This window comes from Panicum virgatum, chromosome 3N (assembly GCF_016808335.1).
Source record: "Panicum virgatum strain AP13 chromosome 3N, P.virgatum_v5, whole genome shotgun sequence".
Taxonomy (NCBI): Eukaryota; Viridiplantae; Streptophyta; class Magnoliopsida; order Poales; family Poaceae; genus Panicum; species Panicum virgatum.
In genome coordinates this window covers 63,782,988-63,855,076 of record NC_053147.1, presented here as the reverse complement: position 1 = coordinate 63,855,076, position 72,089 = coordinate 63,782,988, and the positions used below count along the sequence as shown (strand labels likewise).

General features: G+C 46.8%; 1 protein-coding gene across 2 annotated transcripts; it reads left to right on the top strand.

The window, feature by feature from the left end:
• The first annotated feature begins 48,369 nt into the window (after window positions 1-48,369).
• Window positions 48,370-51,900, top strand: LOC120666604. Of its 2 annotated transcripts, XM_039946477.1 has the most exons (5): window positions 48,370-49,238; window positions 49,313-49,569; window positions 49,653-50,274; window positions 50,386-51,641; window positions 51,726-51,900. In XM_039946477.1, the coding sequence occupies exons 1-4, from the start codon at window positions 48,572-48,574 to the stop codon at window positions 51,630-51,632; spliced, it is 2,793 nt and encodes a 930-aa protein (XP_039802411.1). In that variant the 5' UTR covers window positions 48,370-48,571; the 3' UTR covers window positions 51,633-51,641; window positions 51,726-51,900. The 2 variants fall into 2 exon arrangements, with proteins under 2 accessions (XP_039802411.1, XP_039802410.1); XM_039946476.1 differs by having other exon boundaries at window positions 49,653-51,641.
• Window positions 51,901-72,089: the final 20,189 nt, after the last annotated feature.

The window sequence follows — 72,089 nt, the reverse complement described above, 5'->3', positions numbered from 1 at the left end:
ACGGGGAATACGCTTTGTCTGGTTTTGCTAATCCTTCTGTAGAGCAAATGACTCGACACTGGTTTGCTTCTCACTTTGCTAACCCCAGTGTTGAGACATTTGCTCACCCTTTGTCTCACTACTGATGTGCAGGTCGGAGGCTTGGAGAACAGGTGGATCATGGACTCCGGTTGTTCGCGCCACATGACCGGAAATGACAAATGGTTCTCCAGCCTCACCCCGATGCGCTCAAAGGAGTATATTATGTTCGGGGATAATGGAAGAAGAAAGGTACGTGGACTTGGTGCTGTTCGTGTTTCTGATCGCTTTACCCAGAGAGAAATTGCTTTGGTTTCGAATCTTGGTTTTAATTTGCTCTCTGTCTCGCAACTTCTTGATGAGGGGTTTGAGGTTCGCTTCAAGGAGGGCTGTTCGCGTGTTTTGGATTCTAGGGGAGATTTGGTTTGCCGGATTACACCTCGCGATCGGATTTTCTTGGTTGACTTCTCTGGAACTCCTTTTGGCCCTTCTCTTTGCTTGATGGCTGGTCCTTCTTCTGATCTGTGGAAGTGGCATAGGAGACTTGGACATTTGAGCTTCGATTTGTTGTCGAGACTGAGCTCACTTGGCCTGATCCGAGCATTGCCCAAATTGAAGTTTGAAAAGGACCTTGTTTGCCATCCTAGTCGCCACGGGAAAATGATTGCCGCTTCACATCCGCCTGTTAATCAGGTGATGACCTCTCACCCTGGAGAGTTGCTACATATGGATACAGTTGGTCCTTCTAGGGTGATGTCTGTTGGTGGGAAGTGGTACGTGCTTGTGATTGTGGACGATTTTTCTCGCTATTCTTGGGTCTTTTTCATGAGAACCAAGGATGAGGCTTTCGAGTTTATTCGAGACTTGATCTTGAGGTTAAAAAACGAGCTACCCCAGGCCATGAGAGCGATTCGCAGTGATAATGGCACATAATTCAAAAACACTCGTTTTGATGCCTTTTGCAGTGATCAAGGGCTTGAACACCAGTATTCTTCTCCCTACACTCCACAGCAGAATGGAGTTGTAGAGCGGAAGAATCGGACGCTGGTTGAGATGGCGAGGACGATGCTCGATGAGCATAGGACTCCTCGCAAATACTGGGCTGAGGCAGTTAACACCGCTTGTTACGTGTCCAACCGCATTTTCTTGCGTGCTTTCATGCACAGGACTTCTTATGAGTTGCGGTTTGGACGCCAGCCCCGTGTTGACCATCTCAGAGTTTTCGGTTGCCGGTGCTTTGTGCTGAAAGATGGAAATCTTGATAAGTTTGAGTCTCGCTCGTCTGACGGTATTTTTCTCGGTTATGCTTCTCACTCTAGAGTGTACCGTGTGCCGATTATTGATACTAACATCGTCAGAGAGACTTGTGAGGTCACTTTCGACGAGACTGCACCGTGCAATTCTTCTGTCTTTGAAGTTGCAGGAGATGATGAGCTTGGCACCTCCATCTTTGAAGACGAGGAGGAAGAAGCTGAGATGGCGAGGCTGAGGCTACCACGCGTGCTGTGGACCCAGCTATCTCTGCTACGAGCTCGGACGATGACGACGGCCCCGACCCGACTACGTCTACTTCCCGGGGGCTGTTCGAGGAGGTGACTCAGGCTACACCAGCTGCACCTGAGGAGGCACCAGCTTTGGTTGAGGAGGAAGCGACTTCGACACGGGAAGCGCCGTGACATATTCAGCATCGCCATCCACCTCAACAGATGCTAGGTGATCTCAACGAGCGAGTCACCAGATCCAAGGTAACAAGTATCGTTGGTTTTGCTCATTCAGCATTTGTTGCCTCTTTTGAGCCCAAAGATATTGGACATGCTCTTTTTTATTCTAATTGGGTAAATGCCATGCATGAGGAACTTGAAAATTTTGAAAGAAACCAAGTTTGGGTTTTAGTCGAGCCTCCACCTGCTTGTAATCCCATCGGAACGAAGTGGGTTTTCAAAAACAAGCAGGGTGAGGATGGCTTGGTTGTTCGGAACAAGGCTCGACTTGTTGCCCAGGGGTTTTGCCAAAAAGAGGGTATTGATTTTGAGGAAACCTTTGCCCCTGTTGCTCGTTTGGAAGCTATTCGAATCTTTCTTGCATTTGCTGCTTCTAAGGGTTTTAAGGTTTTCCAAATGGATGTTAAATCTGCCTTCTTGAATGGTTTTATCGAAGAAGAGGTTTATGTGAAGCAACCCCCTGGTTTCGAAAATCCCAAGTTTCCAAACCGTGTTTATAAACTTCAGAAAGCTCTTTGCGGTTTGAAACAGGCACCTAGAGCTTGGTATGATAGATTGAAGACCTTTTTGCTGGCTCAGGACTTTAAAATGGGATGTGTTGATAAAACTTTGTTCCTCATGCGATCTGGCACTGATTTTCTTTTGGTTCAGATATACGTGGATGATATCATCTTTGGTGGCTCTTCTCACGCTCTTGTCTCCAAGTTTTCTGAGCAGATGTCCAGTGAGTTCGAGATGAGCATGATGGGTGAGTTGCAGTTCTTCCTCGGGCTGCAGATCAAGCAAACTCCTCAGGGCACTTTTGTCCATCAAGCCAAGTACACTAGAGACTTGCTACGGAAGTTCGACATGAGTGACTTGTCTCCTCAGCCGACTCCGATCAGCACATCTACGGCGCTTGATGAGGACTTGGACGGCGAGGCGGTGGACCAGAAGGAGTACAGGAGCACGATCGGCTCTCTCCTGTACCTGACGGTGACGCGACCGGACATCCAGTTCGGCGTCTGCCGCTGCGCGCGGTATCAGGCTTCGCCGCGCACCTCCCACAGGCAGGTGGTGAAACGCATCTTCAGGTATCTGAAATTTACCCCTGAATTTGGTCTTTGGTATTCTGCGGATTCTTCTTTGGTTTTGGTGAGTTTTTCTGATGCCGATTTCGGTGGGTGTCGGTTGGATCGCAAGTCGACATCCGGCACTTGTCAATTTCTCGGTACATCTTTGGTGTCTTGGTCCTCTCGCAAGCAGGCTAGCGTAGCGCTTTCTTCCACAGAAGCTGAGTATGTTGCCGCTGCTAGCTGCTGCTCCCAGATACTTTGGATGAAACAAACCTTGCAGGATTATGGCTTGAGTTTCGGTAGGGTTCCTATCTTTGTAGACAACATGTCAGCCATTAGCATTGCAAATAACCCTGTCCTACACTCCAGAACCAAGCACATAGACATCCGATTCCATTTTCTGCGAGACAGCCATGAGAGAGGACACATAGACCTGATCCATGTCCCTTCAGAGAGGCAAACCGCAGATATCCTCACCAAACCGCAAGAGCAGGACACCTTTGTTCGCTTGCGAGGGGAGCTTGGGGTTTGTTACCCCTTTTGATTGCTGACTTTTCTTTGGTTAGCTTTATAGATTTTATTTGCTTATCTTTGTTTTCTAGGTTTGGTAGTTGCATTGTGCATATGCATTGTACATGTTTGCATTTTGCATTGTCTCACTTGCACTATCATTCTTGTATACATTGCTATGATCTTCAAGTGCATGCTAGTGTGAGTTGATAAACTTGATCATGTATAGCTTGCTCCACTGTGTATATGACATCATCTGAGTTAAGCTATTTTGATTTGAAAATCTGAAAATATGATCACCCTGTCTTGGCTACTAGCATGTTAGGGCGTGTTGATATGCTTTGCTATCTTAGTCATGCTAGTGTGGCCTTTCATTCAGCAATTCATATTTGAAATGATCTAAATTTGATAAAATTGCTTGAACTGTTCTGGAAATGGATGGAAAAGATTCAGGTGGGATTGCTTGTCGCACTGATCGAGCTTTCGGGATGGCTCACTTTGCACTTGTGAGAACCCGGGCAAGGTTGTGCATGACTGAAACGAGTGCTTTAAGCTTCTGATTGTCTTTTGGCATAGGCTTGGCCTCGTTGCTAAGTAAAGCATGATAAGCTTTCAACCCCTGGCACTTAGAATTGCTTGATATAAAAATTGATTGAAAAATGAATGTTGGCAACTTGTTTTGGCTGATTTGGCTCACCTGTATGAGTATGAGTAGCACTGCTTTTCATTCCCTACTTGTTAGTGCTAGATCATGGGTGATGCTTTTATTTCTGATAAACTGAACTTGCCAAGCTCTAGACTGATATGATATACCCTGTTGAGCTAGATGCAGGTCTTGTTTATGGATGCACACGTGCTTGTGACTAGATGTTGCTCATATCCTTGTATCCCTGAATACTTTCACTTACACCTCCTGCATTGCATTCATTGCATAGCATCTGTTCAGGGGGAGTTTCAGCTTCAGGGGGAGCTTTAGGTCTTTTTAGACTTGATGTGTGCATGTGCCAACAAGAGGGAGAATTTTGAGAGAAGTGATCGAACAAGGGGGAGACTTGTTTGATTTTTGAAAAACTTGTTGTGCACAGGGCTTCGAGAGTGCATCATTTTGGGAGAGTTGCACTTGTGAGAGGGAAAAACTTTGCTTGAGGAGTTTCTGCTTTGGTTTTGGCTCCTGGTTTCCTCGTTTTCTCTCTGCTTCCTGCATGACTGCGTCGAGCGTTACCTCTGTCTTTGATGAGTCATGTTTTTGGCTTTTGATCGATTGTGTCGAGCTTTTGCCCTTGTCTTAGAGGATCGATCTTTGCTTGAGTAAGTGACTGTTCCTGCCTTTATGAGTTTTTTGTCACTTGCTTGTGCTTCTTTGCTCTTTTCTGGTTTCACCTTTTGGATGAAGTTTTAGGGGCGGTTCAACCCCCCCTCCCCCCCGCCGCCTCTGGAAATGCATCTTTAGGGGCGGGTACAAGACCCGCCCCTGCAAACCACTATTTTTAGCAGCGAAAAGTAGGAGTGGTTGCATCATCCGCCTCTAAAAATGGCATTCTGCCCGGTAGTGATTACTCCCTCCTTCCCCGTTTATAAGGCATGGTGGAACATGACACGGTCTTCTAAACAACACTTTGACCATTTATTTATCATATATTATATCACTTTTGATTATAAACTTATAATCATTGTAAAATATATTTGATTATGAATCCAATCATATGAAATTTGCATTATAAAAATAAAAATTTAATAGTCAAATTATTGGTCAAAGATGACAAGGTTTGAATCTTGATATACGTGTATGCCTTATAAACAGGGAAGGAGGGAGTATTTGATTACATGTGCACAGCACAATGGGGCCCAATCGATTGTGATTATTATACTTCAATTTGTCCTAGCTAGGCATGCATGGTGTGTGGTGTAGTGGAGAACTCAGCAAAATACGACCGAGTACTAATTTATTTAGTTGATAATTACCGGACGCTTGGGTGCTCGCAGGTCATGTAATTGACTATTTAAACGTTGATACTCTATTATCTTAAAACAAGTTAATGCCAAGGGGCAAGACAGGCCGGCCTTCTCCTCATGGTTGAGTTTTTTCAGTTTTTTTTTTTTGGTTCTTTGGTAGGGTGATGTATCAGAACGCTTAGGGCATGTTTGGAATCTCGTACAAGTCAAAATTCCTCTTAATCACTTAGAATACAAATATTTTAATTTGAATTTAATAAAAACATGCATGCTTCTGAATATTGCACAGATCAATCAAAGTGCAGTATAATGTGTTGGACAGACCGGCCCATCTATCGATGAGACAAAACATGTGCCCTCCAGTCAAGCTCGATCACATGCTAAACATTCCTAATGCGTTGACCCGGATTCACAGCAAGTTGTTTTCTGCCACGTTTTCATGTGCTATGCAAGCTTATTACCAACACAACCTAGGATACTGTATGCAAGAAGAAAGAAATTAATCTCACCAGCACATTTCATATGTTGGAAGCAGGCTTGGGCTGCTTTATAGCTAGGTTAGTAACAACACTGATAAAAAACAGTGCACGGTACAAGGGCAGCTACTACCCTGTGAAATCAGAGCACTGCACGTTGGTAGATCCCCAGCAACCGCAGCCATTGTCGACCTCCATCCCGGTCCTCCGCCGCGCCGTTTGGGGACTCAACAGCTCTGTTGCCGGGCCGACCCATTAGCACTCAACAGCACTGTCAAGGGCGAGGTTAAATGAGGAACGAGAGTACTCTATCCTGCTTGTGATGAGTGAATTGTCAACCGTGCGGTGTGATCATGCGCTTGGTCTTTGGATTGCAGGTACACGGGCGTCGAGTGTCGACGGGGAGCTGCCGTGAAGGTTCTGTGGCCGATGGACCGTGCGGTGGACGGCGTTGAAGGGCAGCCGGGACCGAAGCTCGGACCGGGCGGCAGCTGTGGCGTCCACTCCTGGATCGAGGGCGCAAGCGGCGACGGAAGGCGGGTTTCTCGGTTTGTGCCACAAAACCAAGGAGGCGGACGGTGGTTGAAGACGCCAAGTTGTGGAGGCACGGGCGTCGGTCTCGGGACTGACAGAGGCGACGGGCGTCGACGGCGTCTAGGGCCTCGCTGCGGGCGAGGAGGTGACGGGCGTCGGACGGCGTCTAAGGCCGTCAGAAGGCCGAGGCGGGAACGGCATCTAGGGCCACGGCGCGGAGGCGGGAATCTTCCCGCGTGTGAGGTTTTGGCGGTTTTCTCAAAACCGGCCACCTACCCGGGTTTCGCGGACCCTCCAAAACCGCGGACTGGATCTTCATCAAGATGGCAGCATCGCGGAGAAGACTTCGTTTCGAAGAAAGAACCTCGGCCGTCGGATGAGATCGTTGTACAGGGGGTGCTGCAGGCCAACCGGTCTGACCGGTCCCTGGCATCGGTCTGACCGGTCTAACCAACCGGTCTGACCGGTCCAGCATACCGGTCTGACCGGTCCCGCGGGTATAAATACCCCTTCACTTGTGTTAGGTCAAGTGCGGCTTTTATATTGCGTCCGTGAATTGTTCTATTCCCCAGGCCGCCGCCCCTGCGTCTCTCTCTCCCTGTTCAATTCCCTTGCAACCGAACAAGACCTAAGTCGTTAATTACATGAATTGCCTTCGATCGCCCAGGTACTGGGTAAGTATTGAAACAAAATTAGTACTTGTATATTGCTGAGTTTTCCGCTACACTACACAGGCACACCATGTGTCCATGCCTAGGGCAAAGTATAATGACAATCGATTGCTTATATTGTCCAGTGTAATCAAACAATATATTTTTGTTTTTCAGATTAATTTACTGCATGTCCTTTCGGGAGTATAAAGGTCGTGTTTAGATATTTTGCAAAATTTTTTTGCGATGTAATCTTGTTAATTTGAAGTAATAAATGAAGTTTATTTACAAAACTTTTTGCACAGATGGGTTGTAAATTGCGAGACGAATCTAATGATGCTAATTAATCCATGATTAATTAATAACTAGTGGATGATTACTGTAGCATCACTGTTGCAAATCATGGATTAAGTAGGCTCATTAGATTCGTCTCGCGATTTACAGCCCATCCATGCAAAAAATTTTGTAAATAGACTTCATTTAGCACTTCATGTATGTGTCGAAACATTCGATGTGATATTTTTTTGTGTTTACGGGGTTTATGGGGTGGTAACTAAATAGGCCAAAATAAGCCACTCCAGGGCCAGGCAGCTGAGAAGCATTATTGCAGCTGCTGCCACCAACTGTGATTATAAATAGCTCTCTTCACCCATCTACTTTCTTCTAGCGACATGCCAATAATGCAAACGGTGCAACGCCCCGGGAGAATAAACAAGACGGCGAGCAGTGAGCAACGAGAGATCGGGGACCCCCCCCCCCCCCCCCCGGCACACACACAAAAAAAAAAAGCATGCAGTACTGCGGTGAGGATGGGAAGCGTTGGGAAAAAACTTCCAAGCGTGTCCGTCATATCACGGCCAATTGGCCAGCAGCCTACTGGGAGTGGTCGGGCTCCGAGCGTGTAACTTGTTGGAAATTTTCTTAAGGCGGTTTCTGAGGAACGAGAGTACTCTATTCTGCTTGTGATGAGTGAATTGTCAATCGTGCGGTGTGATCGTGCGCTTGGTCTTTGGATTGCAGGTACACGGGCGTCGAGTGTCGACGGGGAGCTGCCGTGGAGGTGCCGTGGCCGATGGACCGTGCGGTGGACGGCGGTGAAGGGCAGCCGGGACCGGAGCTCGGACCGGGCGGCAGCTGTGGCGTCCACTCCTGGATCGAGGGCGCAAGCGGCGACGGAAGGCGGGTTTTTTGGTTTGCGCCACAAAACCAAGGAGGCGGACGGCGGTTGAAGACGCCAAGTCGTGGAGGCACGGGCGTCGGTCTCGGGATTGACGGAGGCGACGGGCGTCGACGGCGTCTAGGGCCTCGCTGCGGGTGAGGTGGTGACGGGCGTCGGACGGCATCTAGGGCCGTCAGAAGGCCGAGGCGGGAACGGCGTCTAGGGCCACGGCGCGGAGGCGGGAATCTTCCCGCGTGTGAGGTTTTGGCGGTTTTCTCAAAACCGGCCACCTACCCGGGTTTCGCGGACCCTCCAAAACCACGGACTGGATCTTCATCAAGACGGCGGCATCGCGGAGAAGACTTCGTTTCGAAGAAAGAACCTCGGCCGTCGGATGAGATCGTTGTACAGGGGGTGCTGCAGGCCAACCGGTCTGACCGGTCCCTGGCACCGGTCTGACCGGTCCCTGGCACCGGTCTGACCGATCTAACCAACTGGTCTGACCGGTCTAGCGTACCGGTCTGACCGGTCCCGCGGGTATAAATACCCATTCACTTGTGTTAGGTCAAGTGCGGCTTTTGTATTGCGTCCGTGAATTGTTCTGTTCCCCAGGCCGCCGCCCCTGCGTCTCTCTCTACCTGTTCATCTCTTTAGGGTAGATTTGAATGTTGTTTGTGTGAGAACTCTTGTGGATTTGATTGTGAAAGGAGGCCCTAACCTATTCGTGCCCTCTGGGCGGTTGGAATCAATCAATCTCCTCGTTTTGTGCCTTGTTTGATGAAATTTCGATTTCGTTTTTGGTGCACTTGATTGCGAGGAGGTTATGAGTTCTTTGCCGTGATTTCCGTGCTTCTAACTCTGTCATAAACCCTCTGGAATCACTGGCTGGTTCGAATTCGAGTTCTTGAGTTTTTGAGAAAACCCCAATCCCTTTTGATCTCCTCTATAATTCTCAAGATTTGTTGATCTTTAGAACGAGATCTTTTGGGGATATGTTCACGGGGTAGGTGCGAAGCAATCCCCCAAGTTTCATCGATTTTCGTGGTCGTTTAGTCGAGATCTAATTTTTTCGGGGTTTTCTGGGTGCCATCGGTCAGACCGGTAGGCAAGACCGGTCAGACCGGTCTGCTGGATTTTGAACAGAATCGACCGGTCAGACCGGTCCAGTGCACCGGTCAGACCGGTCCAGGCAGATCAGTGCTGCAGTTTTTCCGATTTGCTTCCGATCTGCTTCGTGGTTTCGCTCGCTCGTTCGAGGCCTTTTGTGTTGGGTTAGCTTTTCAATAGCTACTCCAAACTTTAGTCAGAACGCTTGAGGGCTTGGGCGATTTTGGGACATAGGCCGACGATTCGAATTTCGAAGAAATTTTGATCGGCTCTCATTCACCCCCCTCTGGTCGCCGGCTTCGATCCTTCATTAAAGCAACTGGGTTGTGACTGGGTTACAAGCAGAGCGACCAGGGTCTAACATACATGCTGGGAGACTTTTTCCCAACGCCTCCCATCCTTAGTGCTCTCAGCTGAACTGGGAGACACGTCGGTCGTGCAAAGCTCTAGAAGTACTATTGTCTATCTGTGAATGGGCATGCTCTCTTTTTGTCACGTATTTCTCAAGCTCCAACTCTTTGCTCGTCGTCTGGTTTATTTCCTGTTTTGCAAAACGATTGCATTAATTTGTGCATTCCTATAAAGAAGAAACAATACAGGAGAGGGCTAAGAGCTATAAAAGCAAGCGTTGTATTGATAAGCTTGTGGCAGTAGCTACAGTGCTTCTCAGCTGGCAGCACTCAAGCCGGTTTTATACTTGTGGCAGGACATGAAGTAAATTAATTTGAAAAATGAATATATTGTATTTTTTGGTTACATGTGCACAATGTGAGCAATTGATTGTCATTATACTTTATCCTAGCTAGGCATGCATGGTGTGTGGTGGGTAGTAGCTAGTGAAGATCTCAGCAATATACGAGTACTAATCGAGTTTCTTAAAGACAGGTCCCTCCTCCTCGCTCGAGAGCGATTCACGGTACTTCTCTCGCTCGGGAGCGATTCACGGGTACGTCCTTACTGCTCGTCTGTTGACCTCTGAGCCGGGTGCAGCTGCTTTCCCGCAGACGCTTCAGAGTGGAGGAGCTCATGCTGCGGCACGCCGGCTGCTCAGCGCATGATTCGCGCGGTCGAGGTGGGAGAGAGCACTAGCTAGCGCTCCTGCCCACTACTTGCCTCCTCCGACCAGCTGCTGCACCAGCTCGCTCAACAGATGGTGGGCCTCCAGTAAACATGGCCCCAACAGTCATGGACTCATGGACAAAGGTGGTGTTGCAAGCTGTATACCTTAACAGAAAAAAAGGGGACACTGGGTAGGCTGGTAGGGTCATGGACCGCTACGCTTGTAGGCAATCGCCAATCGATTGCCCATCTCCTCAGCCTCCTCACCGCGGTGCACCATCCCATCGTAGTAGATCGCACGACGCGCGGCACGAGGAATTTAATCTATTACTGGCTCCCACCTTTATTTTGGTTTAACTCCCCACCATTAATATATAACACACTTGTCTATCTCACAAATTTTTTTGATTTTGTGTCAAAGCTGACTTACAGCCCACTCCCTCTCTCTTTCCTCTTCGAGTGTGTTTAGTTGGTGAAAAATTTGAGTTTTGCTACTGTAGCACATTTCGTTGTTACTTGACAAATAATATCCAATCATAAACTAATTAGGTTTAAAAGATTCATCTCGTGCTAATCAGTTAGAATATGTAATTAGTTATATTCCATGCATGTGTTAAAAAATTCGATGTAACAGATATTGTAGGAATTTTTTTGGAACTAAACAGGACTGTCCTTTTCCTCCACCTCATCATTGAGCCTGCTTTTAACCCACAATAATAATACTTGCTCTCGCTCTCTCCCTCTGATGCCGAGGCTGCCTCTCTCTCTGCTGGCGATCCCCCTATAGAGGCGTGCGCCCCTCGTTCTAATGCCGAGGCTGGGCTGTTTCATTGGAGCAGTCGGCGGACGTCGTGCTATCCCATCAGCATCTACTGGCCCTCGCCCCGGCTGTGCGACGGCTATCTCCGCTCCCCCGTCCACTAGCTCTCCCCTCCCTCCACTGCCTGTTCAATCTCGCCTCAAAGCACAAACCGTAGCAGCAGCTTGGTTTTGCTCTGTTCTTCCCTCTACTTCCTACGCATTCCCAGACCAGAACATAGACAGTTGTGAGGTCGGCATCTTTCTTCTGCTTCCGTTCCTCTCTCCTACCCTGTGGTGTCCTGATTTTCAATTTTTTCTTCTGCCTAATCTGCTGTTTTTTGGGTCCTTGCCTTCGCCTAATCTGTAAGGTTTCGATGTGGCTGCCTGTAGGTGCCGCGATTGCGTCAGGTGACCTAGGAGGGTAAGGGTTAAATAGCAGTAGCCGGATTGAAGCCTTTTAAGGTGGGTTCATCTCACCTTGTTTGATCCTGTTTTTTTCCATCCACATGCGGTGTTTGATCCTGTTTTTTTTTCCATCCACATGCAGCAGCCCTTTACTAAGCGTGATTAGGATGTATCTCCCTTCATTTTTTTTGGGCAGGTTCAACTGAGGAGTGCACAAAAAAATGACCCCGTAGTGAATCTGGTTCTTTTTTTTCTCCTTCAATCAGTTTGTGGTTTATACCATTTCTTTTTACCCCCGCGGGTGCTCTGTTCCTTAGCTTAGTTACATTATGATGATTTTATATATATGAGACATTTTTAGTTTCTGCCTGCAAAGTAGTTGTTCAGTCTATAGATTTAATACGAGGCGATCTTGCTTGTATGTATTATAAACTTTTACTTTCAAGACATTTTTTATATGTATGATTTTAGCATCGCAGATCTGGTATTATAAAAGGACACTAACCATATTTTTGCAAAGAAGTAAAGAGACTGATAGATGCAGCTAGGCTACTCTTTATGTGAAGTATACGCATATTGGACAGGGTTTAATATAGTTATTATGCCTTTTGCTGGTTACTATTTTTTCGTCTTGCAATGTGCCATTGGCCTGTAATTAGTCTTGCCCATACAATCAACAGTAATGTCGCAGCTGTTAAGATATATATATTTGCATAAGACAATTGCTATGTGTTTGCTTGTCGTTCAAAGCATTGTTGTACTAGATTCCTAATCTTTGAATAGCAATCTTTGTTACTACTATGTTTAGTTGCTACGTACATTTATATATTTCTATCTGAAATTTTAAGCTATATTTACTTATATAGAGATATATTTTTATTAGGAAACCAGAAACTGATTATAGAGCGCGCATCGCATGCATTATGTTCTAGTTTAGTTGGTAATTACCCAAGACCTCGGCGCGCTTGTAGGTCATGTAGTTAACTATTTGAAGGGTTTGATACTCCATTATCTTAAAACAAATTAATTAATGCCAAGGGGCAAGGCAGGGCTTGTCCTCATGGTTGAGTGCTTTTCATTTTTTGTTTTTGTTTTTCTGGTAGTGTGATGTATCAGAATGCTTATTGTTGTTGTTTTGAAGAAGATTGAAAAGGATCGCAGAGGGATTCGGAACATAAATGTTTTGAATTTCACTGAAACATGCATGCTTCTGAATATCGCACAGGTCCGGCTGTACATGTAGCCGTGTAGCCGTGTAGATGGTGCTCGATCAAGAGGTGAGACCTGGCCTACCATGGCCACTCTTGCAGCATCGTCAATGACTGTCGGGTGGCCTGAGTTGATGATGCCAGAATGAAAGCTCCTAGGGTGGTTGTTCGGGCGCTCGCCGCCATCGCGGACTGCCACCTGTAAGGAAAATGACCTCATTAAACTATTATTTTGTGATTTTGGTAATTGAGTAACAACATAATTAATGGGACTAATGTGTTTGTCAATAAAACATTAATAGATCCCAGGGATGATGCAAAAAAGCCAAACAAAACAAAACACGAGGAAAGAACTCAAAGAAACGTTGAATTGGACGAGTTCCACATAAGACAGTAGCACCGGATGAACCGGTGACCCTGCACCGGTCTATCCGGTAGGGGTCGGATGCATCGGTGCCCAAGCACTAGAGCAATATACAGTGCTGGTGCCACCAAGTCAAGTGGCACCGGATGCACCGGTGGTGCCAAGTTGATGCACCGGTGCATGCACCATGTCATGCATCAGAGAACATGTCAAGTGGCCAAGACGAAGATCTTCAGTACCGGTTGAACCGGTGGTGCACCGGAGGAAGCACTGGTGTAATGCCGTGACAGTTGCAAGGAAGAAAAGTTGCACCAGTGACTAGGCACCGGTCTAACTGGTGACACCACATCACCTGTCAGAGACCCAACGGCTACCCTCAGGCACAGAGTGACCGGATGCACCGGTGCTATACCTTCGAATACACCGGTGCATGCGCAGAAAGTTAGGTAACGGCTCTAAATGGCTACTTCGACTTGGAGGCCTAAATATATGCCATTCCCCTGCCATTTGAAGTTTACTAGAGTTCAAGGAAGTCACAAACACACCCAAGAACATCTACAAGCCATCCAAGAGCTTAGCACTCATATCCTTAGCCTTTAGCACACTTTGAGAGTATTGTGTAAAGGATTAGCTCTTAGTGAGTGAGATTGCAAGGCTTTGAGCCTTTGTGCTGTGGTTCTTGAGTGAACCAAAAGAAGATTTTGGTGCGCCGGCACCTTGGAGCTTTGAAGGCTCGCCGGCACGTCATCGACCCTCCGACTTGGTGTGGAGCGGCGACGACAACTTTGTACGGGGGACGTGGAGACCCCCATCCTTTGTGGAGAAGGTCCTTAGTGGAACCCAGGGCCAAGATGACCGAGATTGTGTTCACGGAAGAGACTTGGTGGTCGAGTAGCAATACTCTTAGGGAGTGCTACAATAATGTGGATGTACGTGTGCTTTTGTGTCTAATCGAATCTCGGGATAAACACCCGCGTCAAGAATTTGCTTTCTCCTATTTCTCTCTTTAAGCTTCCGTATTTCATACTAGCAATTTGTGTGCCTTTTCTTTCATAGAGTAATTTCTTGATATGAAAGGCTATAGGTTGCTAAATTCTTTTGGGATAGGGGTTTCACACTAAAACAACTATAGTTGCACATCTAGATAGTATGTTTAGTTTAATTTTGTGTAAATAGTTGGAACCATAGGTCTAAGATTTTAGTTTGCCTAATTCACCCCCCTCTCCCTCTTAGGTTAGAGCGTGCTGCCGGTCCTTCCAATTGGTATCAGAGCCGGAACTCACTTCTCACATAAAGAAAGCCAATTTCATTGGCAATTTATGTTTACCGGCTCACTTGATTGGTTAGGCTTCACCGCCTAGTGAGTTAGCTCTTTAGGGAAGGGATGGATTCTCTAGGACCTCCTCCACGGTTTGATGGCACAGGCTTCCAACGTTGGAATGTTTTAATGGAAGCTCACCTCCAAGCAAAGGGTCTAAATGTTTGGAGGGTAACTAGTGAGGGAATGAAGGGTAATAGTCAACAAGAGAAGCAACATGATGCTATAGCCAAATGTGCTATTTTAAGCTCTCTTGGTGACAATGTGTTCAACCATGTTTTTGCTTGTAAAAATGCTAAAGAACTTTTAAAAACTATTAGTGAGAACCATGAAGACACTAAAAATGTTGTAAATGAAAGATATCATATTCTCATTGATAAACTTAATAGTTTCAAACAACTTGATCACGAAAATGCCGAAACTATGTACTCACGGTTAAATATTCTTGTGAATGAGATTAATTCTTTAGATGTGAAGAAAATTGATGATTTGGAGCTCATTCGCAAGATCCTTCATTCACTACGAAGGCTGGAGTATGATTTGGTGATCACAATTCTTTATGAGAAAGAAATCAGCACATTGACACCAAATCAAGTCTTCAACAAGGTGATCGTCCATGAGCTACGTTATGATATCAAGCCAAGAGAGCCACCTTCTTCACCAACTCATAGCGCACTTGCATGCAAGCAAGTCAAAAAGTTGAAGAAGATGGCCATTAAAGCTAGCTCAAGTGAAGAGGAAGAAGAGGAGGTATGCCAAAACTCCTCAAATGATGAAAAAGAGCCAATGGACTCCAACTTCTACATGCAAGTCAAGAAGATGAACAAATGCTTGCAAGAAATCAACTCTATGGGGTATGTGGTCTTACTCAAATATGGGCCTCATCACCAACAAATAAAGGTTGAGAGAAGGTTCAAAAAGAAGAAGCAACAAAAGAAGGAGAAGAAGCCTCAACATGAATCATTTGCCATTTTTGGTGAATGGGTTAGTAGTGGTGAAGAATCAAGTGCAAACTCAAGTGATGATGAATCAAGCAAGAAATTCACCACCCGCATTAACATGGGATCATCATCCAACATTTGCCTCATGGCCAAAGGTATGGATAGTGATGTAAGTATTGATGACTCCGATTCTTCTTCATATGAAGAATTTCTTGAACTTGTTCATGAGCACCAAAAAGTAATCAAGAAGCAAATAAATGAAATTAAAAATCTTAATGCTCTTAATGATCTTAATGCTATCTTCGCTACAAATTCAAATTGCTTAGCGAAGAGCATGAAGAGCTCAAGTTAAAAATTGAGAGCATTAATGACACTAACCATGCTTCAACTTCTTGCTTGGATAAACCTAACCCTTGCAATGAGAAATGCTTTGAGGATGTTGTTGTAGAATTTTGTGATGATCTCATTGCCAAGGAAAATGATGAGCTCAAACAATAAGTACAAAGGCTCATGAAGGACTTGGCTAGGTTGAAGGGCAAAGGCAAAGAGAGCAATGTCCAACCTTCTTAAGATAACCGTGAAGACATGGTGAAGAAGCTTGAGAAGAGGTCCACCGTGACTTGCTCAAAGTGCCATCATAAAGGCCACAAGTCCAACAAGTGTTCTCAACCAAAGAAGAAGCTTTCGGATGAGAAGAACAAGAAGATGCTCACAATCAAGAGTTCTCTCATCTACACCAAGCCCAACCGAAAGAATAAAAGCAATAGCACCTCCTATGTGATCAAGAAGAAAACCAATGGCAAGGTGGTTGCTCACAAGGTTGGGAAGCAAGAAAGGAGTTGGAATCACTCTATTTGGGTGCCCAAGAATGTCATCACCAATATGAAGGGGTCTCAAATGGTGTGGGTTCCAAAGGAGACTTGAAGCCCAAGAATGACTTCGGAGAATTTGGAGACTTTGCTACCTAGAAGATGAAGGATTCAAACTAAAAAGCCAAGTTCACATCTTGGACATTTGTTGCCCAAGTCCCCCATAAGGTAGTGATAGTTAGATTTCAATTCAAGCATCATGTAGTTTCATTGCCTTTGCTAGATTGTTTGCATTGCATCACCTAGTGTTATATATGGTGGGTTGCTTGTGTCATGATTCTAACCCATGAGCAACCTACATAGTTTGATAAGTGTGTAGAAAGCTACACAAAAGTTACTCTTCATGGTACATGGAGTTCATGAGGTATGATTTTATTTTTGTACCATGAGCACAAGTCATAGGCTAAACTCTCCGTTGTTGTCATAGACAATGTGTATACATTTGGTTGGTGATTCAAACACTAAATGCACATATTTAGGGGGAGTTCATCCTATAGTTTGTGATTTTGAGACTAACATGTTTTCAAACTTATTCTTTGTAGTCTCATATTGAGTCATGACCTATTGAACTAAACTTCCATATCTGAGTTCATAGATCATATAATCATGCATGTGTTCACCTTGGTGTACCAAGTGTTTTTTTATCTCAAAGACTTTCAATTGGTATTCAACTTCAATTGGTATCATTTGAAACAAGTCACTTTCAAATTGGTACATGCAAGGTAACTACATTCTCCCGGAGGTATGCATGGTCTATAACCCCTACAATTGGTATTTTTGTCAATTCTATGCTTTTTAGGGCTACCTTCGTGCATGATATAATCTAAGCTTTCTCATTCAATGTCTAGTTGTGCACTTGATTTTCACATTATCATGTTGTGCACACATTTTATGGAAAGATTAGCTCATGTCATGCTAGTGTCATGTTTTTGTGATCCACCTTAGTAATCACTCAATTGGTATCTTTATTGATATCATACAATTGGATCATGATTCATGGGACTAACTCCCTAGGCTACTAACTTTTCTCTTTGAGCTATATTGTTTTGTCAAGCCTTTTTAGGTGATTTGATTCTAAATGGGGAGAAGTTTGGATCAAAGCAAGGTGAAAATGAATATCTTCTCAAGGGGGAGCAACTTTGATTCAAAAAGGGAAGAAAAAGAAAAAATTAGGAGAAACAAAGGGGATAATAGATTTAGGGGGAGGCCAAGTCATCATTGGATGATGGTAAGCATCCAAGCAAGTGTAAGTTGTTTTCAATTGTTTTAAATGGGTATTAATTTGTTAATTTTTGCAAATTTATGCTTGCTTTGATTGTGTTGTCATCAATCACCAAAAAGGGGAGCTTGTAAGGAAAATGGCCTCATTAAGCCATTGTTTTGTGATTTTGGTGATTGAGTAACGACGCAATCAATGGGACTAACGCGTTTGTCAAGAAAACATTAATAGATCCCAGAGATGAAGAAAAAGACCAAACAAAACAAAACACGAGGAAAAAACTCAAAGAAACGATGAATTGGACGAGTTCCACAGAATACAGTAGCACTGGATGAACCGGTGACCCTGCACCAGTCTATCCGGTGACACCACGTCAGCTGTTAGAGACCCAACGGCTACCCTCGGGCACAGAGTGACCGGATGCACCGGTGCTATACCTTCGGATACACTGGTGCATGCGCAGAAAATTGGGTAACGGCTCTAAACGGCTACTTCGACTTGGAGGCCTATATATATACCATCTCCCGGCCATTTGAAGTTTGCTGGAGTTCAAAGAAGTCACAAACACACCCAATAACATCTCCAAGCCATCCAAGAGCTTAGCACTCATATCCTTAGCCCTTAGCACACTTTAAGAGTGTTGTGTAAAGGATTGGCTCTTAGTGAGTGAGATTGCAAGGCTTTGAGCCTTTGTGCTGTGGTTCTCGAGTGAACCAAAAGAAGATTTTGGTGCGCCGGCACCTTGGAGCTTTGAAGGCTCGCCGGCACGTCATCGACCATCCGACTTGGTGTGGAGCGGTAACGATAACTTTGTGCGGGGGACATAGAGACCCACATCCTTTATGGAGAAGCTCCTTAGTGGAACCCGGGGCTAAGGTGACCGTGATTGTATTCACGGAAGAGACTTGGTGGCCGAGTAGCAATATTCTTAGTCAGTGCTACAACAATGTGGATGTAGGTGTACCTTTGTGGCTAACCGAACCACGGAATAAACACCTGCGTCATGTGTTTGCTTTCTCCTATCCCTCTCTTTAAGCTTCCGCATTTCATACTAGCAATTTGTGTGCTTTTTCTTTCATAGAGTAGTTTCTTGATAGGAAAGACTATAGGTTGCTAAACTTTTTTGGGATAGGGGTTTTACACTAAAATAACCATAGTTGCACATCTAGATAGCATGCTTAGTTTAATTTTGTGCAAATATGTAACGAACATGGCACCATTTATGCCATTTCGAGTGATTTTGGTGATCGTATGACAACGCAATCAATGAGACTAATGGTTTTATTAAGTGAACATTTCTAGATCACATGAATGAAGTAAAGAGACCATGCAAAGCAAAACACAAAGAAAGAACTCAAAGAAACGCTAAATTAGACGAGTTTTACTGAAATCAGTAGCACCGGAAGAACGGATGCCTAAGCATCGGTGCATCCGATGGTTGCCGGAAGATCCGATGGCCTGGCTTTGGTGCAAGACTGAGCGCCTCTGGAGATCAAGTGAAGAAAGAATGAAGCACCAGTTGAACTGACGGTGTCAAGAGAAGCGTCGGTGCAATCAACGTACTATGTTCCAGAGACGATGTCAAGCGCGAGGGAGCCACGCCTTCAGCACCGGTTGAACCGGTGGCTTGTCGGAGCAAGGCGTCGGTGCAATGACGTCAGCAAGGGCAATGACTACATGGAGATCAAGAGGCACCGGTTAAACCGACACTATGTCATCGGTTAAACCGTTGTTTGGCAACTCAGCTGCAGAAGCGTCAGAGAAGTCAACGGCTAGTTTCAGCCTGAGAGTGACCGGAAGAACCGATGCAGAAGCACCGGAAGTTCCGATGCCCACGCAGAAAAGCTGCTAACAGCTACAAACGACTAGTTTGAGTTGGTGGCCAATATATTTGTGCTCCCCCGGCCATTTGAGTTTGCTGGAGTTGCTGAACATCCCACACACACCCAAGAACATCTCCAAGCCATCCAAGAGCAAAAAGATCAAATCCTTAGTCCTTAGCACAAGCTTTGTGAGTGTTAGCGCAAGGTTAGCTCTTGAGTGAGTGATCAAGCAAGGTTTAGACCCTTGTGCTGTGGTTCTAGAGTGAACCATCCGTGTATCTCAGTGCGCCGGCCTCCTTGGAGCTTTGGTGGCTCGCCGGCAAGTCAACGACCCTCCGGCTTGGTGTGGAGCGGCGGCGACGACATTGTGCGGGGGACGGAGACCCCTCCTTCGTGGGCAATCTCCCTTAGTGAAGATCGGGATCAAGGTGACCGTGATTGTGTTCACGGAAGAGACTTGATTGCCGGGAAGCGATGCTCTTCGTGAGTGCTTCAACAACGTGGACGTAGGGGCGTCTTTGTGGCAATCCGAACCATGGGATAAATCCTCGTGTCGAGAGTTCGCTTCCTCTCATCCCTCTCTTTAAGCTTCCGCATTTCATATTGCAACTTGTGTGCTTTTACTTTCTTAGTGTAGTATCTTGTTAGGATTGGCTATAGGTTGCGAAACTTTTTTGGGATGAGGGTTAGGATGAGGATTTCACACTAAGGTGAACCATAGTTGCACATCTAGATAACTTGAATTAGTTTAAATTTTGTGCAAACTAGTTGGAGCAATAGGTTAATATTTTAATAGTGCCTAATTCACCCCTCCTCTCTTAGGCTAGAGCACCCGATCACTTTCAAAATAGTTGGAGCCATAGGTCTAAGATTTTAGTTTGCCTAATTCATCTCCTCCCCCTCTTAAACTAGAGCGCGCTACCGATACTTCTACACCCTCAGCCTCTGCCATGCCATGTCGACCCAACAGCTCCCATGTCCGGTATCTGAGCCAACCAGCTCAATCTCCGGTAAGATCAGACCGATCAGGTCGTGGCCGCAACATGGACACCACAAGGTGTGTTCTCCCATGCTGAGCGTTGCAAGTGGCTTCTTCAACACCCGAAGCATTGGATGTTGCTGGCTAAAATCTGACAGAGATGCTGGCAGACTTTTTCCCCATACCTCCCATTCTTACAGCACACCTAGCTGAACTGGAGAGACATTTGGTGCAAGGTTCTAGACTTTTTGATATGTGAATGCGCATGCTCTCTAGCTTTTTGTTGCTTTTTTTCAAGCTCCGGCTCTTTGCTCGCCATCTGGTTTATTTCCTGCGTTGCAACGTTTATTTGCATTGCGTATTTCTATACATATATGAAGAAGAAATTATATAGAAGAGATATAAGTAGGTGGTGTATTGATAAGCTTGCGGCGGCAGCTGCAGTGTTTCCAGCTGCCGGGCGCTGAAGTTGATTTTAATACTGTTGACAGGACATGAAGTAAACTAAAGTGGAAAAGAAAATAAATTGTATGAGTACATGTGCTCCAACATGAGTGCTCACGGGTCATGTAAAAATTACGGATTTAAAAGGTTTTATTATCTTGAAAAAAATAATGCAAAGGGCCCACATGTCAATGGGGTCCCTCTACAATTATTCTAGGGAAGACTCATCCTCAAGACAAGTTGCTCATTTTTAGTTTCCTTGTTCAGATATCCTTAGCAAATTAAAGGTAACGCAAAACTAAATCCATCTCCCATCTCTGAAACAAAGAATACACCATGTCTGAAGCTAATTAACATATACATTAATTTCCCATAATAAGGAAAAGGTACTAATACAACCTTATCAGTGAGCTAATACGGTAAGTGATGCCATCAGGAGCGGACCCACAACAGACCGAGTGAGGACATGGGCTCCCCCTCATTTTCTCTTGTTCAATGGACTTCGTGCATGCTGCCCTAACGCTATAGAAGCCCGTGACGTTACATATGTTCTTCCCCATGTTTCCTATTCATGCATCCGAGAAAATTAAATGGATGCAGATGAAAATGGCATGAAACTCCATTGCTTAGCCTCTTCACACTGCTGTCATTCCGAGAAACATAAGGTGAACTTCTGTTGCTTGAGTTTTGACCTTTGTTCTATAAGAAAATTCCTTATTTGACACTAAGAAAATGAGCTGTTCCTTTCTTGAACCTAAAAATTTTTCCGTTCCCTATTTGACGCCGAGTTCAACTTTCATTCTCTATTTAACATTCTGTTAGATTTTCCATCCAAAAACCATCAAACACCTTTTGAAAAGACAGTTTTGCCACCGTAGGCCCCTCCACCCTTCACGATTTGGAAGCTTAAATAAGGTAGTACGTATGAATTGAATGTGGTGGTAGCATAGCTTGTAATAAACCTAATCATCCATCAGGTCAGGTTCGGGTTGGGTCAAAAGAAATCCATTGGTTTTTTTTTCCTTTGGTCCATGCCCGACCTGATCTGACCACTGGGCCAGATTTTTCGGCCCGAGCCTAACCCGGCATGTGGTCGAGTCAAATCTGGTATAACGTGATTTTTCATTACAATTTTAGAGTCGGGTTGGGATTTTTTCGGGTTTTAGGTCAAAAATTTTGGTTGTACCTAGTCCGACTTTTATGGTGGGTTGAAAATTTCAGCCCGAGCCCATACATTCATTTGTCTGGTCGAGCGGCTCAATGTGCGTGGATGAGAAGTCTTGTTGATGAACATATATATGGGCATATATTTCTAATATAATCCGTTCTGGGGTCCTTCCTCCAGGACATGCAGATGGGCATATGTTGTTCATCGGTGAAAGAGAAACGCGCATGGCTGCCAATCTTCACTGCACAGGTTCTGATCTGAAGTGTACTTGTCTTCTGTTGACGTGCGTGCATGCAGTTGCTTCAGGTGGCCGATTTGTTTGGCTGCTTATTTTGGAACCTGAAGTTCAGAGGTCTCCGAAAATGTACGATTTGGAAATCTCTCTGACATGCTTAGCAGTAGTCACCCATAGCAAAAGATGAGTTTTTCCATATGAAAGGGAAAATTTTGTTTCACTAGGTAGTGATGATGTTAATCCGTTACCGTCGGATTCATTTAGAGGGAAATTAAGGGTCGTGTTGCCGCAAAAAATCGGATGGTGAATCATGTAGAGCAAGGTCTGGGAGCTCTGCTTATCTACAATGTAGTTCATACAAATTAGCTAGGTTTGGGGACAAGTTAATTTGACCCGCAAATGATAAGGAAAAGAAAATTTAGTCAGTAGTGGAGGATTACAAATGATCAATATAGCTGTCACCACCTACGGTCTACCTCTAACAAACCGTGGGATAAAAGGCAAACAAAGGATAACCCCTAGCCTAGACACCACGTCTACGCTATAGATTACTACTGCAGTCTAACTATATATGGATCCCTATAGCAAACTACAGCACTATATAAGAATGCAGAGCGACGAACCCGCGAGTAAGATAATTGATCTCACTCGACTACAAGCCCTACTAGCATCTACTGTACCAAGTAAAATAATAGAAATAGGAACCACAAATACTTAGTAGATCCAGAAGAATGTAACAGCATCCGTAGAGGTACAAGTTGTGAACAGAGTGCCGACACCCCGACACGTCTCCCGAACTACTCTCTCACTCTCATAGAGGTACAATTTGGAGAAGTGCGCCAAAGACTGGCGCCCCTCCTAAATACCTCTGCCCCTAACCTTTGCAAGACAACTCTAAACTAAAGAGAAGGCTTGTTGAGCACTTGATGGATGTCTCTCACTTGGAGCTCCTCCCCCTCGTATTTATAGAGGGGTTTTATGGTGCTTTTCGGCCGAGGAATGCAGTGGAGGCACTTGGAACTGTGGGACTGAAGCCGGCGACCAGAGGGGGGGTGAATGGGAGCCGATCAAAATTTCTTCCGAAATTCAAACCCTCGGCCTATATCCCGAAAATCACCCGAGCCCTCAAGCGTTCTGGCCAAAGTTTGGAATAGCTATGGAAAAGCTAAACCAACACAAAAGACCTCGAACGAGCGAGCGAAACCACAAAGCAAATCGGAAGCGAATCGGGAATCTGCCTGGACCGGTCTGACCGGTGCGCTCGACCGGTCTGACCGGTGCGATGGACCGGTCTAACCGGTCGTGCCTACCGGTCTGACCGGTAGCACCCAGAAAACCCCCGAGAAATTGGATTCAAACGTTGAATCTCGAGCAAACGACCACGAAAATTGGTGAAACTTGGGGGATTGCTTCGCCCCTACCCCGTGAACATATCCCCAAAAGATCTCGTCCTAAAGATCAACGATTCTTGAGAATTCGAGAGGAGATCAAAAGGATTGGGGTTTTCTCTAAAACTCAAGAACTCGAATTCGAAAGAGCTCGTGATTCCAGAGGGAGTAGGAAAGGGCTAGATGCACGGGAATCACAGCTAAGAACTCGTAGCCTCCTCTCAATCAAGTGTGCCAAGAATGAAATCGAAAATCCATTGCACAAGGCACAAAACCAGGGGATTGAATCGAATCAAAAGCCCAGAGGGCACGAGGAGGATAGGGCCTCCTTTCCCAATCAAATCCCTTACAAGGTTTCAACAATCCATGGACAAAAATCAACTCAAACGAGAGGAACAGAGGGAGGGAGACGCAGGGGCGGCGGCCTGGAGAAACAGAGAGTCCACGAACAGATTACAAAAGCCACTCTTAACCTAACACAAGTGAAGGGGTATTTATACCCACGGGACCGGTCAGACCGGTACGCTGGACCGGTCAGACCGGTTGGTTAGACTGGTCAGACCGGTGCCAGGGACCGGTCAGACCGGTTGGCCTGCAGCACCCCCTGTACACGATCTCATCCGACGGCCGAGGTTCTTTCTTCGAAACGAAGTCTTCTCCGCGATGCCGCCGTCTTGATGAAGATCCAGTCCGCGGTTTTGGAGGGTCCGCGAAACCCGGGTAGATGACCGGTTTTGAGAAAACCGCCAAAACCTCACGCGCGGGAAGATTCCCGCCTCCACGCCGTGGCCCTAGACGCCGTTCCTGCCTCGGCCTTCTGACAGCCCTAGACGCCGCCCGACGCCCGTCACCTCCTCGCCCGCAGCGAGGCCCTAGACGCCGTCGACGCCCGTCACCTCCGTCAGTCCCGAGACCGACGCCCGTGCCTCCACGACTTGGCGTCTTCAACCGCCGTCCGCCTCCTTGGTTTTGTGGCGCAAACCAAGAAACCCGCCTTCCGTCGCCGCTTGCGCCCTCGATCCAGGAGTGGACGCCACAGCTGCCGCCCGGTCCGAGCTCCGGTCCCGGCTGCCCTTCACCGCCGTCCACCACACGGTCCATCGGCCACAGCACCTCCACGGCAGCTCCCCGTCGACACTCGACGCCCGTGTACCTGCAATCCAAAGACCAAGCGCACGATCACACCGCACGGTTGACAATTCACTCATCACAAGCAGGATAGAGTACTCTCGTTCCTCAATCTCCCCCTTGATGAGTGCATTGTCAACACACCATAAACGAACCAAGAGAAGTGAAACCAAAGAAGAACAAAGAAGCACAAGCAAGTGACAAAAAGCTCAGACAGGCAGGAACAGTCACTTACTCAAGCAAAGATCGATCCCCTAAGACAAGGGCAACGGCTCGACGCAATCGATCAAAAGCCAAAACATGACTCCTCAAAGACAGAGGTAATGCTCGACGCAGTCATGCAAGCAGCAGAGGGAAAACGAGAAAACGAGGAGCCAAAACCAAAGAAGAAACTCCCCAAGCAAAGTTTTTCCCTCTCACATGTGCAACTCTCCCAAAATGATGCACTCTCAAACTCAAAGCCCTGTGCACAACAAGTTTTTCAAAAATCAAACAAGTCTCCCCCTTGTTCAATCACTTCTCTCAAAATTCTCCCCCTTGTTGGCACATGCACACATCAAGCCTAAAAAGATCTAAAGCTCCCCCTGAAGCAAGAACTCCCCCTGAACCAATGCTATGCCATGAATGCAATGCAGGAGGTGTAAGTGAAAGCATTCAGGGATACAAGGATATGAGCAACATCTAGTCACAAGCACGTGTGCATCCATAAACCGGACCTGCATCTAGCTCAACAGGGTATATCAAATCAGTCTAAAGCTAGGCAAGTTCAGTTTAGGAGAAATAAAAGCATCACCCATGATCTAGCACCAACAAGTAGGAAATGGAAAGCAGTGCTACTCAAACTCATACAGGTGAGCCAAAACAGCCAAAACAAGTTGCCAACATTCATTTTTCAATCAATTTGTAGCAATCAATTCTTAATGCCAGGGGTTGAAAGCTTGTCATGCTTTACTTAGCAACGAGGCCAAGCCTATGCCAAAAGACAATCAGAAGCTTAAAGCACTCGTTTCAGTCATGCACAGCCTTGCCCGGGTTCTCACAAGTGCAAAGTGAGCCGTCCCGAAAGCTCGATCAGTGCGACAAGCAATCCCATCTGGATCTTTTCAATCCATTTCAAGAACAGTTCAAGCAATTTTATCAGATTTAGATCATTTGAAATATGAATTGCTGAACGAAAAGCCACACTAGCATGAATAAGATAGCAAAGCACATCAACACGCCCTAACATGCTAGTAGCCAAGACAGGGTGATCATGTTTTCAGATTTTGAAATCAAAATAGCTTAACTCAGATGATGTCATATACACAATGGAGCAAGCTATACATGATCAAGTTTATCAACTCACACTAGCAGGCACTAGAAGATCATAGCAATGTATACAAGAATGCTAGTGCAAGTGAGATAATGCAAAATGCAAACATGTACAATGCATATGCACAATGCAACTACCAAATCTAGAAAAACAAAGAGAAGCAAAACAAAGACCTACCAAGCTAACCAAAACAAAAGTCAGCGATCAAAAGGGGTAACAAACCCCAAGCTCCCCTCGCAAGCGAGCAAAGGTGTCCTGCTCTAGCGGTTTCGTGAGGATATCTGCAGCTTGCCTCTCAGAAGGGACATGGATCAAGTCTATGTGTCCTCTCTCATGGTTGTCTCGCAGGAAATGGAATCGGATGTCTATGTGTTTGGTTCTGGAGTGTAGGACACGTTTGTTTGCAATGCTAATGGCTGACATGTTGTCTACAAAGATGGGAACCCTACCGAAACTCAAGCCATAATCCTGCAAGGTTTGTTTCATCCAAAGTATCTGGGAGCAGCAGCTAGCAGCGGCAACATACTCGGCTTCTATGGAAGAAAGCGCTACGCTAGCCTGCTTGCGAGAGGACCAAGACACCAAAGATGTACCGAGAAATTGACAAGTGCCGGATGTCGACTTGCGATCCAACCGACACCCACCAAAATCGGCATCAGAAAAGCCCACCAAAACCAGAGAAGAATCTGCAGAATACCAAAGACCAAACTCAGGGGTGAATTTTAGATACCTGAAGATGTGTTTCACCACCTGCCTGTGGGAGGTGCGCGGCGAAGCCTGCTACCGCGCGCAGAGGCAGACGCCGAACTGGATGTCCGGTCGCGTCGCCGTCAGGTACAGGAGAGAGCCGATCATGCTCCTGTACTCCTTCTGGTCCACCGCCTCGCCGTCCAAGTCCTCATCAAGCGCCGTAGATGTACTGATCGGAGTCGGCTGAGGAGACAAGTCGCTCATGTCGAACTTCCGCAGCAAGTCTCTAGTGTAGTTGGCTTGATGGACAAAAGTGCCCTGAGGAGTCTGCTTGATCTGCAGCCCGAGGAAGAACTGCAGCTCACCCATTATGCTCATCTCGAACTCCCTGGACATCTGCTCAGAAAACTTGGACACAAGAGCGTGAGAAGAGCCACCAAAGATAATATCATCCACGTATATCTGAACCAAAAGAAAATCAGTGCCAGATCGCATGAGAAACAAGGTTTTATCAACACATCCCATTTTAAAGCCCTGAGCCAGCAAAAAAGTTTTCAATCTATCATACCAAGCTCTAGATGCCTGTTTCAAACCGTAAAGAGCTTTCTGAAGTTTATAAACACGGTTTAGAAACTTGGGATTTTCGAAACCAGGGGGTTGCTTCACATAAACCTCTTCTTCGATAAAACCATTCAAGAAGGCAGATTTAACATCCATTTGGAAAACTTTAAAACCCTTGGAAGCAGCAAATGCAAGAAAGATTCGAATAGCTTCCAAACGAGCAACAGGGGCAAAAGTTTCCTCAAAATCAATACCCTCTTTTTGGCAAAACCCCTGGGCAACAAGACGAGCCTCATTCCGAACAACCAAACCATCCTCACCCTGCTTGTTTTTGAAAACCCACTTCGTTCCGATGGGATTACAAGCAGGTGGAGGCTCGACTAAAACCCAAACTTGGTTTCTTTCAAAATTTTCAAGTTCCTCATGCATGGCATTGACTCAATTAAAATCAGAAAGAGCATGTCCAATATCTTTGGGCTCGAAAGTGGCAACAAACGCTGACTGAGCAAAGCCAGCGATACTTGTTACCTTGGACCTAGTGACTCGCTCGTTGAGATCACCTAGCATCTGTTGAGGTGGATGGCGACGCTGAATGTGTCGCGGTGCTTCCCGTGTCGAAGTCGCCTCCCCCTCAACCAAAGCTGGTGCATCCTCAGGTGCAGCTGGTGTAGCCTGAGTCACCTCCTCGAACAGCCCCCGGGAAGTAGACGTAGTCGGGTCGGGGCCGTCGTCATCATCCGAGCTCGTGGCAGAAATAGCTGGGTCCACAGCACGCGTGGTAGCCTCAGCCTCGCCATCTGTAGCTTCTTCCTCCTCTTCTTCAAAGATGGAGGTGCCGAGCTCATCATCTCCTGCAACTTCAAAGACAGAAGAATTGCATGGTGCGGTCTCGTCGAAAGTGACTTCACAAGTCTCTCTGACGATGTTAGTATCAATAATCAGCACACGGTACGCTCTAGAGTGAGAAGCATAACCGAGAAAAACACAGTCAGACGAGCGAGACTCAAACTTATCAAGATTTCCATCTTTCAGCACAAAGCACCGGCAACCGAAAACTCTGAGATGGTCAACACGGGGCTGGCGTCCAAATCGCAACTCATAAGAAGTCCTGTGCATGAAAGCACGCAAGAAAATGCGGTTGGACACGTAACAAGCGGTGTTAACCGCCTCAGCCCAGTATTTGCGAGGAGTCCTATGCTCATCGAGCATCGTCCTCGCCATCTCAACCAGCGTCCGATTCTTCCGCTCTACAACTCCATTCTGCTGTGGAGTATAGGGAGAAGAATACTTGTGTTCAAGCCCTTGATCACTGCAAAAGGCATCAAAACGAGCGTTTTTGAATTCTGTGCTATTGTCACTGCGGATCGCTCGCATGGCCTGGGGTAGCTCGTTTTTCAACCTCAAGATCAAGTCTCGAACAAATTCGAAAGCCTCATCCTTGGTTCTCATGAAAAAAACCCAAGAATAGCGAGAAAAGTCATCCACAATCACAAGCACGTACCACTTCCCACCAACAGACATCACCCTGGAAGGACCGACAGTGTCCATGTGTAGCAACTCTCCAGGGTGAGAGGTCATCACCTGATTAACAGGCGGATGTGAAGCAGCAATCATCTTACCGTGACGACAAGGATGGCAAACAAGGTTCTTCTCATACTTCAATTTGGGCAATCCTCGGATCAGGCCAAGTGAGCTCAGTCTCGACAACAAATCGAAGCTCAAATGTCCTAGTCTCCTATGCCACTTCCACAAATCAGAAGAAGGACCAGCCATCAAGCAATGAGAAGGGCCAAAAGAAGTTCCAGAGAAGTCAACCAAGAAAACTCGATCGCGAGGTGTAATCCCGCTAACCAAATCTCCCCTGGAATCCAAAACACGCGAACAGCCCTCCTTAAAGCGAACCTCAAACCCCTCATCAAGAAGTTGCGAAACAGAAAGCAAATTGAAGCCAAGATTCGAAACCAAAGCAACTTCTCTCAGGGTAAAGCAATCAGAAACCCGAACAGCGCCAAGTCCACGTACCTTTCCTCTTCCATTATCCCCGAACACAATGTACTCCTTTGAGCGCATCGGGGTGAGGCTGGAGAACCATTTGTCATTTCCGGTCATGTGGCGCGAACAACCGGAGTCCATGATCCACCTGTTCTCCAAGCCTCCGACCTGCACATCAGTAGTGAGACAAAGGGTGAGCAAATGTCTCAACACTGGGGTTAGCAAAGTGAGAAGCAAACCAGTGTCGAGCCATTTGCTCTACAGAAGGGTTAGCAAAACCAGACAAAGCGTATCCCTCGTCCCGTCTACCGCGTGACTGACGAACACCACCGCGAGGAAAGCGTGGAGCCTCAAAACCTCCTCCAAAGCCTCGGTCTCGTGGTCCATAGCCGTACTGAAAACGACCAGGAGCACGGCCGGCAAAGCGACCACCCGCTGGAGCACGGTAACCACCACCGTCTCCCTGACCTCCACAGCCCGCTTCCTCCTGAAGCAAAACTCCTCCAAGTGACCTTCCCTGTCACAGAACTCGCAGTGGTACCTCACCTCACGCTTGGGAGGTGGAGGCCTAGCCTGCGGACGGGGAGGAGCAGCCCTCTTCTTCTGGGCAACCTGGGCTGTGGCAGCAGGGAGCGTGTCGAGGGAGTTCCTCAGCTCATTGGGCTTTGGAACCCAAACCTGCTTCTGCGGAGGTGCTTTCGGTGGTTCTTTAAGCACACCATCCGCGGGGTCAACAAGCGAAGGCTGCGTGCTCGTGCTAGCAGTGTTTCCAGCAGCCTTGCCAATCTTACTGTACAACCTGTCAAAGTCTGACTTCGTGTACGTGTAACCGACCCCAAACCCATCACCACGCTTGAACTACTTGATCATCATGCCCAACTGCGGCTCACTAGCAGAAACCCAACTAAGAATCGCCCTAAGATAGGTATTCTCATTCTCCAGGTTGGCTTTCTCTACCGCAAGATTATCCAAATCAGAAATTAAACCAGGGCAAATAGAGCAGTCAAAAGGTGGGCTAGACTCCACGACCTTAGTCTTTCCAAAAGACTTGATCAAAGCGTTCTTCTCCTCTAGCTCCAACCTAAGCGTGGGACACAGCTTACAAGCACCAAGCAAAACTGGCCTAGACTTCATCTCCTCTAGCTCACACACAACAGTAGCAAACTTGGACTGCAACAAAGCTAGATCGGACTTAAAGATAGGACACTCCTCGCATTCAAGCACATCGCTAACAATAGGAGCATCCTTAACCAGTTCTAGTTCATGCTTGGCCTTAGCGAGCTCATGAGAAACGTCAGCAAGCGAAATCTTAGCAACATCTAAGTCCGCGACGTTCTCATCATGCTTGGCACGGAGAGCAACAAGATCGTTCATGTGAGATATGCAGCCAGCGCACTCATCCTCACTAGACTTCTCCCTAGCACAAGCCAGCTCAGCCCTAAGATTTCTACGCTCTCTAGCTGCTTCCTTAAGCAGCCTCTTCTGGTTGTCGAGAGCGGCGTACAACTCCCTAACCTCTGTATCAAGCAGGTCGATCGTGGAGTTTACCTCTGAATCGCTCTCGGATCCAGGAGAAGAGCCGGAGTGCGTCGGTGTAGCGTGTCCACCCGAAGATGCACGAGCACCATTGGCTTCGCCCGCCATGGTGCAGAAGCTCTTGCGCCGACCGGCCGCCAAGCAAAGGCCGATGAAGCCGGTGGCTTCCTTATCCCGCTTCTTCTTCTTCTTGTCGTCGTCGTCGGAGGTCGGTGAAGAAGAGTGGTCGGTGTCAGAGCTCTTGTCGAGGTCGCTGAGCTGCGCCAGGAAGGCCTTCTCCCCCTTATTGGCCTTGTACTGGAAGCGCTTCTTGAGCGACTCCTTGTCGAAGCGTCCTCCCCGGTCACGACTGCGGTGCTTGTGGCGCCGACGCTCCTTGTTGGAGCCTCCCTCGTCGCGGTCGCGGTGGCGGTAGTAGTCGAAGGAGTTGTTCTGGCCACCACCGGACTTCTTGGGGCAATCGGCGATGAAGTGGTTCAGATCGCCGCAGTTGTAGCACCCGGGGTTCTTCTTCCTCTGCCTGTTGTGATAGACGCGCTAGAACTTGCTGATCAGAAGGCACAAGTCGTCATCGCCCAGCGTCTCCAGCTGCTCATCTGAAATAAAAGGCAAAGAGGTAAGAGAAAAGCCAAGAGCAGAGTTAGCGTTAGAGCCCGATCCACCTCCTGGGCCAGTCACAAGAGCAACGCTCTTGGAATGAGGGGCACCATTGAGCTTGGCTCGTGTCTGGTTATCCACCTCCGTGGCCTTGAGCTTGCTGAAAAGCTCGTTCACCGTTAGAGTCTCATAGCCAGCAGACTCAATGGTGGTGTTCACCTTGAGATCCCACACAAAGCGATCAAGTGCATAAAGCAACTTGAGGGCCTTCTCGTGCTCTGTGTACTCAAGGGCTCCAGCAGATCTGTTCGCATTGACCTTGTTCACAATCGACTGAAAACGACTGAACATCAGGTCAATGCTCTCACCCGGCTCCTGTGTGAAGTTCTCGTACTCACGCCGGTGAGTCTCGAACAGTCTGGCCTTCACCTGAGGTGTATCCTCGTGGTAGTTCTCAAGGCACGTCCAAATTTTGTGGGCTTCCTGAAAACCCTGGACGTGTGAGAACTCCGCACGAGAAACGCCAGCGAACAAGGCATTGACGGCCTTGGCATTAGCGTCGTGCTGGGTCACCTGAAGAGGTGTGGTCCGAACAGCCAGCACCTCGTAAAGCTGGTTCTTGGTAATCTCCCAGACTTCGGCTCCCATGCTCTGCAAGAAGGCTCTCATGCGAACCTTCCAGTAGGCATAGTCCTCGCCGGAAAAGACTGGGATCTTACCAAGACTCGCCATGGTCGCCGAGTGATTTTCGAACCGGTTAAGGTACTGAAAACCTCAACCAAGCTCTGATACCAATTGTGGGACCGAAGCTGGCGACCAGAGGGGGGGTGAATGGGAGCCGGTCAATATTTCTTTCGAAATTCAAACCCTCGGCCTATATCCCGAAAATCACCCGAGCCCTCAAACGTTCTGGCCAAAGTTTGGAATAGCTATGGAAAAGCTAAACCAACACAAAAGACCTCGAACGAGCGAGCGAAACCACAAAGCAAATCGGAAGCGAATCGGGAATCTGCCTGGACCGGTCTGACCGGTGCGCTCGACCGGTCTGACCGGTGCGATGGACCGGTCTAACCGGTCGTGCCTACCGGTCTGACCGGTAGCACCCAGAAAACCCCCGAGAAATTGGATTCAAACATTGAATCTCGAGCAAACGACCACGAAAATCGGTGAAACTTGGGGGATTGCTTCGCCCCTACCCCGTGAACATATCCCCAAAAGATCTCGTCCTAAAGATCAACGATTCTTGAGAATTCGAGAGGAGATCAAAAGGATTGGGGTTTTCTCTAAAACTCAAGAACTCGAATTCGAAAGAGCTCGTGATTCCAGAGGGAGTAGGAAAGGGCTAGATGCACGGGAATCACAGCTAAGAACTCGTAGCCTCCTCTCAATCAAGTGTGCCAAGAATGAAATCGAAAATCCATTGCACAAGGCACAAAACTAGGGGATTGAATCGAATCAAAAGCCCAGAGGGCACGAGGAGGATAGGGCCTCCTTTCCCAATCAAATCCCTTACAAGATTTCAACAATCCATGGACAAAAATCAACTCAAACGAGAGGAACAGAGGGAGGGAGACGTAGGGGCGGCGGCCTGGAGAAACAGAGAGTCCACGAACAGATTACAAAAGCCGCTCTTAACCTAACACAAGTGAAGGGGTATTTATACCCACGGGACCGGTCAGACCGGTACGCTGGACCGGTCAGACCGGTTGGTTAGACTGGTCAGACCGGTGCCAGGGACCGGTCAGACCGGTTGGCCTGCAGCACCCCCTGTACACGATCTCATCCGACGGCCGAGGTTCTTTCTTCGAAACGAAGTCTTCTCCGCGATGCCGCCGTCTTGATGAAGATCCAGTCCGCGGTTTTGGAGGGTCCGCGAAACCCGGGTAGATGACCGGTTTTGAGAAAACCGCCAAAACCTCACGCGCGGGAAGATTCCCGCCTCCACGCCGTGGCCCTAGACGCCGTTCCTGCCTCGGCCTTCTGACGGCCCTAGACGCCGCCCGACGCCCGTCACCTCCTCGCCCGCAGCGAGGCCCTAGACGCCGTCGACGCCCGTCACCTCCGTCAGTCCCGAGACCGACGCCCGTGCCTCCACGACTTGGCGTCTTCAACCGCCGTCCGCCTCCTTGGTTTTGTGGCGCAAACCAAGAAACCCGCCTTCCGTCGCCGCTTGCGCCCTCGATCCAGGAGTGGACGCCACAGCTGCCGCCCGGTCCGAGCTCCGGTCCCGGCTGCCCTTCACCGCCGTCCACCGCACGGTCCATCGGCCACGGCACCTCCACGGCAGCTCCCCGTCGACACTCGACGCCCGTGTACCTGCAATCCAAAGACCAAGCGCACGATCACACCGCACGGTTGACAATTCACTCATCACAAGCAGAATAGAGTACTCTCGTTCCTCAGAAACCGCCTTAAGAAAATTTCCAACAAGTTACACGCTCGGAGCCCGACCACTCCCAGTAGGCTGCTGGCCAATTGGCCGTGATATGACGGACACGCTTGGAAGTTTTTACCCAACGCTTCCCATCCTCACCGCAGTACTGCATGCTTTTTTTGTGTGTGTGTGTGCCGGGGGGGGGGGGGGGGGTCCCCGATCTCTCGTTGCTCACTGCTCGCCGTCTTGTTTATTCTCCCGGGGCGTTGCACCGTTTGCATTATTGGCATGTCGCTAGAAGAAAGTAGATGGGTGAAGAGAGCTATTTATAATCACAGTTGGTGGCAGCAGCTGCAATAATGCTTCTCAGCTGCCTGGCCCTGGAGTGGCTTATTTTGGTCCTGTTTAGTTACCACCCCATAAACCCCGTAAACACAAAAAAATATCACATCGAATGTTTCGACACATACATGGAGTACTAAATGAAGTCTATTTACAAAATTTTTTACATGGATGGGCTGTAAATCGCGAGACGAATCTAATGAGCCTACTTAATCCATGATTTGCAACAGTGATGCTACAGTAATCATCCACTAGTTATTAATTAATCATGGATTAATTAGCATCATTAGATTCGTCTCGCAATTTACAACCCATCTGTGCAAAAAGTTTTGTAAATAAATTTCATTTATTACTTCAAATTAACAAGATTACATCGCAAAATTTTTTTGCAAAATATCTAAACACGACCTTTATACTCCCGAAAGGACATGCAGTAAATTAATCTGAAAAACAAAAATATATTGTTTGATTACACTGGACAATATAAGCAATCGATTGTCATTATACTTTGCCCTAGGCATGGACACATGGTGTGCCTGTGTGGTGTAGCGGAAAACTCAGCAATATACAAGTACTAATTTTGTTTCAATACTTACCCAGTACCTGGGCGATCGAAGGCAATTCATGTAATTAACGACTTAGGTCTTGTTCGGTTGCAAGGGAATTGAAGTGGGTTTGAGGGGATCGGGAGGGGTTACATACCCAACAAGGTAAAATCCCCCATGCATCAATCCCCTTGAGTGGATTAAACCAAACATAGTCTTAGAGCTTCTCTGTTAGGGAAGGATTGGAGAGGAATCAAGGAGATTGAGTCTAAAATAAATTAATTTTCCCTTCAATCCCTCTCATTCCACTTCAACCCACTCGTATCCAAACAAGACCTTAAAGAATTTGATACTCTATTATCTTAAAACAAATTAATGCCAAGGGGCCATGCAAGTTTTCTCGTCATGCATGGTTGAGTTTATTTCAGTTTTTTAGATAATTTTGTATAGTATGATGTATCAGTTCGAAATGGATTAAAAAGGATCAGACAGGGTTTGAGGATTAAATCACCTACGAGTCAAAATTCCCCCTCAATTCTCTTGGAACACAGATTTTTTGAATTTCATGGGAACATGCATGCTTGTGAATATCACAACATCAAAATGTGGCGATCTCCATTCACTAGGATAAATTGTATTTCCAGCTTTTTGGGCTATATATATATATATATATATATATATATATATATATATATATATATTGTAATCCCTTTAATACAAACCGCTAGAATCTCGTGTTTGTATTTTTTTTCCTTTTGTCATGTTTTTCCTTTTTAGTCAGTGTATTCTCTTCCTCTGAAGCATTACTTCACAAGGCAGTATGCTAAAATAGAACAACTAGGGGGAAAAAAGAAAACACATACTAGAATGGACTTATTTTACAACAGACTCTCCAATCGTCGCCGTTGATCGAACAATGTAGGCAGAGTAAGTGATCTGGCCCGTACGTTATCTCGATCCATGATCGCGCCATGGGCAACCGGAATCCAACTCGGTGGCACCATTTGGGATAGATGTGCTGCCCTGGTGCGTCACCACCGCCGGCCTCCTGCCGCCGGTACTCCTTGTGGTGCACCCTATCGGTCACAAGCTCGTTGAGCTTCTTGGCGGCATGCGCCATGTCCTACCACTGCCGCTCGGTTGCCGAACCGCTCAACTCCACCATTGGCGATCTTAGACCAATCAGGATGTGACTGGAACTCAAACACCACGCGCCACTACTTTCTTCCACGCGGAATGCTCCAAGGAGCTGACAGATATGCTAGGAGACTTTTCCCCGATGCCTCCCATTCTTACTGTACACCTGAACTGGAGAACAAGTCGTTTAAAAGACTGTAGAGTATCTATGTGCGAATGGGCACACTCTCTATTCGTTGCATTTTTTTCAAGCTTTGGTTCTTTGCTCGTCGACTGTGTTGCAACGATTGCATTTGCACGTTCGTATATATGAAGAAGAAACAAGACGGGAGAAGGTAAGAGCTATAAAAGCAAGCGTTGTATATAAAGCTCGTGGCAGCAGCTGCAATGCTACTTATCAGCCAACCACTGAAAATCAGAGCTTGCACAAGAGACCGGATATAGGAAATAAACTGTTGTCTGAGTACACACGTGCACAATTAAGGCACAAATGATGGAAATAAAAGTTGTTGATCAAGAACAGAATGCCCTGAGGCTCTGAATTAGGAAAGACTGCGACTCTTTATTGTTATTCTTTTATTTCTTCAAGACAAGAGACCATCTCCGGAACTATTTTCAATCTGGTCAGAGTACTTGTGTTTCCAATAGCAGGCACAGACTTAGTAAGCGTCGTTTGGCAGTTTCGTCTAAAAATGTGATGCCCTGGCCTATAATACAGAGCGTGCGATAGTTCTACTTGATCAGATCCTCATACTGAAATATTATGTGCCCAGGCACGTTCACGATCGGACGACAATACAGCTAGACCTTGTGATACGTTGGTGGCTGCCGCTGCTACAGAAGATCATCGATCGGATGCCCGAGCTGATAACGTATCATGGATCATTAAGGCGGCCGCTAGTCCATCGCTCGCCGTCGATGATGAGCCAACCCCCAACCCTTTCTCGACCTCCGCCGCACCATGCCAACCCAACAGCAAGTCTGCAAGTGTGGTCACTGGACCAAACAGCTCCCTCACTAGGAAGAACACAGCGATCAGGTCGTCGCCGGAGCGCAAGGCCACAGAATACATCCTCTGGCGCTGAACACTCTAAGTAGGCTCCACTCGCAACATTGTCGATGTCTGGCCATCACCTATCTAACTGGTGGGAAGCTTCTTACTATTACTAATTGGAGACTCTTTTGGAGTTTTCATATGAAGCCCCTTAGGATCCTAAGTGGGCATTCTAAAAAATAGAGAAATGCTATAAATTCTCATAAAAATCAGAAACATACAGCCATCAATCCAACAACTATAATTATAATAACCACTGAATCTATTATATTTTTAAATAAATTACCCACATCTGCCATTATGAAAATAGACTAAAATAACCCCCTAAACATGTATCTAAATTACCCACCTCTGCTATTATAAAAACAATCTAAAGTAACCTCCTAATCTTTGTGTAGATTACCCACATATTCCATTAGAAAAATAATACAAATACTCCTCTAAAATTGCATATAGATTATCCAATTATTTCATTATTATTACAGATTAAATTACTTCTAAATCTAAATCTAAATTATATAATTATAATGAAATATTAATGTGCACCAATATAAAATTCTAAATTACTATTTATATCATTATTAATATATTATTTATATTATTATTTATATAAAAATACTACCCACGATATACATATATTCATGTGATGGAAGAGATAAGAATATCAATTTACAAACAAATAGTTCAACTAAATATATATCAAATATATATGGAGGTGTGATGCAAAATAAAATCTATTATTACTAGACAATGAAAAATATATATTTTAGAGTATGTATTAGAATATTTAATAGATGAAAATGAGCTTAATATAGATAATTATAATTGTTAATATCTTTCTTATATTAATTTTAATTAATCCGTGCGGGAGCACGAGTTGATAGACTAGTTTGCCTAATACCTCCCATCCTTATCGCACCCGACTCAACTTGAGATATGCTCATTTCATTGTAAGGCTCTCTTTTAATTTTGATGTGCTTTCTCAAGCTCAACTCTCCGCACCCTTTTCGATCATCTAGTTTCTTTCCTGTGTTGCAATGCTTTGCACGCTATATATATAGCTAGCCGTGTAGGAAGAAGAAACCAGATAGGAGCTCTATAACTCATTTGTAACCATTTGACGATCGAGCAGGCGATGGTGTATTAATGTAAGCTTGCATCGTGGCAGCAACAGCTTGAATGCTTTATCCTTAACTGCCCGACACACTGAAGTCGAGATTATACTAGAGATTCCTCGGGAAAGAAAAAAAGAAACAGAGAGAGATTATAGTGGAGACAGTACACGTATGTGAATGATGCACTGCAAGCAACCGATGGTCACTATACTTGTCCTTATCTTCACCCGTTCCTGGAACGCGATGCCCTCTTGGACCCGGGGGTCGTCGCCCTGGCGCTGCGTCTCGCCACGCGGCTACTGACTACTGATCCACCATGGCCACCTCGCCCGGTGGCTGCTGCTGATCCGCCATGCACTCTTTGGTCATGACGCTGCAAACAAACCAGGCGACTTGAAAGACCTAGTTAGAAAATAAGAGGCCATGCTGTGCGCAGGCGCTCAGGATCGCAGGATAGCACAATCGATTGATCGGTCGGTGGGACAGGGCGACTAAACCTGGAACGTGTGCACTTGAAATGCAACTAGTTCATCGGATGCGATCAGCTTTTTTTTTTAGGGTTAACGGGGGAGAGCATCCCCACCTGATTCATTTCATTTCATTATGGCCCCTAACGGCCCGCACAATGAGAAAAGTTTTACATCATTTCTTTGTTCTCTTACATTGCCAAACTAAGTGCTGCACCCCAGGAGTCAGCGACCCTCACGTCATTGCGAGGAAGCCGTTCCCGCCATAGTCTTGCGTCTTCCTTGGCCAAGCGGAGTGTGTCCCGTCGTGTGGCGTTTTCCTGCCTGAAGACAACACCATTGCGGCGTTTCCATAGTTGCCAACAACAGAGTAGGATGAAGGTGGAGTAGTGCTCGGGCAGCACATGTGCCGGTCTTGGCAGAGCATCCAGGCGCCCCACATCCGCCTCCGAAGGAATGGCGAACCCTAGGGCCGACCAAAACTCTCCGGCGAAGGGCAGCCAAATATGATATGATGTGCGATCAGCTTTTTAGACTCTAAATGCGACGGAACCGCCAAATTAAAACTCTAAATTAAACGTAATGGCCGTCATTTGAACACATCGGACGCATTAACTTAATGGCTTAATTTGGCGGTCCTTTCTCAATCCATAGTCCGATCGAAACAACACCGGTAGTCCCACGCGAAGGCGGGCGCAGATGGTACAAGCACGACAATTACTTGAAAATACGAGAGTAATACCCGATAGAGATATGAAATTTTTCAACCAGGTTCAAATACACTTAAGGCTTACATAATTTACATAACTCAAATAATTTACAACTTTACAATGGAGTAGCCAAATTTCAAATGAGAGAAGTAGAGTGAACCGGTGAGGGAGAGAGAGAGTCAGAAAAATGATGTGGGGCCCAAAACAGTTGAAACCAGTTTAAACGGTCAGACCGGTTGTCCCGACCGGTCAGACCGGTCTGGCCCAGACTGTCAAGAACACTTTGGTTTAGTGATTTGTCGCGTGGGTTTTGGAACTAATGGCCGTGACTAATTTAATTACAGAGGATTAACATCTGAGGTGTTACAACCCTTCCCCTTAAAGAAATCTCATCCCGAGATTTAATGAATGGCTAAAGGGAAAGTTAGAAATTAGTGTGTACCTCGATAGGCTTGTAGCAATTCCGGACATTTAGTCCGAACAAATTCCTCCGTCTCCCAAGTAGCTTCCCGCTCGGAGTGATTACTCCATTGTACCTTATGGAAGTTGCTAGTATTATTTCGAGTGATTCGAGTCTTATAATCAACAATTCTTACGGGACGCTCTGGATAGGCAAGATCGGGCTCCACTTGTAGCTTCTCTATGTCAATCACTTTGCTTGGAACACGGAGACATTTCCTGAGCTAGGAGACATGGAATATATTATGAACCGCGGATAAATATGGAGGAAGTTCTAGGCGATAAGCTACAGGCCCACATCGCTCAATGATAGGAAAAGGCCCAACATAGCGAGGTGCGAGTTTTCCCTTTACTCCGAACCGTTGGACCCCTTTTATTGGAGATACCCGCAAAGAGACATGATCTCCCACTTGGAACGAGATTGATTGACGTTTCTTATCCACATAGCTTTTTTGCCGGGATTGGGCTATTTTCAAATTCTCCTGTATAACCCGGACTTGTTCTTCCGCCTCACTGACCATATCAGGGCCGAATACATTCCTTTCACCTGCTTCTGACTAATTCAATGGAGTTCTACACCTCCACCCATATAATGCCTCGAAAGGAGCCATTTTGATGCTCTCTTGATAGCTGTTATTATAAGAGAACTCTGCTAATGGCAGACATTCATCCCATTTCTTGCCATAGGAGAGCGCACATGCTCTAAGCATATCCTCTAGAATTTGATTAATTCGCTCAGTCTGACCATCTGTCTGGGGGTGATATGCTGAGCTACGAATAAGCTGAGTACCCAGAGATGCTTGCAATTGTTCCCAGAAACGCGCAATGAATTGTGAGCCTCTATCCGATATGATCGTCTTGGGTACACCATAAAGACTCACAATGCGGGCCATATAAATCTCTGCATATTGATGGGATGAATAACGCGTCTTCACAGGAAGAAAATGAGCGGATTTAGTGAGGCGGTCAACTATAACCCAAATAGAATCATATCCTCTTGAGGTGGGAGGCAAACCAACAATGAAGTCCATATTAATATCCTCCCATTTCCATGAAGGAATATCCAAGGCTGAAGCATACCGGCGGGTTTGAAGTGACTCGCTTTAACTCTTCGGCAGATGTCACACTCAGAAACATAGTGAGCTATCTCCCGCTTCATCCTTGTCCACCAGAACTGCTGTTTCAAATCTTGATACATTTTATTACTGTCCGGGTGGATTGAGTATCTAGAGAGATGAGCCTCATCAAGAATTTGTTTCCGAAGTCCCAAATCTTTAGGTACCACCAACCGGTTCTTAAACCATAAAACACTCTCGCCATCTAGCTGGAAGCATGCCACACGAGGGTCACTTTCTCTAAGCTTTTGCCTAATATTTTCCATGCCAATATTATTTTTCTGAGCAACAATAATTTGATCCCGCAGTGTTGGAGTGAGGGTAAGATTAGCAAGAGTACCCTCAGACACCATAGTCAAGTTCATCTTCTCCATTTCTTGGCACAAAGTGTCATGCACTGCTGTGGCTGAGATGCAACTGCAACTGGCTTTACGACTCAATGCATCGGCTATAACATTAGCCTTACCCAGGTGATAACGAATCTCCATGTCATAATCCTTTATTAACTCCAACCATCGCCTCTGGCGCAAATTTAGCTCGCTCTGGGTGAAGATATACTTGAGACTCTTATGGTCTGAGTATATATGAATAGGGTTGCCCAGAAGATAATGGCATCAGATTTTTAATGGATGCACCACTGCTGCCAATTCCAGATCATGCGTGGCATAATTCTCCTCATGCCACCGGAGGGCTCTGGAAGCATAAGCAATTACCCTCTGGTCTTGCATGAGTACACAGCCGAGGCCCGTACCTATTACATTTAATACATATCAAGGGCCGAATAATAGCCGGCTGGATTAAACAGAGGTGAGGACACAGTGGGGACTCGTACATGATGCATCACAATATACATCAAAGGGCCGAGTAATATCCGGCTGAGCCAAAACAGGGGCCGACGTCAATAACTTTCTCAAAGTCTGGAAAGCTTGTTCACATTGGTCATCCCAAACAAACTTTACCCCTTTCTTAAGCAATTCCGTCATGGGCCTAGCAATTTTGGAGAAGTCCGGTACAAACCGGCGATAATAACCTGCTAGCCCAAGAAAACTCCGGATCTCTGGAACAGAGGTAGGAGCCTTCCAATTCAGGACATCTTGAATCTTACTAGGATCAACAAAAATTCCATCTTTTGAAATGATATGGCCCAAAAATTGGACCTCCGTGAGCCAGAAATCACATTTACTGAATTTGGCATATAGCTTGTGCTCCCGCAAGCGCTGAAGCACAATGCGGAGTTGCTCTGCATGCTCCTCTTTATTTTGGAATATAATATATTGAAAACCACGACAAACTTATCTAGCTCAGGCATGAATACCGAGTTCATGAGATACATGAAATGAGCAGGGGCATTTGTTAGCCCAAAAGACATGACCAGGTACTCATAAAGCTCGTATCTGGTGGAGAAAGTCATCTTGGGAATATCCTCAGCTCTAATCTTTATCTGATGATAACCAGAGCGGAGATCAATTTTTGAAAATATCTTGGCCCCGAATAGCTGATCAAACATGATATCAATCCGGGGAAGTGGATACTTATTCTTGATTGTGACGGCATTCAGAAGTCTATAGTCCACACACAACCTGATGCTTTGATCCTTCTTTTTAACAAAGAGTACATGATAGCCCCAAGGTGACATGCTAGGATGGATATAGCCTTTATCAAGCAGTTCTTGCAATTACTTTATCAAGCAGTCATTGGGTGGCATCCGGTAAGGTCTCCTAGATATCGGTGCCGCACCCGGTTGCAATTGAATAGCAAATTCCACATCACGGTCAGGTGGCATGCCTGGCAGATCATCCGGAAAAACATCTGGATATTCACACACCACTGGTATATCGGCGAGGCTTTTGTCCTCAGTGTGGAGCACAGTAGGAGTCACTGACTTATGGTTCATCAGAGATAATGCCATGGATCCATGAAGAGGAGAGTTTACATGCACCACATACGATGTCGTATCTAGGAGAATCCCATGAAATTTCATCCAATTCATTCCAAAGATAATATCCACTTTCTAAGTCGGTAACACAATCAGATGAGTGTCAAAGATTTTTCCTTGAAACTTCAAAGGCACTTGCTTAACAGTTTGATTAGTTATCAATTGCCCTCCAGGTGAATGGATATTGTATGGAATCGACATATTTCCTATTTCCAATCCAAGTCTAGTAGCACAATCCTTGCTAATGAACGTGTGAGATGCCCCAGAATCAAACAATACCGTAATGGGTTGATCATTTATGGAAAACGTACCCGCCATCACTGGAGCTCCGTCTGGAATACCCTCAAGGGTGGTGTAGTGCACACACTCGGTTTGAAGTGAGCCACTTTCTGCTTCTGGTTCTGCTGGCTCGACTGCTGGCCTTGTTTTGGTGGCATTGGGCAGTTACGGGCGAAGTGTCCCGATTGCCCACAGTTGTAACAAGGGAACAAATTGGAGCGCACCACCGGCTGCTGCACCCAGACCTTCTGCTCGTTCTACTGAGGAGCATGAGGCCTGACAGTCCTCTATGACAGTGTGTATTGAGGTGCCCGATAGCTCCACTGCTGCTGTGGCTGGTGCTGAAAAGGGGCTCGCTGTGGGTCCGACTGCACCAGACGGAACCTCTGAGGAGCACTGCTGGAAGATTCCCCTGCCGGTGCCTTTCTCTTCTTCTCCGCCTTGTGAGCTCGATGGGCGTCCTCCTGAATGATAGATCCATTGACTAGCTCACCGAAGGTGTCAAACTTGATCATGGCCAGGCGATCCTGGAGCTTGCTGCTAAGCCCCTGTCGGAAGCACGCCTGCTTCTTCTCATCAGTGTCTACATGGTACCCCGCATACTGTGACAAAGTGTTGAAGGCCTGAGAGTATTGTAGTACACTGTTATTGCCCTGCTTCAGGGCCAAGAACTCGGTGAGCTTCCTGCGAATGACCCCTGCAGGGATGTGATGTGCTCTAAAGATGTTCTTGAACTCCGCCCAGGTGAATCGAGTGCCCGTTGGAAACATAGCCACATGATTGTCCTACCATGTGCGTGCAGGGCCCCTAAGCTGCTGAGCGGCAAATCCTGCCTTGTCCCCATCATTGTATGGGTGCAGGGTGAATTTGGACTCTATGGTCCGGAGCCAGCTATCTGCTTCCAGTGGCTCATCTGCTTTGTGAAACAACGGCGGTTGGGTGCTCAGAAATTGCTCATATCCAGGGATAGGTGGCTGGTGGTAATGCTCAGGCTGCGGCGCTCTGCCCTACGCCACGAGCTCACGGAGGAGTGCCGTCTGCTCATCGCGTCCAGTGAGCATGGCTGCAATGGCTTGGGCCAATTCAGGAGGGTTCGGTGGGCCTGCCATTCTACATTCAACCATGACTGGATTAATTACATTTTTCTGATTACATAAAAATAATCATAACATCAACTAATATCCGAATTATGGCAGTAATCGCATAGAATAAATTATTTGAACACGACTTAGAGCCCTTTGTCTGCGCTGAACCGGTGCAACGGACCGGTCAGACCAGTCTGCATGGTCTGCATGGCGCTGTGCACGTGGACCAACCGGTCAGACCAGTGGCGAAGACCGGTCATACCGGTCTCCACCCAGAAGTAAAATTCTAGAGTTCAAGTCGTGTACTGAACCCCTTAAACAAATCCCCAAATGAAAATTTGAAATTAACAGATGCCATGATGCATGATACGATGCATGATTCCATAAGTCATCTCACATATACAACTAAAGAAAACAAAAATAGCATGATGCATGGACACCCAGCGTTAACCTCTCAACCAAAACACGAACATCTAATTATGACACTAACATAACCTATATAGGGCTACGAATAACTCCACTCATATTAGTAAACCAATCTCATCCTAAGTCAGAAATTCATTTTTAATTTGCGATCTCCAAAAATTAGTCATGCTCGTACCACCCCTGATGCGTTTCGGCTCTGATACCAGCTGTGACGGAACCACCAAATTAAAACTCTAACTTAAGCGTAATGACCGTCATTTGAACACATCGGGCGCATTAACTTAATGGCTTAATTTGGCGGTCCTTTCTCAATTCACGTCCCGATCGAAACAACACCGGTAGTCCCACGTGAAGGCGGGCGCAGATGGTACAAGCACGACAATTACTTGAAAATACGAGAGTAATACCCGATAGAGATATGAAAATTTTCAACCAGGTTCAAATACACTTAAGGCTTACATAATTTACATAACTCAAATAATTTACAACTTTACAATGGAGTAGCAAAATTTCAAACGAAAAAGAACCTAGAACTATACTAGTGTTCTGCCCCTACACCACCGGTCAGACCGGTCTGCATGGATCCCTCCGAGACTACCGGTCGGACCGGTCCAAACAAAACAGACAGGTTGCACTCCCTACCCACAAGTGTGCAACCCGACAACTCCCTAGTCTAGGGGTCTCGCTCCACCACTTCCCACCCCTCTGCATCACGGCGGATAAATTTGACACAACAGGGGCAGAAATCCACGTCCTGGTGTCCTGTAACAAAAATTGGTGGCAACAAACCCTAAGCAACTAATACACAGCAAGACTTACCCGACCAGTGGGTATAACTTAGCCCACATACCTAGACATGCAAGGCTTTTGGTCTGGTGGTTATTTTGCAGAAAAGCGACTAAAGTAATTTCTTACTTTTTCTTATTTTAGCCCAAGTTCTATATAAATTAATCATAGTCTAATATTTGCATAACCAAATCTAGAGCAAACATAGTGGAGCAATAAATAATAATTCATTGTGTGCATCATCATAGGTATAACTATTATTCCATCACAACACTACAATGCGACGCAGTGACCAAGGTGTCCGAGAGCGACTAACGGCGAATCGATTCGATTTAACCTTGCAAGGTGGACCTAACCAACACGGCACGCGTATGCCCCGTCGGACCACACGCACCAACCCTTCCCCTCCCCGCCTCGAACTACAGAACCGCCCCAACTACATATAGTCAGCCGAGCTCAATGAGAGACCACCAAAAGTAAACATATGCATCCCGTTTCTCCGCGACTACTCGACTCGCCCTAAAGGGTGGTGATGAAGTTTTGTACTTTCGAAGCGAGCCAGTACTAGGCTTACCGGTTTCGACTGCCTCCTACTCCTGGCATGCGATTAGTACAGTTCAAACATGATCAGCAGGGCCAACAACGGTACGGTCCTTAACCGACTCAGACGGGACTAAGACACCCAGGAATCCTGTCCTGCTGCCATACCTATACATTATCATCAATTCCCGTCCGGTCTCAAATTTCCATGCGTTCTATATCCATTCAACAACTCATGCGTCGAAATACAAATAATTCTCATATCTCGCGAGTAACCGGAAATTACTCGACTTCTAAACATCCTATATCTCGCGAGTGACAAGAAGTCACTCGACTTCTACCGAGAACTCTTAAGCATAGCATTACTATCGTCCTAACATACTAGTATAAACTCAAGGAAACCTAGGGATCATGCAACTAGGATTTCAACCAATTTCTATACGTAATGCATAAGTAATATATATATATATGTGTATATATATATATATGTCATAATTTAAATTAATAGGTTGTGCACCGGGGCTTTCCTTGAGTCTGCTGCCCAAAACTGGGGTGAACTTGGTCTTGGGCGGGGGCCTCACGCCCCTCCTCCTGCTGGGCCTGCTCTAGCGGTTCCGGTGGCTCCTTAACCACCTCGTACACCACCTCCTCTGCTGCGGCTGTTACACGTGTGCACATGCATATGACATGAGGAATGCAGGCATGATTTGCAAAAATTATAAGTAACCGATACCCGAATTAGTTTTCATTTATTTGCACTAACTATCCCTTACTAACCCCTCTCAGCCACTGCCACACCGGTCAGACCGGTCCACCCGACCGGTCTGAAATAATCTGACCAAACTACCGGTCAGACCGGTCCCTCCGACCGGTCAGACCGGTCCTATCCAGACCAAAAGCTAGAACTCTTGGTGCGGCGAAACTCGCCCACCAATTCCAAAACCCTTCTAGGCACTAGTTCATGGACGTAATTGGATGTGTTCTACCTGAGGAAATCGACTAAAACCTCCTAGAAAAAGAGATCGACCCATCCCTAGCTAGAATACCTTGAATGACGCGAAGAACTTGGATCCACTGCCCCCTGGGTAGGGAATCATTGAGAAGATGATCCACCACACTGATTGCAGCCTCCCCAAGCCTTGGAATGGATTTGGGTTGAGGGATTTGTGAGTGAGGGTTTGAGAGGGGGCACAGTGTGAGGGCGAGAGAGAAAGAGAGAACGAGCGTGAGAGAGGTAGAGTGAACCGGTGAGGGAGAGAGTCAGAAAAATGATGTGGGGACCAAAACAGTTGAAACCGGTTTAACCGGTCAGACCGGTTGTCCCGACCGGTCAGACCGGTCTGGCCCAGACTGTAAAGAACACTTTGGTTTAGTGATTTGTCGCGTGGGTTTTGGAACTAATAGCCGTGATTAATTTAATTACAGAGAATTAACACCTGAGGTGTTATACTAAACGTCAGGCAGGAGGGCTGCGACGCAGTCGGAGTCAGCCGGAGTACCTTGTGGGAACCTTTTTCCTAATGCCTCCCATCCTCACTGCACAACTGAACTTAAGATGCTATGTGAAGGTACATGCCCTCTTTTAATTTTGTTGTGTTCTCTCAAGCTCCCCAACTATTTTCTGTTTGCTCTCTGCTCCTTTATTTTCAATCGTCTGGTTTCTTTCAGCGTTGCAATGCTTTCTATATTTATATGGCTAGCCATATACTCCCTCCTTCCTCGTTTATAAGGCGCACACGCATATCAAGATTCAAACATTTATATCTTTGACCAATAATTTAACTATTAATTTTTAATTTTTATAATGTAAATTTTATATGATTGGATTCGTCATCAAATATAGTTTACAATGATTATAAATTTATAATCATAAGTGATATAATATATGACAAATAAATGGTCAAAGTATTGTTTGGAAGACCGTGCCATGTTCCACCGTGCCTTATAAACGAGGAAAGAGGGAGTAGTAGGAAGAAGAAACTAGACAAGAGAAGAGCTCTCTATTTGTACGCATTTTATGATCGAGCACATGATGGTGTATTATATTGATGCAACATTATTGCATTGTGGCAGCAGCTGCCATGCTTCTCAACTGCCAAGCACTGAAGTCGAGATTATACTACTGGAGACCAAGGTTCACAATTTCGGCGGAATTTCGGCGAAATTCCGGAAAAAATTCCGTTTCCGCTAGTTACCGGGAAGTGGAATTTCGCTACTTTTCGGTGAATTTCGTTTCAAAATTCAAAAATTCAAAAAAATTTGTAAAAAAAATATGAAAAAATTATGATAAAAAACTAGGTGCATTTTTGAGCGTCTATCACTTGAAATCGTTCAAATATAAGTTGATTTGATTGGTTAAAATCACTAAATGAGTTCGGACCCGTTAACGATGAGTGGACCCGTTAACCCGTTAACAAGGTATACCTTATCTGCTCGTCAGCGTGAGGGGTGACGGTCGCCCGAGCTCTTTTTTCCCCCACCACGTTCTCCTCTCTGGTCCCCTCCGCCGCCGGCGGCGATTTTCGCCTCCCCGCACCGAAATTTCGGCGGAAAGGCGGCGAAATCCGGGCGGGTGTAGCGGATACCGTTCCCGGGAGACGCTGTCGGGATGGATCCGTAATCCGGGCGGATTTCGGTGCGGTTTCGGCGGAAAACCAGTGAAACCGACCGGATTTCGCCTCGGCTCCGGGAACTAAGGTATGAGAAGGTTTTTTTTATGTTGATGCTTGTTGATGTCGATCTAAGTTAGTTGATTTGAGATTGAGACCAAGTGACATAGAAAGCATAGAAAAAATCAGTTAGTTGATATGTATGAATTTTTTCATGTTAGTCTCAATGTATGAATTGGTAGTTTTAATGAATTGTTAGTTTATGTGATATTCATGGGTTGTTAGTAGGTATTCATCAAAAAGAACATGAGTTGCTACTTCATGTGTTATTCATGAACTTACACCTTACTATTTTTCTGTAATTGTAGGACAATGCCAGAACTAGTGTGGGAGCATGGCCAAAAGATCAGGGGTGGTTTCAAATGCAAGTATTGCAGGGAGGAGAAGAGTGGGGGAGGAGCAACAAGGTTCAAAGAGCATTTGGCACATAGGGGGAAAGATGTGAAGGACTGCCCTTCGGTTCCAGCCGAAGTTAAGGCCTTCTTTAGTGAGCAGTTGGACAGGAACAAGGCTAGAGCTAAAGCAAGGGCCCGAGAAAAGCTCCTGAGGGACCAATCTGCAAGGAGGCCGCACATTGATCTAGAGAAAGAGGAAGGCCAGGGGCTCGACGAGGATGCAGAACTACAAGCGGCCTTACACCAGTCCCGCCAAGAGTATGAATTTATGCAGCAAGCTGGGCCACGATATGATAGGGGTGGCGGATCGGGTGGTGGTGTTGGAGGCAGTGGTGGACCGCTGCCTTCGATGTTCAGAAGGAGCCAGTCACAAGTCCCCGAGAGGGTTAGGGACTACCATCTAGGGTTGAGCAGTGGTCCACGGCAGCAAAGGATTGATACCGGCCCATGGACTGTCAAGGGGAGGACATCAAGAGAGCTTCTAGGGAGGGCATGGGCGAAGGCGTGCCATGCTGTCGGTATTCCCGGCCGGAAAGTCGATGACCCATACTTTAAAGCTGCGATCGTGGAGACCCAGAAACAAGGTAACAATGTATATTTTGAGCTACATTACATATCCTTCATTGTGATCTTAATGCTTTCTCTTCTATGACCGCAGGTGTTGGAATCAAAATACCATCAGGGAGGGAGATAGATGGAAAATATTTGGATGAGAATGTGAAGGAGATAGAGAAAGAGATAGAGAAGTGGAAGAACGAGTGGGATGAATGTGGAGTCACGATCATGTGTGATTCGTGGACGGGGCCTATGCGTAACTCGGTCATTAATTTCTTGGTGTATAGCGGTGGCACCATGTATTTCTTGAAGTCCATCAATGCGTCCGACAAAATACAGGACCATCAATACTTGTTGAAGGTATGTCCATGTATCGAAGCATTGTTCTCACCTTGGCATAAAATATAGGACCATACGCATATCACATTGGCAATGTTGTGCAGGAGATACGAGCAGTGGTCATGAAAGTGGAGCCTCACAATGTGATTCAGCTTGTCACGGATAATGGTTCGAACTACAAAAAAGCCTGCAAAATTATATGTCATGAGTTCCCTACCATTGCATGGCAGCCTTGCCTTGCCCATACCATCAACCTTATGCTGAAGGACATAGGGAAGTGGCCGGAGCATGATGCTTGTATTCGAAGCGCGCAACGAATTTGCAGCTGGCTCTACAACTCCAACAGTTTACACAGCATGATGAGGGAAGCCATCGGAGGAGAGTTGGTCAAGTGGAATGTAACAAGATTTGGGACCAACTACATGTTCCTTGAAAGCATGTATAGGAAGAAGGACCAGTTCATGACATGGTTAGTGTCACCTGAGTTCCGACGGTCCCGCCACTTCAAAAGTGAAACTGGAAGGTACATTTACGAATGCATCACAAGTCTTCAATGGTGGGCGAATATGGAGTATGTGATCAATGATGTTGAGCCTCTGTACATGTTTTTGAGATTTGCTGACACAGACAAGACACCTAATTTGAGTGAGGTGACAATGGAGTATCAAAACATGAGGCAAACATATGCCAGCAAGTTCAGCAATGACTACCCCCGGTTTGAAAAGATCATGGCTGTGATAGATGCAAGGATGAACACAGTGATGTCAGGCACATATATGGCCACTGCTTGTGCTCTTAACCCTTACGTGCAGTACAGTTTGGGCACATCACAGACAGTCATGGCAGTAATGCGCAACGGTCTGGAGAAAATGTTGAATACTAATTCAGCAGCAATTGCATTGCAGGAATTTGAAATATTCAGGACGAAGCAAGGTGAGTTCTCTAGTGACATTGCTAGGCGAATGGCCATTGACCGGAAAACTTCACCAGCTGCTTGGTGGGCAACATTTGGGGGAGATACACCAGTGTTGCAAAGGGTCGCTCGACGCTTGTTGTCGCAGTGTGCAGCCTCTAGTGGATGTGAAAGGAACTGGAGCACCTTTGCTTACATCCACACCAAACTGCGCAATAGGTTGAGCCACCAGAAATTGGATAAATTGGTCTTTGTGAACTACAACCTCCGCTTGCGTCTGCAACGTGCTACTAGAGGGGCCGATCCATATGACTATGATCCAGTTAGCAGTTTCATGGATCTTTCTTTGTACCGGCAGTCATCAGCAATTCAAAATTGGATGAAGCTTTCAAGGTCCAATGGAGACCCAGCATTTGATGAAGACTCAGACTTCACTGACACTCCATTGCCGAGCCAGATGTTCACTGACATAGGCTCTTCTCATGGTCACGATGAAGATGTGGAGACATGGGCCGAAGAAACAATTGGGGACACACATCTGGGAAAAAGGAAGACTAAGATTGGTCCCGAAATGAGAAAAGGGAAGAAACCACACACTGAGGAGGAGTTAGGTAGTGACGATACCACACCTGAGCCTAGTGGTGGTGAGGACATTGGTGATGATGATGATGATGATGATGATGATGATGATGATGGTGATGATGATGGTGATGGTGATGATGATGGTGATGATGATGATGATGGTGATGGCGAAAGTGGTGGTTATCGTATATCTCCTACTATAAGGTTCACTGGGGAGGAGGACTTCACCCATGCAACACAAGATACAGATCATGGAGCACCTACTTCACAACGACAAACAACATCGACAAGTCGACATGGTCGACAGGCCCCACTTGCATATGATGAAGATAGCTCCAACTCTGCCTCCAGTGGTCAGTACTACAACCCTTACAGTACTTCTCCCCCTGCAGGGGGCTTTCTGTGGCCACCACCAGGGGTGGTGAACCCGCCACTTCCGCAGGCAGTTGCAGCATTGCCTTATTTGGATTATCACGGCTACCTACCATATGGAGCTCCACAGTTGCAACATCACCCACCTACGTACGTGTATTTGCCACCAACAGACGAGCCGTATGAGGGACCACCGGGAGAGAGATTTGAGGACTGAAGAATGCAGGTACTTATCCTATCAACAGAAATTATCTATACGTTTTGCTTCCTCTACTTATTTAATTTATTTCACATAAATATTTAAATGCAGAGAATATGCTATATGGATTATTCTGGACTATGCCTTTGCCTCTTTTTTATCTTTGGATTGTAATAATTCTAATGGACTTTGGATGTATTGCGTTCTATGTGTGGACTTTGGACATGAGTTATGTGTAATAATTGTAATGGACTTTGGATGTATTACGTTGTATGTGTGGACTTTGGACATGAGTTATGTGTTAAATGGTGTATTTGTCATTGTTTTGTGGAGTTATATATATGTTATGCATTATAAACTGTCAATATACACATAATCAGGGGAAATTTTGCCAAAATTTTCAATTTTTCCATATGTACACATCATTTTCTGTTAATTTGCACCATTTTACGGTGACAAAACCGAAATTTCGGTCAAAATTACCGAAATTCCGGTCGGAAAAACCGAAATTCCGGTCGGAATGCAACGAAATTTCGTTTTTCGAATTCAAAAACCCATTTCGGTCGGAATTACCGAAATTTAGCGAAATTTCGCCCGGAATTCCGTTTCCGCCGGATGGCGGGATTCGGTCCAAAAACGAAAAGGAGAACCCTGCTGGAGACTATGAGAGAGAGAGATAATCATTAATCCTAATTACAATAATTGATCACTAATCTTATTTTCTTCGTAGTAACACTTCTCAACTGCCCATGCAAGCACTGAAGTCGAGATTATACTACCGGAGACTCCTCGCAAAAGGAAAAATGTTGAAAATGCTGCTCGTGCGCTGTAAAAGGTCCAGCTACAGAGTACAGACTGTCAAATATGCTACGACAGTCCAGCGAGCTGTGCTCAGTAAATGTTGTGTATTGACAAAGCTTGCGTGGCAGCAGTTGCAGTAATGCTTCTCAGCTGCCAGGCACTGAAGTGGATGTCATTCAGTAAATTAATTTGATAATGCGTGTCTAAATGGAAGCACATAGAACTCGCAGTTGCTAAACTTGCTGAATTTTGTGCAGCACGATCAATTAGCGGAGCAGGAATGGCTATCCAACTACATATGGGTTCTCCACCGAGGACCTTCAGAAGCTGAAGCTCATGTCCGACGGGTTCTCCTCCCTGGCAGTGAACGTGCCACTGGCTCCCGTACGTGGCCACTGCGGCCCCAGCTTTTGCCTCCGCGGCGCAGCCTGGTGTCTTTCTTCCGGAGGCGCCGGTCTCCGCCAAGGCCCGTAGCAACCGCTCCCACCTCCTCGTGCTCCCCCGGTCCACCCGCCTCCGGCCTCGCCGCCATCCCCGGAGTCCATGGCCATCTCCCCGGAGGAGTATGGCGTCCCAGCCTAGTCGTTCCCCGCCAAGATGTTGTGCAACGCGTGTGAGGTGCAGTACAGGTCGGGCAAGCCGTGTCGCAGTTGGAGTCGGCCTGGACATGGAGAATCTTCCTACCCTTGTGGGAACCTTCTTCCTAATGCCTCCCATCCTCACTGCACGACTAAACCTGACATGCATGCTATGGTCTGAATATGCATGCCCTCTTTTAATTTTGTTGTGTTATCTCAAGCTCAGCAAATCTGTGCTCTCTGCTCCTTTACTTTTGATTGTCTGGTTTCTTTTTGTGTTGCAGTTGCAAGCTAGCCATATAGGAAGAAGAAACCACACATGAGAAGAGCTCTATTTGTATGCATTTGACGAGCATGTGATGTTCTATTGATGTAACATTATTGCACTGTGGCACCAGCTGCAATGCTTCTCAACTGCCGAGCTAGCACCAAAGTCGAGATTGTACTACTGGAGACTCCTCACACAAGGAAAAATATTGTGATGCTGCTCGTCCTCATCAGTAAAAGGTCCAGCAACAGTTGTCACATGTTATATGACAGTCCAGCGATCGAGCAATGCTCAGTAAATGGTGCGATAAAGCTTGTGGCAGCAGCTGCAGTAGTAAGGGCAGTCCCAATGGATAGTTTTCATGGACAGTTTCCAAGAAGAAAAAAGCACAATTAATGATTCTTAGAAACTACTTTGGGCACCTCTATAAAATTGAGTAAGAATAAAAAGACAAAATTAAAATCCATAACTCCATGGATTGGATACAATGTCTGGACCGTGGAGTATGAAGTTGGAGGGGATCGGAGATCGGACTATCAATCAGGACATCAGGGACTGTAGTACACAGACTGCTGTTCATCCATCGGGCGAGCAATAAGCCGGCCGCAGCTCACGGGAAAGCGCAGGCGAGCGCTCGCGGATGCGGAGGAATTGCAGGCACGCGCCACAGCGGGCGGGCACACGCGACAGCAGACCGGCGGGAGCGGCAGCGAGCCGGCGAGCGAGCGCCGGAGCGGACCACCAGCGGGCCGGCGAGCGCAGCAGCAGGCCGGCGGGTGCGGCAGCGAGCAGGCGGGCACGCGCACCTGGCTGGCGCAATGGATCCTGTCAGATAATGCTAGAAACTAGTAGTCTCCCCAACGGGGTCTGGGCGGTTTCCTCGAGCCTCGATACCAGTGAGGACGTCGTTTTCTCATGTAGAAACGGTTTCTCTGATTTGTACTCTCTCTTCATTAATTCTTTTGCCACATCAGTAAAATACTGAACTGTCAAGGTAACAAATGGGGATAGAAATTATCATAAATATCCCATTGGGACTGCCCTAATGCTACTCAGCTGCCAGGCACTGGAGTGGATTTTTTGTACTCGTGACAGGACATAGTAAATTAGTTTGAAAAACAAAGTTATATTGTTTGATTACATGTGCACAATACGTGCAATCAATTGTCATGATACTTTGTGCTAGTTATGCATGCATAGTGTGTGGAGAACTCAGCTGAGATACGAATACTAATTTAGTTGTAACTACCTAACACATTGGGCGCTCCCAGTCCCTGGTCATATAATGCAAATATGCAATTAACTATTTCAAGGGTTTGAAACTCTATTATCTGAGGGACCGAAAAGACGACCAGAGGGGGGTGAATGGGAGCCGATTAAAATTTATCGCAATCGGAGAGATCGGCTTAGTCCTGAAGTACCCGCCCAACCCTAGAGTCCTAGGCACAGTGTGGAGTAGCTATGGTGGAGCTACACCAACACAAGAAAGCCATAGGAACAAACAAGATCCAATGCGGAAGCAAACACCGAAAAACAACACAAGAACCAGCACGGTATAACTCACCGGTTGATCTGACGCACAGTTTTGAACAGCGTCGGTTCAACCGATGAGCAGAGACGGCAACAGAAAGAAACGAGCACCGGTTGATCCGGCATGGAGATTGACACGGCGTCGGTTCAACCGGTGTTAGCGCACACCGGATAATCCGACAAAATCTAATCCAATCGCCGGTGCAGTTGTCCAGAGGGACTGCAAAATGACTTAGTGGTCACCGGTTTAACCGACGTTAAGAAAAGCCTATACGCCAGTGCAACGGGCCAAACAGCAAAACCCTAGCAGCTGAAAAACCTACTCATCGGTTGATCCGACGCATACAACTTCAAAGCGTCGGTTCATCCGATGATAGGAAACACAGAGTCCAGAAACGTTTTTCCAGCCCGCGACCTTTGGAAACTTCGATGATTGGAGGGTCAAATCAAGTCCAAAGGAGCTCAAATTTTGCAGGCATGATCACAAAAGACTTGTGAACATGTCCATGGAAGGAATCGACGAATCACTCCATGGTTTGGGAGGAATCGAAGAATTCCGAGCAAAAACGGGGGTTTTCTTTGGAACGCCAAGAACTTCGATTCGAGTGAACTCGTGATTCCAGGGGGATTAGCACTAGGTTAGATGTATTAGAATCACTACAAAGAGTCACTCGATCATCAGAAAACCACTCATAATCTCGTGCTCAAGATTCGACGAAGGAAAATCGAAATCATCCAAAACAAGGCACAAATCGTAAGAGATTGAATTGAATTCAAAACCCCGGAGGGCACAAGGAGGATTGGGCCTCCTTTCCCAACAAATCTCAGTACAAAAGTCTCAACAATCCATACCTCTTGTTCTCATCCTTGAGAGGAAGGAGAAGAGCAGGGAGAAAGAGAGCCACGGGAGAGAGGAGGGTGCCAGGCCAGGAGGGGTGGGTGTTCTGTTGGTGCCACGCGCAGGAAAGAGAGGAGAGGGGTGAGGGGTATTTAAGGTGCCCACGCAGGAGTCCAAAATACCCTCGACTCAAACTAGACACTAAAACGCCTGTAGGGGCAAAACCGGAAATATGTACACGATCTCATCCGACGGCGGAGTTTCTTTCTTCCACTCAAAGCCTTCTCCGCGATGCCGCCATGTCGATGTAGATCCGGTTCGCGATTTTGGGGGGGTCCGCGAAACCCGGCTAGGTGGCTGGTTTTGAGAAAAAACCGCCAAAACTCCACGCGCGGGAAGATTCCCGCCTCCACACCGTGGCCCTAGACGCCGTTCCCACCTCGACCTTCTGACGGCCCTAGACGCCGCCCGACGCTCGTCACCTCCTCGCCTGCAGCGAGGCCCTAGACGCCGTCGACGCCCGTCACCTCCGTAAGTCCCGAGACCGACGCCCGTGCCTCCACGACTTGGCGTCTTCAACCGCCGTTCGCCTCCTTGGTTTTGTGGCACAAACCAAGAAAACCGCCTTCCATCGCCGCTTGCACCCTCGATCCAGGAGTGGATGCCACAGCTGCCGCCCGGCACGAGCTCCGGTCCCGGCTGCCCTTCACCGCCGTCCACCGCACGGTCCATCGGCCATAGCACCTCCACGGCAGCTCTCCATCGACACTAGGCGCCCGTGTACCTGCGGTCCAGGACCAAGCGCACGATCACACCGCACGGTTGACAATTCACTCATCACAAGCAGGATAGAGTACTCAACATTCCTCAACCTCTCCCATGATGAGTGCATTGTCAACACACCACAAATGAACCAAGATTGAAACAAAAACAGCGAAGAACAAAGAAGCAAGAGAGAACTTGAACAAGTGACAAAAACTCGAAAGAAGCAAGAACAAGTCACTTGACCAAGCAAAAATCGATTCCCTCAGACAAGGGCAACGACTCGACGCAATCGATCAAACACACGCATGACTCCTCAAAGACATAGGCAGGGCTCGACACAGTCATGCCAGAAGCGAAGGGAAAACCAAGAGCTAAACAAAGCAGAAACTCCCACTGAATGCATTTTCCCCTTACCAGTGCAACTCTCACCAAATGTATGCACCCTCAAAGCCCTGTGCTCAAAAAGTTTTTGGTTCTCTCAAAAATCAAACAATTCTCCCCCTTGTTCGATCACTAAACTTCTCCCCCTTGTTGGCACATGCACACATCAAGGCTAAAAGGACCTAAAGCTCCCCCTGAAACTGAGACACCCCCTGAACATATGCTATGCGATGAATGCAATGCAGGAGGTGTAAGTGAAAGCATTCAGGGATACAATGATATGAGCAACAACTAGTCACAAGCACGTGTGCATACATAAACAAGACATGCATCTAGCTCAACAGGGTATATCAAATCAGCCTAGAGCTAGGCAAGTTCCAGTTTAGGAGAAATAAAAGCATCACCCTTGACCTAGCACTAGCAAGTAGGGAATGAAAGACAGTGCTAATCAAACTCATACATGTGAGTCAAAAGCATCAAAAGCATGTTGTAAACATTGATTTTGCAAACTCATTATATCAAGCAATTTAATGCCAGGGGTTGAAAGCTTGTCATGCTTTACTTAGCAATGAGACCAAGCCTATGCCAAAGGCAATCAGAAGCTTAAGGCACTGGTTTCAGTCATGCACAGCCTTGCCCGGGTTCTCACAAGTGCAAGGTGAGCCGTCCCGAAAGCTCGATCAGTGCGATAAGCAATTCCACCTGGATCTTTCCATTCCATTTCAAGCACAATTCAATCAATTTCATCAATTTTAGATCATGTCAAGTATGAATTGCTGAACGAAAGGCTACACTAGCATGAATGAGATAGCAACGCATAATAACACGTCCTAACATGCTAGTAGCCAAGACAGGGTGACCATGTTTTCAAATTTTCAAATCAAAATAGCTTAACTCAGATGATGTCATATACACAGTGGAGCAAGCTATACATGATCACATTTATAAACTCACACTAGCAAGCACTAGGAGATCATAGCAATGTATACAAGAATGCTAGTGCAAGTGAGGCAATGCAAAATGCAGAAATGTACAATGCATATGCACAATGCAACTACCAAACCTAGAAAACTAAGAGAAGAACAAATAAACCCTACACAGCTAACCAAAGAAAAGTCAGCAATAAAAAGGGGTAACAAACCCCAAGCTCCTCTCGCAAGCGAGCAAAGGTGTCCTGCTCAAGAGGTTTGGTTACGATATCTACAGTTTGCCTCTTTGAAGGGACATGGATCAAGTCTATGTGGCCTCTCTCATGATTGTCTCTCAGGAAGTGGAACCGGATGTCTATGTGTTTGGTTTTGGAGTGTAGGACAGGGTTCTTTGCAATGCTAATAGCTGACATGTTGTCTACAAAGATGGGAACCCGATCAAAACTCAGTCCATAATCCTGCAAGGTTTGTTTCATCCAAAGTATCTGGGAGCAACAGCTAGCAGCGGCAACATACTCAGCTTCTGTGGAAGAAAGCGCTACACTAGGCTGCTTGCGAGAGGACCAAGACACCAAAGATGTACCGAGAAATTGACAAGTGCCGGATGTCGACTTGCGATCCAACTGACACCCACCGAAATCGGCATTAGAAAAGCCCACCAAAACCAGAGAAGAATCCGCAGAGTACCAAAGACCAAATTCAGGGGTGAATTTCATATACCTGAAGATGCGTTTCACCACCTGCCTGTGGGAGGTGCGCGGAGAAGCCTGGTACCGCGCACAAAGGCTGACGCCGAACTGAATGTCCGACCGCGTCGCCGTTAGGTACAGGAGGGAGCCGATCATGCTCCTGTAATCCTTCTAGTCCACCACCTCACCGTCCAAGTCCTCATCAAGCGCCGTCGATGTGCTGATCGGAGTCGGCTCAGGAGACAAGTCACTCATGTCGAACTTTCGCAGCAAGTCCCTGGTGTACTTGGCTTGATGGACGAACGTGCCCTGAGGAGCTTGCTTGATCTGCAGCCCGAGAAAGAACTGCAGCTCACCCATCATACTCATCTCGAACTCCCTGGACATCTGCTCAGAAAACTTGGAGACAAGAGCGTGAGAAGAGCCACCAAAGATTATATCATCCACGTATATCTGAACTAATAGAAAATCAGTGGCAGACCGCATGAGGAACAAAGTTTTATCTACACATCCTATTTTAAAACCCTGAGCCAGCAAAAATATTTTCAGTCTATCATACCAAGCTCTAGGCGCCTGTTTCAAACCATAAAGTGCTTTCTGAAGTTTATAAACACGGTTTGGAAACTTGAGATTTTCGAAACCAGGGAGTTGTTTCACATAAACCTCTTCTTCGATAAAACCATTTAAGAAGGCAGATTTAACGTCCATTTGGAAAACTTTAAAACCCTTAGAAGCAGCAAATGCAAGAAAAATATGAATCGCTTCCAAATGAGCAACTGGTGCAAAAGTTTCCTCAAAATCAATCCCTTCTTTTTGGCAAAACCCCTGGGCAACAAGACGAGCCTTGTTTCGAACAACCAACCCATCCTCACCCTGCTTGTTTTTGAAAACCCACTTCGTTCCGATGGGATTACAAGTAGCTGGAGGCTCGACTAAAACCCAAACTTGGTTTCTTTCAAAATTTTCGAGTTCCTCATGCATGGCATTGACCCAATTAGAATCAGAAAGAGCGTGTCTAATATCTTTGGGCTCAAAAGAGGCAACAAACGCTGAATGAGCAAAGCTAGCGATACTTGTTACCTTGGACCGTGTAACTCGCTCATTGAGGTCACCTAGCATCTGTTGAGGTGGATGACGACGCTGAATGTGTCACGGTGCTTCCCTTGTCGAAGTCGCCTCCTCCTCAACCAAAGCTGGTGCCTCTTCAGGTGCAGCTGGTGAAGGCTGAGTCACCTGCTCGACTGGCCCCCGTGAAGTAGACGTAGTAGGATCGGGGCCGTCATCATCGTCTGAGCTCGTGTCGGAGGTGACTGGGTCCACAACACGCGTGGTAGCCTCAGCATCACCCTCCGCAGCTTCTTCCTCCTCATCTTCAAAGATGGAGGTACCGAGCTCATCTTCTCCTACAACTTCAAAGACAGAAGCATTGCACGGTGCAGTCTCGTCGAAAGTGACTTCACAAGTCTCTCTAACGATGTTAGAATCAATAAGCAACACACGGTATGCTCTGGAATGAGATGCATAATCGAGAAAAATGCCATCAGACGAGCGAGACTCAAACTTATCAGGATTTCCTTCTTTCAACACAAAACACCGGCAACCGAAAACTCTGAGATGGTCAACACGGGGCTGGCGTCCAAATCGCAACTCATAAGAAGTCTTGTGCATGAAAGCACGCAAGAAAATACGATTGGACACATAACAAGCGGTATTAACCACCTCAGCCCAGTACTTTCGAGGAGTCCTATGCTCATCGAGCATCGTCCTCGCCATTTCAACCAGCGTCCGATTCTTCCGTTCTACAACTCCATTCTGCTGTGGAGTGTAGGGAGAAGACTACTGGTGTTCAAGACCTTGATCACTGCAAAAGGTGTCAAAATGAGCGTTTTTGAATTCTGTGCCATTATCACTGTGGATTGCTCTAAAGGCCTAGGGTAGCTCATTTTTCAACGTCAAGATCAAGTCTCAAACAAACTCGAAAGCCTCATCCTTAGTTCTCATGAAAAAGACCCAAGAATAGCGAGAAAAGTCGTCCACGATCACAAGAACGTACCATTTCCCACCAACCGACATCACCCGAGAAGGACCGATTGTGTCCATGTGTAGTAACTCTCTAAGGTGAGTGGTCATCACCTGATTAACAGACGGATGAGAGATGGCAACCATCTTCCCGTGGTGACACGGATGGCAAACAAGGTCCTTTTCAAACTTCAATTTGGGCAATCCTCGGATTAGGCCAAGTGAGCTAAGTCTAGACAACAAGTCGAAGTTCAAATGTCCAAGTCTCCTATGCCACTTCCACAAATCAGAAGAAGGACCAGCCAATAAGCAACAGGAAGGGCCAAAAGGAGTTCCAGAGAAATCAACCAAGAAAACTCGGTCACGAGGAATGATCCGGCAAACCAGGTCTCCTTTGGAATCCAAAACTCGAGAACAACCCTCCTTGAAGCGAACTTCAAAACCCTCATCAAGAAGTTGCGAAACAGAGAGCAAATTAAAGCCAAGATTCGAAACCAAAGCAACCTCTCTCAGGGTGAAGCGATTAGAAACTCTAACAGTGCCAACACCACGTACCTTGCCCTTACCATTATCCCCAAATATGATGTATTCTTTGTGGCGCGTTGGGGTGAGGCTGGAGAACCATTTGTCATTACCGGTCATATGGCACGAACAACCGGAGTCCATGATCCACCTGTTCTCCAAGCCTCCAACATGCACATCAGTAGTGAGACAAAGGGTGAGCAAATGTCTCTACACTGGGGTTAGCAAAGTGTGAAACAAACCAATGTCGAGCCATTTGCTCTACAGACGGGTTAGCAAACTCAGGCAAAACGTCTCCCCTGTCCCGTCTACCGCGAGGCTGACGACCACCACCGCGAGGAAAGCGTGGTGCATCGTAACCTCCTCCAAACCCTCAGTTCTGTGGTCCATAGCCGTACTGAGGATGACCAAGATCATGACCGGCAAAGCGACCACCCGCTGGAGCATGGTAACCTCCACCGTCTCCCTGTCCTCCACCTACACGGCTCGCCCTAGCAACTTGCCTACCACCACGCCGAGGAGGACCATGCACCCGAGCAGAGTACATGTCCGAGTTACGTCTCTCCTGCTCACGCCTCACAGCCCACTTCCTCCTGAAGCAAAACTCCTCCAGGTGACCTTCTCTGTCACAGTACTCGCAGTGGTACCTCACCTCTCTCTTGGGAGGTGGAGGTCTCGCCTGCGGACGGGGAGGAGCAGCCTCCTTCTTCTGGGCAACCTGGGCTGTGGCAGCAGAGAGCGTATTGAGGGGATTCCTCAGCTCATTGGGCTTTGGAATCCAAACCTGCTTCTGTGGAGGTGCTTTCAATGGTTCTTTAAGCACACCCTCCACGGGGTCAACAAGCGAAGGCTGCGTGCTCGTGCTAGCAGTGTTTAGAGCACTTGGAGCTCCAGTAGCCTTGCCGATCTTACCATACAGCTTGTCAAAGTCTGACTTCGTGTATGTATAACCGACCCCAAAACCATCACCACACTTAAACTGTTTGATCATCATGCCCAACTGCGGCTCACTGCTAGAAACCCAACTTAGAATCGCCCTAAGATAGGTATTCTCATTCTCCAAGTTGGCTTTTTCTACCACAAGATTATCCAAATCAGAAATCAAGCCAGGGCAAACATGACAATCACTGGATGGGCTAGACTCTCCGACCTTAGTCTTCCCTAAAGACTTAATCAAAGCGTTCTTCTCATCTAGCTCCAACCTAAGCATGGGACAAAGCTTACAGGCACCAAGCAGAACAGGCCTAGATCTAAGCTCCTCTAGCTCACAACCAACAGTGGCAAACTTAGACTGCAAAGAAGCTAGATCAGACATAAAAATGGGACACTCATCGCATTCAAGCACATCACTAACGATGAGAGCATCCTTGACCAGTTCAAGCTCATGCTTGGCCTTAGCTAGCTCATGAGACACATCAGCAAGTGAAGTCTTAGCAACATCTAAGTTCGCAACGTTCTCATCACGCTAAGCACGGAGAGCAACAAGATCATTCATGTGAGATATGCATCCTCACCAGATTTCTCTCTAGCACAAGCCAGCTCAGCCCTAAGCTTCTTACGCTCTCTAGCTGCTTCCTTAAGCAGCCTCTTCTGGTTGTCGAGAGCGGCATACAACTCCCTAACCTCAGTATCAAGCAGGTCAATAGTGGAGTTTACCTCTGAATCATTCTCGGATCCAGGAGAAGAGTCGTCGTGCGTCGGTGTATCATGTCCACCTGGAGACGCACGAGCACCATTGGCCTCTCCCGCCATGGTGCAGAAACCTTTGCGCCGACCGGCCGCCAAGCAAAGACCGATGAAGCCGGTGGCATCCTTGTCCCGCTTCTTCTTCTTCTTGTCATCGTCGTCGGAGGTCGGTGAAGAAGACCGGTCGGTGTCGGAGCTCTTGTCGAGGTCGTTGAGCTGCGCGAGGAAAGCCTTCTCCCGCTTCTTAGCCTTGTACTGGAAGCGCTTCTTGAGCGACTCCTTGTCGAAGCGTCCTCCCCGGTCACGACTGCGGTGCTTGTGCCACCGACGCTACTTGTTGGAGCCTCCCTCGTCGCGGTCGCGGTGGCGGTAGTAGTCGGGGTTGTTGTTCTGGCCACCACCAGACTTCTAGGGGCAGTCGGCGATGAAGTGGTTCAGATCGCCGCAGTGGTAGCACCCGGGGTTCTTCTTCCTCTGCCTGTTGTGGTAGACACGCTGGAACTTGTTGATGAGGAGGCACAAGTCGTCATCGCCCAGCGTCTCTAGCTGCTCATCTGTAACAAAAGGCAAAGAGGCAAGAGAAAAGCCAAAAGCAGAGTTAGCGTTAGAGCTCGATCCACCTGGGCCAGTCACAAGAGCGATGCTCTTGGAAGGAGGGGCACCATTGAGCTTGGCTCGTGTCTGGTTATCCACCTCCGTGGCCTTGAGCTTGTTGAAGAGCTCATTCACAGTCAGAGTCTCATAGCCTGCAGACTCGATGATCGTGTTCACCTTGAGATCCCACACAGAGCGGTCAAGTGCGTAGAGCAACTTGAGGGCCTTCTCATGCTCTGTGTACTCAAGGGCATCAGCAGATCTATTCGCATTGACTTTGTTCACAATCGATTGAAACCGACTGAACATGTCGCCAATGCTCTCACCCGGCCCCTGTGTGAAATTCTCATATTCACGCCGGTGAGTCTCGAACAGTCTGGCCTTGACCTGAGGTGTGCCCTTGTGGTAGTTCTCAAGACACGTCCAAACCTTGTGGGCTTCCTGAAAACCCTGGACACGTGAGAACTCCGCACGAGAAATGCCAGCGAACAAGGCATTGACAGCCTTGGCGTTAGCCTCGTGCTCCGACACCTGAAGAGGAGAGGTCTAAACGGCAAGCACCTCGTAAGCCTGGTTCTTGGTGATATCCCAGACCTCGGCTCTCATGCTTTGCAAGAAGGCGCGCATGCGAACCTTCCAATAAGCATAGTCCTCGCCGGAAAACACTGGGATCTTACCAAGACTCGCCATGGTCGCTAGTGGTTTTCGAACTGGTTAAGGTACTGAAAACCTCAACCAAGCTCTGATACCAATTGAGGGACCGAAAAGGCGACCAGAGGGGGGGTGAATGCGAGCCGATTAAAATTTATCGCAATCAGAAAGATCGGCTTAGTCCTGAAGTACCCGCCCAACCCTAGAGTCCTAGGCACAGTGTGGAGTAGCTATGGTGGAGCTACACCAACACAAGAAAGCCCTAGGAACAAACAAGATCCAACGCGGAAGCAAACACCGAAAAATAGCACAAGAACCAGCACGGTATAACTCACCGGTTGATCCGTCGCACAGTTTTAAACAGCGTCGGTTCAACCGATGAGCAGAGCCGGCAGTAGAAAGAAACGAGCACCGGTTGATCTGGCGTGGAGATTGACACGGCGTCGGTTCAACCGGTGTTAGCGCACACCGGATAATCCGACAAAATCTAACCCAATCGCCGGTGCAGTTGTCTAGAGGGACTGCAAAATGACTTAGTGGTCACCGGTTTAACCGACGTTAAGAAAAGCCTATACGCCGGTGCAACGGACCAAACAGCAAAACCCTAGCAGCTGAAAAACCTACTCATCGGTTGATCCGAAGCATACAACTTCAAAGCGTCGGTTCATCCGATGATAGGAAACACAGAGTCCAGAAACGTTTTTCCAGCCCGCGACCTTTGGAAACTTCGATGATTGGAGGGTCAAATCAAGTCCAAAGGAGCTCAAATTTTGCAGGCATGATCACAAAAGACTTTTGAACATGTCCACGGAAGGAATCGACGAATCACTCCATGGTTTGGGAGGAATCGAAGAATTCCGAGCCAAAACGGGGGTTTTCTTTGGAACACCAAGAACTTCGATTCTAGTGAACTCGTGATTCCAGGGGGATTAGCACTAGGTTAGATGTATTAGAATCACTACAAAGAGTCACTCGATCATCAGAAAACCACTCATCATCTCATGCTCAAGATTCGACGAAGGAAAATCGAAATCATCCAAAACAAGGCACAAATCGTACGAGATTGAATTGAATTCAAAACCCCAGAGGGCACAAGGTGGATTGGGCCTCCTTTCCCAATAAATCTCAGTACAAAAGTCTCAACAATCCATACCTCTTGTTCTCATCCTTGAGAGGAAGGAGAAGAGTAGGGAGAAAGAGAGCCACGGGAGAGAGGAGGGTGCCAGGCCAGGAGGGGTGGGTGTTCTGTTGGTGCCACGCGCAGGAAAGAGAGGAGAGGGGTGAGGGGTATTTAAGGTGCCCACGCAGGAGTCTAAAATACCCTCGACTCAAACTAGACACTAAAATGCCCGTAGGGGCAAAACCGAAAATATGTACACGATCTCATCCGACGGCGGAGTTTCTTTCTTCGACTCGAAGCCTTCTCCGCAATGCCGCCATGTCGATGAAGATCCGGTTCGCGGTTTTGGGGGGTCCGCGAAACCCGGGTAGGTGGCCGGTTTTGAGAAAAAAAAACCGCCAAAACTCCACGCGCGGGAAGATTCCCGCCTCCACGCCGTGGCCCTAGACGCCGTTCCCACCTCGGCCTTCTGACGGCCCTAGACGCCGCCCGACGCCCGTCACCTCCTCGCCTGTAGCGAGGCCCTAGACGCCGTCGACGCCCATCACCTCCGTCAGTCCCGAGACTGACGCCCGTGCCTCCACGACTTGGCGTCTTCAACCGCCGTCCGCCTCCTTGGTTTTGTGGCGCAAACCAAGAAACCCGCCTTCCGTCGCCGCTTGCACCCTCGATCCAGGAGTGGACGCCACAGCTGCCGCCCGGCACAAGCTCCGGTCCCGGCTGCCCTTCACCGCCGTCCACCGCACGGTCCATCGGCCACAGCACCTCCACGGCAGCTCTCCATCGACACTAGATGCTCGTGTACCTCCGATCTAAAGACCAAGCGCACGATCACACCGCACGGTTGACAATTCACTCGTCACAAGCAGGATAGAGTACTCAACATTCCTCATTATCATAAAACATATTAAGGCACGATTTCTCCTCATGTTCAGTTTATTTCAGTTTTTTAGATTTTTTTATAGTATGATGTATCCGCACATTAATTTAGGGCTTGAAGGGGATTAAAAAGGATCGAAGAGGGATGGAGGGATTATAAATCCTCTACGACTCAATGCGGCGCAGCTTGGCTCCACGGCACCGCTACCTGCTCGAGGGCTCCGTTGCTGACGGCATGCCGGCGGTGACCATCATTGCCGGTACGGGCCTTCTTGGTCCTGCAACATGGACTCTAGTCGACATCATGGACTCGTGGCTATGGCGCCGCCGACTGCCGAAATTTTCGCTGACATGGAGCGTGTGTCCTCGGTCGTTGCCATCGTCGGAGTGGCAATTCTTCTTGACGGTTTTGCTCGTCGCGTCATGATCGAGGTCGCGCTGAGCCACATCCCTGCCGTGGATGACGAATAGGGCGCGCAGCCGGTGGTCGGCGTTGTCGGCGCAAGCCATCTTCTTGCTGGCGGCGTCAGCCCTGTGCTCCCGCGCCAGGTGCGTCCCGCTAGTTCTCCTTCGGGAGGAAACTTGTGGCGAACTGCTGCGTGTCGTCGTCGGAGTTAGTCTGGTGTACCTATGCAATGAGGTCGGAACCATTTTCCTCATGCCTCCCAACCTTACGGCACGAGTGCACGACTGAACTTGAGATACGTGCGCCGTGTAGCTAGAGCAAGGCTATCTGATGATCTGTTCTGAATGTGCATGTGCCCTCTTTTGATTTTGTTGTGTTTTCTCAAGCTCAACTCTTTGCTCTCAAGCTGCTAGTTTTTAGATCGTCTGGTTTCTGTTTGTAGTGTTGCAATGTTTTGTGAGTGTTCTATATATAGGAAGAAGAAACCAGACTGGAGAAGAGCTCTCTATATATTTGTATGCACTTGCCGAGCAGGTGATCTTTTGCATTGTGGCTGCAGCTTCAATGCTTTCAACTACCAAACACTGAAGTCGAGATTATACTGGAGACTGAGAGAGAGAGAGAGATGTACTAAAGACAGTGCATGACGTGAATGATGCGAGCAATCTATAGACTTCTTCGTCAGTGAAAGCGAAACGCATGGCTGCCGATCGATCCTCACGCATGCTTATTCTGCAGAGATTCGAAGCGTAGTTGTCTGATTGTCTCCTGTTGCCGTGCGTGCTAATGTACTATGGTGTGCACGCTACTGTGCATCTATGCGTACACGTAATATTCCGATCAGAGTAGACACCTTCATGACAACTTGAAGTCATGCACTTTGAGCTTGGCAGTTTGTTAGCCTTTTGGCACCTGTAGCTCAGAGGCCTCTGATTTTTTTTTTCAAAAAAATGATCGCCAGCTTTGAAAACATGCTTAGAAGTATAGTCAACTCAAAGCAAAAAAAACAAAAAGATGAGCTTTCTCAGACGAAAGCTTAAAGCTGGCAGCGACTGCTCGGAGATCTGTGATCGGGCTGGGTTCTCTACACTTTTCGTGTGTCTCGACCTCCAAAGTCCCAACCGAACTCTTCTTTTTTCCTAAGCTGAAGGCTGAAATAGTCAACAATCAAGTGATGACTGATGATCCTGATGCCAACTTTTGCAGCTACACGAGTACACGTGACACTTCCATGGAAATACAATCCTGCTTGTGTGCAGTGGCCAGTGGGCGTTGTTGCACTTCTCAGTAAAAGGCCAGTCAAAGATGACAGTGGGTGTTGTGGTGCTGCTCAGTGAAAATAATGCTACTGTATTCAAGCTTCATCATGTCAGGAAATGAAGGAAACTGGAACCGGAGAGAAGCTGTCCTCGTCATTAGAAGAAACAGCCAACCATTACTCCGGCCGTGAGGATCGGAATATTTGTGAAAATCTGGGATGATCAGTGTGAGTGGTGTTAGAGTGAATCTTGTTGGTTGTGTCAAGTTGAGTACATGTTAGTGTGTCATCATGTGCGTGTGCACGTGTGTGTGCAGCGGCCAGGTTCTTGGTCTAGTGGCTGCGCAGTTTCTTAGGAGTGAGCTAGTTTGATCAGTTCATGCAGGTGCACGCTGGCTTGGAGTTGTGGTCGAGTCAAGTGAGTGAGTAATGGCGTGAAGAGTGGATCAGATAAGCTCTCACAGGTTGTTAGTGTGTGCTGTTAGTGGTGCTCTAGGAGATGTGGCCTGCATGTAGGGAAGTGCTTATTAGTGGTTAAGCTGTGTGGTGTTTGACCGGGTCGTGCGGCCAAAGCATGGCTCAGGGTGTGTTTATTTAAGACTTGTAATCAGCGGGTGCGATGTGTGGTGAAAGAAAAAAAAAAGCACTGGTGTGCATGCAGTGCGGCAAAACTACTCTTCTCGTGTGTGTATCCGTGTTCTAGCTGTGTGTGTTTCCATCCTCACCGAGCGAAGCTAGCAAGGAGTGCTTGCTTGCATTAGTGCAAAGAGTTGGTGAGTGAGAGGCTGATCGGCTTGATCAGTTCCAACAAGTAGTGCCTGAAAGGCAAACGAGCGAGCGAGAGGGTGAACCGCCGGCAGCAATAATGTGAGTTCTTGTGGCGTCTACGTACTTCTCAGACGGCAACCCTGATTAACAACAGTTCATGGTGCAAGGGCAGCTACTACGCCATCAAAGCGGAGCACGTGGGTAGCTTAGATCCAGCGACCGCCGCCATTGCCGACCTCCATCCCGGACCTCCGCCGCGCCATTTGGACCCAACAGCTCTCGGGATTGCCGAACGGCCGCACAACAACATTAGGGAGCGACCTTAAAGCAATCGGGATGTGGCCCTCAAACACCAGGCGCCACATTGTTCGACGCTTCTTTTCAAGTAGATCGACCGATCTGACAGACATGGTAGGAGACTTCTTTCCCAACGCCTCCCATCCTTACTGCACACCTGAACAGGAAGACACGTCGTGTAAAGCTCTAGACTATTGTCTATCTGTGAGACCGTGAATGGGTATGCTCGCTTTTTATCGCGTGTTTCTCAACCCCCAACTCTTTTGCTCGTCGTCTGCTTTATTTCATTCCTATATGTTGCAGCGATTGCATTTGCGCCTTTCCATATATGTAGAAGAAACGAGCCGGGGTAAGAACTATAAAAGCAAGCGTTATTGTACGTGTTGATAATAAGCTGGTCAGCTGCCAGGCACTCAAGGCGGTTTTATACTTGCGACAGGACATCAAAGTAAATTAATTTGAAAAAGGAAATATGTTTTATTTGTTTGGTTACATGTGCACAATGCGCGCGGGCAATCGATTGTCATTATACTTTAATTATTTGCGCCATGTGAACTTGTTTGGTTTAAAGAAGATTGAAAATATTCCCTCCATATCCTTTTAGTTGTTGTTTCAGACAACAAATTTATACTAAAATGAACTAAATTTTTTTGTCCTAACGACAAGTAAAGAAATATGAAGGGAGTAATTGACAAGGGTTGGGAGGGATTAAATATCTACTAGTCAAAATGCCCATCAATCCTCTCTGGAACATAAACATTTTGAATTTTATAGAAACATGCATGCTTTTGAATATCACACCAAGAGCATGCTATCCCTGCTGAAACAGTGCGTCATCCACATCCAGCTAGTGCGTGAGCAAACGGGAGCATGCTGGATACCGGCTCCTGCCTCATCACCTCCGGTAAGAGATAAGCTGCCCATGAGCATCATGGCATAGCTCATCCGACATGGCATGAATCACCGAACCCGCACTCAAGTGCCGTGTTGCCCGTGTAGGTGGTGCTCGAGAGGTGAGACCTAGGATGGCCGCTCCTACGGAATCCGGGAGCGTCGGGTGGCCTGTGTTGATGATGCAAGACCTGTGTCTCTTCCGGTGGTTGCTCCAGTGCTCACCGCCATGTTCGACTCCCATCCTCGGCCTCAGCCATACCATTTGGACCTAACAGCTCTGGCGTCCTAAGTCCGGTATCCGGAGCGCACAGCTCCTTCTCTAGTGAGATCAGGCCGAAATGGTCGTGGCCGGAACATGAACACCTTAAGGTGTGTCCTTTCATGCTAAGCACTCCAAGTCGGCTCCAGCACCTGAAGAAGTATCATCACCGACTAGAATCTGACAGAGATGCGAGAAGGCTTTTTCCCAATGCCTCCCACTCTTACTCCACAGCTAGCTGAACTGGACACTTCGTGTAAGGCTCTCCCACTCTTACTCCACAGCTAGCTGAACTGGACACTTCGTGTAAGGCTCTAGATAGACGTCTATCTTTGTGCGAAGGGGCATGCTCTGTTTTGGTTGCGTTTGCATTTGCGTGTTTCTTTATAAGAAGTAGAAGAATCAAGACGACGGGACGGAGAAGAGCTATAAATGCAAGCGCTGTATTGATAGATAGGTTTGTGGCAGCAGCTGCAATGCTTCTCAACTACCAGACACTCAAGTCGATCTGTGGCAGGACATGAAAAACGAAACCCGCAACACCTGACCGGGCTTCAACATGGGTGCTTGCGGGTCATGTAAAAATTAAGTATATAAATATATATAATTAAAGGGTTTGATTATTATCTTAAAAACAAAGTAATGCGAGAAGGGCGAGCAAGAAGGGACGTACGCCTTGTCATGGTTGAGTTTTTTTTCAGTAAGTCACGTGGAGGGGAGAGAATCCCCCACCTGAATTTCATTACCTGGGCTCGAAATGTTAAAAGTTTTTACATGAATTTCATACCCCCGATTCGCATTGCGAATTCAAATATAGAACATCTGGACAAACCAACATGAAGATCCTTTTATGGAAGCCAGCACCCCCACAATCTTGCTTCGTCGCGTGCTGCCCGCAATATGGCGCTTAGTGCATTATATTATTCTTTTAGTTGCATTGCTCAGATATTCTTAGCAAAGGTAATGCAAAACGAAATCCATCTATCTCTGAAATGAAGAATGGCACGTCTTTATCATCAGTGGTCAGTAACGCCAGGGGTGGACCCACATCAGGCCACTCATTTTCTCTTGTTCTATGAACTTTGGGCATGTTGCCCTAAAGCTATAGAATCCCGATGAGACCGACTAGCAGGACGCCACTCGATTCTTGAACCAGGCCCACCCGAGACGTTACATATGTTCTTCCCCATGCTTCCTATTCTCACAATATAAATGGATGCAGATGAAAACGGCATGAAACTCAATGGCTTAGCCTCTTCATATTGCTCTGGCATCCCGGGAAACACAATGTGGACTTCTGCTGCTTGAGTTTTGACCTATATATGTTCTATCTCTCCGTTTTCATGACTTGGAGGGGCTTAAATAAGGGAGATTAATTATTGCATCAAAGATAAGAGAAGGAAAAACGTACATTCATTGAATGTGATATATAGTATAGCACAGCTTGTACATGCAGGTGGCCGGCCGGTTTGTTTGGCTGCTTAATTATTTTGGCATCTCAAAGTTCAGAGGTCTCTGAAATATCTACATCGATCAGTTCGGAAGTCTCTCTGAATTGCTGTGCCGTTCAGAGAAAACATCCTTAATTAGCAGTAGTCACCCAAAGCAAAAGAAGATTTTTTTTTCAGATGAAAGGAAAAAGGTTGTTTCAGTAGGTAGTGACGTTAATCCTTCCAGCCGGATTTAGAGGGAAACTAAGGCCTGGTTTAGTTGGCGAAATTTTTTGAGTATTGGTACTATAGCACTTTTGTTATTATTTGACAAATTTTATCTTATTATTTTGCCAACAAACGGAGCCTCCATGTTCGCACTCAAGGCCTAGAAATTCTCACGTTAATCGGAGTAAAATAGAAAAATAGAATTACCCACCACTATCATTATGATAAAAATTAGCCTAAAATACTCCCGTGCCTAATTAAAAATTACCCACCAATGCCATTATAAAAAATTAAATATAAAATATCATTTAGCTATGTATCAGTTACAAACATAAGCTATTAATAAAAACTAAAGCTAACAACAATCAATCAAAATAAAATGAAAAAGAATAATTATATGTATAATATTTAAAGCTCAACAAATCAAATTATTATTATAGGTAGATCATATTTGAATTGTTTTAACCAACAATAAGATATAATTTACGATAATGAACAAGGTGATGCATGGTAAAAAAAAATAGTATAATATTTAAGTAAGGATATTTTTTTTGAAAAAGTTGCAGGAGCACTACTATGTCATTTAAGAGAGATGGAGCAAGTCAGAGTCATTACAGTTCCGATATTACATAAAATAAATAACACTCTAACTCAGAAACAAGATACTTAATCATTAAACATAAAT

Excerpts from the sequence above, each read along its gene's own strand:
- LOC120666604 (XM_039946476.1), top strand. The coding sequence starts at position 48,572 with ATGCCAGAACTAGTGTGGGAGCATGGCCAAAAGATCAGGGGTGGTTTC. Across the intron at positions 49,239-49,312 it reads CGTGGAGACCCAGAAACAAG|GTGTTGGAATCAAAATACCA; the intron begins GTAACAATGTAT and ends CTATGACCGCAG. Across the intron at positions 49,570-49,652 it reads ACCATCAATACTTGTTGAAG|GAGATACGAGCAGTGGTCAT; the intron begins GTATGTCCATGT and ends AATGTTGTGCAG.